The 72,089-nt window shown below is 40.3% G+C and overlaps 1 protein-coding gene and 1 long non-coding RNA gene across 14 annotated transcripts; one reads left to right on the top strand and one right to left on the bottom strand.

Moving 5' to 3' along the window:
* Positions 1-5,180: 5,180 nt before the first annotated feature.
* Positions 5,181-51,151, top strand: pikfyve (phosphoinositide kinase, FYVE finger containing). 13 transcript variants are annotated; one of them, XM_055014999.1, is made up of 44 exons: positions 5,181-5,339; positions 8,145-8,332; positions 10,500-10,661; positions 14,127-14,138; positions 14,433-14,539; positions 15,188-15,359; positions 17,244-17,451; positions 20,839-20,865; positions 21,007-21,096; positions 24,307-24,463; positions 24,535-24,692; positions 26,553-26,664; positions 26,843-26,990; positions 27,067-27,231; positions 28,591-28,653; positions 28,729-28,858; positions 30,597-30,777; positions 30,866-30,940; positions 31,040-31,147; positions 31,226-31,366; positions 32,577-32,703; positions 33,876-34,630; positions 36,153-36,524; positions 38,931-39,031; positions 39,122-39,193; positions 39,324-39,495; positions 40,498-40,676; positions 40,764-40,877; positions 41,389-41,497; positions 41,568-41,722; positions 42,889-42,988; positions 43,369-43,426; positions 44,269-44,397; positions 45,025-45,145; positions 45,808-45,903; positions 45,996-46,076; positions 47,172-47,263; positions 47,482-47,541; positions 48,451-48,627; positions 48,748-48,851; positions 48,958-49,086; positions 49,270-49,531; positions 49,615-49,689; positions 50,719-51,151. In XM_055014999.1, the coding sequence occupies exons 2-44, from the start codon at positions 8,161-8,163 to the stop codon at positions 50,832-50,834; spliced, it is 6,144 nt and encodes a 2,047-aa protein (XP_054870974.1). In that variant the 5' UTR covers positions 5,181-5,339; positions 8,145-8,160; the 3' UTR covers positions 50,835-51,151. The 13 variants fall into 13 exon arrangements, with proteins under 13 accessions (XP_054870974.1, XP_054870975.1, XP_054870964.1 ...); XM_055015000.1 differs by having other exon boundaries at positions 5,188-5,339; positions 8,148-8,332; XM_055014989.1 differs by lacking the exon at positions 5,181-5,339 and adding an exon at positions 5,796-5,940 and having other exon boundaries at positions 47,175-47,263.
* A 14,780-nt stretch (positions 51,152-65,931) lies between these two features.
* Positions 65,932-67,478, bottom strand: LOC118471833 (uncharacterized). Its single transcript, XR_004849176.2, has 3 exons — positions 67,298-67,478; positions 67,152-67,215; positions 65,932-66,440 (listed from the first exon to the last, which is right to left on the bottom strand). It is a non-coding gene; the product is annotated as an uncharacterized LOC118471833 (long non-coding RNA).
* Positions 67,479-72,089: the final 4,611 nt, after the last annotated feature.

Consider the following 72,089-nt stretch of genomic DNA (forward strand, 5'->3'; position numbering starts at 1 on the left):
TGGTGATGATGATGATGATGATCTTCAATATTTTTCAGTTCAACTGTGGAGCCTATTAGACGAAGACGCAAGTAGAGCCTGGCAAATGCAAAGTGCCACAGCGAATGCAATTGTAGAAAGAACGGCAGACCCACTGGCTTACTGGGCAACCCACAAAACTGTTTACCCAAACTTGTACAATGGAGCCAAACATTTCCTGTGTACCTCAGCCTCATCTGTGCCGTGTGAACAGGTTTTTTTTTTTCTAAGGCTGGGGAGATAGTGAGTAAAAGAAGGAATTGCTTGAGTCCCAGACAATGTTCCCTGTAATGTTTCCTGAGTGTGAGCAAACACACAAACTCCCTGAGCGTCCCTTGGACCACTGTGAGCAACATCAGACGTGTGCACTGTGGTCACACCAGCATCACATCCATTCAAGTTACATGGTTCATTAAAAGAATCAAATTACAGCATTTACATTTCTGTTAAAACACTTTGTCAACAGGAGCCAGTTGAAGGCTGCAGTGATTTTAGTGACACTACAATGTATAAGAGTGAAGTTATTGAATATTTGTCTCTCTTTACTGTTGCAGTGGTTTTGCAAATTGCAGATGGACCCTGTTCACTCCATAGACACCAACGTTATTCCTGTAGCTTGAAAGACAGCTACTTTTGATAAAACTGGGCTTGTAGCACATTGTCTGCCTTGCAACAATGGGAAAGAGGCACCGTTTATGTTTTGACAACCTATATCTAATGAGTTATTGATGCTGGAAGCCCGAATCTGTGAATATCTTTCCAACTTTACTGAACTTGGGGCCACTACCACCTAAGGAGTGATATATTTAATTTTGAAAAAAGCATTTAGCCATACTTAAAGCTTTAAGTGCTTTATTAACACGGAACTAAAAATTTTGTATTGTTTTATTATCACAGGTTCTGTCTGAAAAGAGGTGGCATCATTTTAAACAGTGAAATCAAACTAACAAAATGTAATGACCAACCAGTGAGCAATACTGGATTCTGCAAAAACATAAACAACTTTTTTAAAAATCTAAATCTTATCTTAACACAGTTAATGTATTAACTTATTTTTGTGTGTATGCATGTATTTATTGATTTATTTAGTACTGTTAACATATCAGAGTTCTGAGTGAATTTTTCTTAAGATAGGCAAAGGCCATTTATTGATCACATATAGGCTGTTAAATGTTTATTAAAAACTAAAAAGCATTTAAAAACAACAACTTAGGCATTTATTGAGTCACTAAAATACTGTAGAGTACAGACCACATCAGCATGATTATAAGCATCCTCTGGTAAATGAACAACCAGATGAAACACTGGGTGCACATATAGCTCAACGGGTTAAGCGGGTGACTCATGTACAGGGGCTGGTCCCTGACGCAGCGTCCCGGGTTCGAGTCCCGCTAGTGGTCCTTTGCTGCAAGTCTTCCCCCGACTCTTCTCTCCTGTTTCCTGTTTGTCTCTCACTACACCTATCCAATAAAAAAACAAAACATTTAATTAAAAAATTAAATGTTTACTTAGAAAATTATATCTTAAAGACAATAAAAGTTCAAATAGGAATTACACTGAAAATACAATGAAGGATTTAAAAAGAAAATTAAACATTAAAAGGTGGTAAAACATTTAAAAAGAAAAACCTTAAAGATTTAATCGAAACATTAACAGACTGTGTGAAGGTTCAAACTAACAGAGAACTACTCAGGAACTTAGAAGATTTCAGTCCTTGGACTGTCTGGAAGTTCAATCTAACAGAGAACTACTGTGGGACTTAGAAAATTTCAGCCCTCAGACTGTGTGAAAGCTCAGGTCCTGAGGACTCGGGAGGTCTGGAGGCTTTGAAAGTCTTGGAACTGAGGGTTCAACCCTCCAGCACAAAGGCTGAAGTCCAACCTCCTGAGAAAAACGATCGAGTCGAGACTCAAGTTAAAAAAAACTCGAAAATGGCAAAAAAATAGATGATAAATGCGCAAAAAAAAAAAAAAGTATCGCGCGCAGCTTAGAGGGAACAGTGGTCCCAAAACTGTTGATAAATTATTTCTCAATAAAACCTCATAACCAGTTACATAAGCACACCCTCTTTACTGACCTCTTTACCAATAAACCCCAAGACATACTTTGCCAGAATCCATAATAATCCATAAAATCTTTATTTGCACCAGCCCCATGTGAAAATGACATCAGTCTGTATTTGTAGAGCATCTCATGAATGTAGCAGCACCGTTTAAATGTTTCATAACACAGAATATAAGCAAAGAGTATATAGGGATACAGACAAACATGAGAAATATGAAACGTGCTCTTCAATAGTTATTGTCATTATTATTACTAGTAATATTATTTTTGTGTCCACTAGAACCCATACAATCATCTAGTGTAGTCAAACAGGAATGTGTGCATGGCGAATCAAATCCAAAACAATCCATGAACCAACGACCACGTCTTGATTGCACTTCATATTATTGACCACTAGATGTCCTACTCGAGCTGTGTGTGTCATTGAGGCCTCGAGTAATGAACCATGTTTTGAATGAAGTGTCGAAGCTTCAACAAAGCCTTGATCAGCCACCACGAGCCATGAGGGCGTGGCTAAACCTCGGGAGCCAATCAAAAACTTTTTTAATTTAGACTTCCTCCCTTGAGTTTGTCTCCTCAGGCACAAAATAAAAATAAAAATTTAAAAAATAAATAAATAAAGGTAATAAAAATAAGAAGATTTTTTGACAGTTTGATCGATATTTATTAAATACTTCTGTCACTGAAACAGGAAACGCTCTTTAAGATGCATTATTACATAGATTTTTTTTTCACAAAGTGACTTTTGTAATGTTGAATACCATCTTTTTTTAAATGTCAGTTTTGATCCCCCAGTTTTTTCCCTATGGTTGTTGTCTTTGATTATTATCATTAGACTTTTATTATATTATTATTATTATTACTATTATACTATTTCGTTTTTAAAAAATTATTATTATTCTGATTAATCCCCTCAGTTTGTCTTTTCAGGCACAAAGCAGCTGAATCTCTTTCTTATAAGAAATTATTATTTTGTTATTTTTTATTTGTATTTTCTAAATAGAAAATTATTCTTGTTTTTATTCCTTCCCTGAGTTTGTCCCGTCAGGCACAGAGCAGCTGGAAGTGTTCAGAGCTTAAAACAGAAAGTAAATAGTTTCAGAAGCTGCTTCCTCACGGTAACGAAGACACTAAGAACAGCCTCTAACTGTGGCTACGTGTGCTTTATGTGAGTGTTTTCATTTTATTTTCCTGTCCTTTCAGAGGAGATGCTGCATCGTTTGCTCCTCTGTAGGTGTTTCTGGTTCCACCAACACATCCAGTGTTTCTGTTCTCTGCTTTGTTGTTTGTCCCAGTTATCCTGTTGACTCTTTGAGGGTTTCAACTTTAATATTCAAATCCAGGGAATCTGTTAGAATAAATAATAATGTGGGTTCTTACCTGGACATTTAAGCTAGTTCTGTTAATATGCTGTAGATTCTTAACCCTGATATCTGACTAACTCTGGTTGGACCTTTTTAACCTTCAGTTTAAAATCAGTCAGATAATTTGTTAGAGAACATAACGCTGCAGTTTTATTTATATGTTATAAAGTATAACATTACAAGGTCTTTACCACATTATTTATCTTACTCACGAACATTTACAGAATAAATATCATTGTAGATGAATATTTAATTAGTTTTTTTGTGACTGTTGCTTTCAATGTGCAGACAAAACATCAGTGAGACGTGTTTTGTGTTATATTTCTGTCTCTCCTGTTTTAACTCAGTCTTTAATGTTGTTATCCTGGTTTTGCAAAGTTCCTATATTATTATTAATATCATAAAAGAGAGTGCTGTTGTTCACATAAGACGTATTTCTTCACATTCAAACAGAGCTTTAGGGGCCTTTATTAGAACATTCATTTGTCTTCAGGCTTCACACACGAAGCTGGAAAATACAATAATAACATAAAATAAATGAAGACCCCAGGAGGAATAGCTGTTGCCTTCTCAAAGCTAATAGAGGATCTTAATAAAACAAATTAACTCACAGCTGACAGCCTCAGAGAAGCTGCTTCCTCACTCACATATCAAGCTGAAAGGTAATAAACTAAACTAAAGCACAAACTAAAATCTCTTGTATACTTCTACTCCACTTCATAAAGAGAAATACTGCATTTTCTGTGTTTTAATTGTTGAGCGTGTTCGTTTTTTTGAGATAGAACATAAACAACTTCTCCCAATGAAGCTGTTTATTCTCTGATATCAGAGTCTCTAAAGGATCTTGATGAAGGACATTTTTCTGTTTGGAACAGCCTCCCAGAAAAGGAGAAAGTCTAATATGAACAGGACATTTTATACAATATGGTGAAATGTGTGAAAATTCCAATAATTCCTTACAAGTATCCCTTAAAAGTTTTATTTCAAAAAATCCACCAAATTTGGCAAGAAAATTCTTGTAAATATTTTCAAAAAATGAGTAAAAATCTTCCAAAAAAATCATAAAAATATCTAAAGTGATTGTATATATGTCAGTAAAACTTCTGCTATTGTCTTAAGAACATTCACAAAAAATCAACCAAAATCCAGTGAATTCCACTGGCTTTGGTTGATTTTTTTGTGAATGTTCTTAAGAAACTTTTTTTTAACAATTCTTTTTTTCTGCCAAAAAATGTTGAAAATGTGGACATCAGAAGTTTCACTGTGAATCCCCCCCCACCCCAAAAAAAAAAAAAAAATCAAAAATTCAGTCAAAAAATTCCTCAACTTTCTGAAAATTTGCAAAACCTTCAGGAAGAAAATTCCAATAATTCCTTTAAAATTTCCCTTAAAAGTTTTATTTCAAAAAATCCCTCAAATTTGGCAAGAAAATTCTTGTAAATATTTTTTTTTTAAATTCCTAAAAATGTTGAAAATGTGGACATGAAAACTTTCACTGTGAAAATATTTAAATATTTTTCCACATTTTTTTTCCCACATTTTCAAACTTTACAATCAATTTGACCCGCAGGACGATACGAGGCTTAATTACACAATAAATTATATTAATATCAATATTATACTGCTTATATGTGATATTAATTTCAGTGGTAAGCTTGCAGTGCCTTTAAATAATAAATCCTAACATATAAACTGTTATTTTCCAGCCAGAGGGCGCCGCTTCATAACAGCACAGAGGTCCGATCGATGTCTCTGGGTTCGACCTCTGCTCCTGTGTGCTCCCGGCGCTGCGGGGATCGATTGTTTCCCGGTAGTCGGCTCCCGTCCAGGTGTTCCACCGCTGCCTTCACATCGGAGCTTCATCCAGGGATGTCGGGCTCCTCCGGTGATCCGGTAAGTCGCTCTTTCTGCGTCTCGGAGGTTCTGCGGTGTTTTTGGCAGCGACTCTCCGCCGGCTAGCCGTTAGCCGCTAGCTGCTAGCCAAGGCTACAGGTAGCTAGCGCGGCTAAAAACAGTTGATCGATGAGCTAACGGCGGCAGATCAAGTATCAGCTTATTGGGTCATTATTGGGCCGTCAGATAGCTGCTGCTAATAATTAAACAGTAAAACTATCGAATGTTTGTTGTAAACACGCTAACATGGTGGTTAAATGAGACAGAAGCTCGTAGCTGTTAGCCGGAGCTAGGTGGCTTTAGCGGATAAAATGAGGATTCTTTGAGGTTTTTAATGAGCCTGCAGGCTGATAGCGGCTCTGGAAGGCAGAAAACATCCTGATCATGTGAACATTAGCTGGGATGAAGCAGGAAAGCGGTCAGCTGCGGCCTGTTGGGTCACATGATGAGCTGCAGGATGTGGAGCTACTTCTGCTTCCTCCTCTGTTAATACTGTGTGTAGCTGTACCAGGGTCCAGCCTTCATCAGAGGGGATTATCCGCGCTGGATCTGATAGCATGGCGTGTGTAGCTCACCCAGACTCCGTAGCCTTCTTCATAGGGTGAGTAGATCCACATTCACGGCCAGTTAGAGAGACAGGAGACAGGATGGAGCTCAGTGTTTGGGTCACGAGTTGTGGTTCATGTTGGGGACGTTCAGGGATCAGATGCTCGTTAAATGTTCTGTTTGTCAGGTTTAGAGGAAAACAGAAGCCAGACCAAGTAAAGTCCGTTCGCTTAGTAGCGGCAGGAAACAGAATCTCCTGTAAAACTGTGTTTTAGAAGATTTAACGGTCTGAAGTGGAACTTTAAAGTCAATTATCAGGCAATACCTAAATGTTGACTTCCTGGTTAGCTCTGATGTCTGGTGACAGGTCATAAGGAGACATAAAATGAGACACTGGATGACATAAAATTACTAAAAGAGGCATGATGACCAGTAAGAGACACAAAGCAATCAAAATGAAACTGAAAATGACCATTATGAGAGACAGAATGACTGTCAACAGACACATGACTAAAAAGTCATCAACATGACCACACCAGAGGCAAAAATATCCAAAAACAGGAACTAAATGACTAATGTGAGACATAACATTTTCAAAAAACAAACAAAATGAACACAAGAGAAGAAAAATAACCACAGAGAAAAAATATTGAATACGAGACACAAGACAACCACAATGACATAAAAAATGACTGTAAAACGAGTCAAAATGACCAAAATGAGACACAAAACAGCAGCAAGAAAAGCAAAATGACCACAAACAGATGCAAAGTGATCATAATAAGATGCAAAATGACTGATATGAGAGGCAGAATGACTGTAAACACACCATGGCCTTTGGAGAAGCAAAATAACCACAAACAGGTCAATGTGAGACACAAAACATCTAAAATGAGGCCAAATGCCTGAAAAGAGACATGGAACTCTTGTAAAGCTGAAGTCATTGAACAGGTTTCACTGAAACATGGTTCTAGTGAGACGTTTGAAGCCGCTGTGTGTTTATTATCCACCTGAGCTGTTATGTTTTTATGTCCACACTGTCACAGGCAGCAATAGTCCAACGTTCAGTTAGAGTTACTGTAAGTCTGGTTTATGTTTAACCACAAATACTGTAATAAGAACATGAACAGATCTGTTGAACGTCTCAGAAAGAGGCTTGGAATGACCAAAAACAGACACAGAATGACCACAAGGGAAGCAAAACAATCACAGAGATGCAAATGTGAAACACAAAACGAATAAAATAAGACATAAAAGATGCATAAGAGATGCAAAACGACCAAAGACACTCAAAATGACTGTAAAATGAGTCAAAATAACTGCAAAGAGACAAAAAATGACGAATATGACCCATCACATGACCCAAAGAAACACAGTATGACCTAAATAAGATGCAAAATGACCAACCGAAGAGACAAAATGACTGTAAACAGTCAGAATAACTGTTAAAAGACAAAGTGAACAACATAATTATTATTATGATTGACACAATGACCAAAAACATACACAAAATACCTGCAAGAGAAGCAAAATAATGACTAGGAGAAGCAAAGCGACTGCAAAGAGACGTAAAAACACACAAAACAACCAAAATATGATGCAAAATGACCAATTTTAGAGGCAAAATGATCAAAATAACTACATAAAGACACAAAATGACTGTAAAATAAATCAAAATAACTGCTCAGACAAAATAACCATAAAATAAGCTTTATATGAAATAATATGACCTAAATAAGATGCAAAATGACCAACAGAACAGACAAAATGACTGTAAAAAGAGTCAAAATAACCATTAAACATAAAATAACCAACATAATTATCATTATGATCGACACAGTGACCATAACAGACACAAAATACCTACAAGAGAAGCAAAATAATGACTAGGAGAAGCACAGTGACCACAAAGAGACGTAAGAACACACAAAACAACTAAAATATGATGCAAAACGACCAATTTTAGAGGCAAAATGATCAAAATAAATACAAGGAGATGTAAAATGACTGTGAAAGAATCAGTAAAAGAAGCAAAGTGAACTAACTGACATGCAAAATGACCAACAGAAGAGACAAAATGACTCCAAAGAGGTAGAAAATGAGACACAGTCTGACCACGAAGACACTTAAATCAATAACAAAGACACAGAACGATGGTCAGAGAAGCAGTTTGTTTATCAGAGGTTCTAAGGTTCCAGATGTTTCCTCAGAGCTGAGGCTGATGGTTCTGGTCTTTAACTGGATTTCCTCCCTGGACAGCAGGAGAAGCAGTGACATGGCTACTGATGAGAAGCCATCAGCTGATTGGAGCGTGGAGCCGCCCGTCATCTCGCCCAGCAGCCCCTCCCACCTGACCCACTTCAAACCGCTGACCCCAGAGCAGGATGAGCCGCCGCTACGCTCCGCCTACAGCTCCTTCGTCAACCTGTTCCGCTTCAACAACAAAGGTGAGGACCACACCTGAGAACTAGATGGAGGCATCACACGTCACCTGCAGGAGACGGACCAATCAGGTTCCTCCTCCTTCAGCAGGTGGTTTTAACGTTCTAATCGAGAGCTACGGGAAAAATAGAAAAAGCTGCTGCTGTAGATGATGCAGGTAAAACACGTGTTCATAGATTTTTTTTTTTTTTTTTTTACTGATCAGTACTGATTATTGATAACTGACAGCTGCTCTTTAGAGATGTTAAACTTTAAACCAAATCAAAGATAAATTAAAGTTATTGATTGAATATTCTCTGTAATAAATACAAATAGATAATCAGTGTTCTAATCAGAGATCTATCAGCTGCAGGACCAGCATGGAAACAGAACAAACATAAACACAGATTTATGAGGTTTAAATCTGAACTCTGAACAGAACCTGGACCAGGCTAGCTCCTCAGCATCAGTTACCATGGAGATCTAGCTCCTCAACATCAGTTACCATGGAGATCTAGCTCCTCAGCATCATTTACCATGGAGATCTAGCTCCTCAGCATCAGTTACCATGGAGATCTAGCTCCACAGCATCAGTTACCATGGAGATCTAGCTCCACATCAGTTACCATGGAGATCTAGCTCCACATCAGTTACCATGGAGATCTAGCTCCTCAGCATCAGTTACCATGGAGATCTAGCTCCACAGCATCCGTTACCATGGAGATCTAGCTCCACAGCATCAGTTACCATGGAGATCTAGCTCCTCAGCATCGGTTCCCATGGAGATCTAGCTCCGCATCAGTTACCATGGAGATCTAGCTCCACAGCATCAGTTACCATGGAGATCTAGCTCCACAGCATCAGTTACCATGGAGATCTAGCTCCTACACATCAGTTACCATGGAGATCTAGCTCCTCAGCATCAGTTACCATGGAGATCTAGCTCCACAGCATCCGTTACCATGGAGATCTAGCTCCTACACATCAGTTACCATGGAGATCTAGCTCCTCAGCATCAGTTACCATGGAGATCTAGCTCCACAGCATCCGTTACCATGGAGATCTAGCTCCACAGCATCCGTTACCATGGAGATCTAGCTCCTCAGCATCAGTTACCATGGAGATCTAGCTCCACATCAGTTACCATGGAGATCTAGCTCCTCAGCATCAGTTACTATGAAGATCTGGCAGGTTTGCTCTTATATTTCTTAAACTTCTTATATTTCGGTTGTGTATATTTTTAGGGTGTGTTAATATTGGCTTATATAGCTTATTTTTAATGCTGCTATTTGTACTAAACTGATTTTCATTGTTTTCCGTAACAGTGACAATAAAGATGTATTCTATTCTATTCTATTCTATTCTAGGTAGTAGTAGAGAGATCTTAGTGAAACTCAGCTGATCCCTGATCTGCTCCATGTTGCAGCTGCTGGTTTTATTAAATCCGTGTTTTCTGCATCCTGCTGCTTCTTTAAGTCTAGGCACCTTTAACCAGTGATTAGCTCCGGTCTCGTGCCGTCATGTGATGCAGTGAAAGCAGGAACCAGTGAACCACAGGAGTCACGTGTTTGTTTTCCTGCTCACAACTGGAAGTTATTAATGTCCCAGAGGCTCACTTCAGGTTTATTCAGAATAAAACCAGTGGAAACAGAAGATATGCATCAGAAACACTCTAGTTGGGAAAATAAGTTCACCACAAAACCAAAACTAATGAAGAGCAACTTTAATATAGAGCAACTTTAGCTAATATATAGCAACTTTAATTAATATAGAGCAACTTTAGCTAATATATAGCAACTTTAACTAATATATAGCAACTTTAATTGATATAGAGCAACTTTAACTAATATAGAGCAACTTTAATTAATATAAAGCAACTTTAACATAGAGCAAATTTAATTCATGTGCACTACCGTTCAAAAGTTACTTAGTTACTTTGAAATGTTCTTATTTTTAAGGAAAATCAAAAATCTCAATCTAGCAGCTTGAACTGTAACAGTAATCATGAGAACAGGTGTGTTTCACTGCTTTCTGACATTTTCTAGACCAAACTATGAGCCAATTAACTGAGGAAACAGGTGGGCTAATTACTAATGAGTGTAATTATTGGTGAAGGTATGATGGGCAGTAAATAAAGAGGTAGAATTCAATCATAAATCACTGACCTACACGTGTTTCTGTGTTTCTGTCCAGAGGAGGGTCGTTCTCCCTCCACAGCTGCAGGGAAACCAGATGTTTCATCTCCGTCTCCTCAGTCTGAGAGGAGGAGCTGGTCCTCCAGTCCATCACATTCAGCCTACAGGGCGCACCGCAAGCAGCATCCAGAACACCTGAGACGGACCTTCACAGCCTCAGGTAAGACGCTCAGCACACCCGCTGCTGCTTCCACCAGGATGGAGTCTGTAGAACGTTTCTGAAGGTTCTGGCTTTAAAGGTGGAGTCTGTGGTTCTGGAGACAGGTTGGTGATGTTTATCTGGTTAGTATGTTCAGATTCAGCCTGCTTTACCAAACGTGCACCAGCGTGAACGTGCACAGGAGGAACGATTGGTTCTTTGAGAGGCAGGACTGTAGAACACCAAGCTAGCCAGCTAATGGACTGAGAGATGTTCCTTCAGCTGGTTGGTTAGTCTGCAGTGTTCCTGTCATCAGGAGAACAGCTCTACAGTAGCAGCCTTTCAGGATTAATCCATTATTTTCACTCCTCTACCTCCACTGAACATTTCCTGAATCGATTCTAAACTAACTGATGTCAAAGACGTCTGTTTCTGCATTTAGTTCAGAAAGTAAGATTTCAACAGCAGCTCAACAACCAACATGGAGATCATCTGAAAACAGCAGCTGACTGCTGGTTTATTCCTCAATAGTCAGTCTGTTCTCATTATTTCAGTAGCAAAGTACAAAAAGACACAAAATCACCAGAGAAAGATAGAAAATTCTAACAAAAAGGTGGAGGATCCCTTCAAAAAGACGAGAAATCACCACAAACAGGCCTTTAACCACCACAAAAAGAAGCGAAATCAGCACAAAAAGATGTAAAATTAGTTCAAAAAGAAGCTAAATAACCATAAAAAATGTGAAATTAGTACAGGCACAAAGTCACCACAAAAACATGAGAAATTAGCTGAAAAATGGGTAAAATCACCATAGACAGGCTCAAAATCACCACAAAAAGAAGCTAAACCACCACAACTGTGAAAAAGATTAAAAAAAACACCAGAAAAATGATGCAAAACCATCATGAAAGCTACTAAAATGACCAGCTGATGTATTTTCAGGAGTCATATGAATGTGAGCAGCTGCTCTGGTGACTAAATGTGCAGATCTGAGCTCTTTCTGCTGCTTTCGAATGAATCCAGGCTGATAGTCTGATGCTGTGTCCACTGAGATCTCTTCTGGTTGGTTCTCTTCATTAGATGTGTGGTTTAGGATGTTTTATTGTTCACTCAGACAGATTCAGTTCTTCTTCTCTAAATAACTCCATGTATAACATGATCCGTCTCAGTGACGTCCTTCAGCCTCAGACGTTGAACAGCAGCTTCTCTAGTTAGAGCTGGAGTTCATGACGCAGCAGGACAGAAGGTGAGTACAGGAAGGTTTGATTTAAACTCATTAGATCTCAATCTGTGGCTCCACCTTTAATTAGTAGTTCAGACATGTAACAGCTGCTGTGTTTCCTACAGACAATCTGATTCAGAGTTTACTGGATTATCAGTTATTAATATTATTTGGTTTTCTGTAATAAATGAACTGATCAGAGGACAGTGGAGGCTCTGGTTCTTAAAGCTTCCATCTCAGTGTCTTTAGGTCCAGACGTAACGTCAGCTGTAAAACAGTCATTTCATTTTGTCCACGTTTGATCAAAGTTTTAATACTGGAGGTCTGTTTGTTGTTTTATAAGTCAGAGTCTCTAAAATCTATTTTCTGTTTAGATAAAGGTTCTATCTGTCAGGTTGTGAATGAAATGTGTTCAGACTGTAGACAGGAGGAGAACCAGAAGGTCTGTAGGTAGACTCATTATGGACCTGGATGATTAACGTAGCTCAGACAGGTGAGGTGTTGAAGCTCAGACAGGTGAGGTGTTGAAGCTCAGACAGGTGAGGTGTTGAAGTTCAGACAGGTGAGGTGTTGAAGTTCAGACAGGTGAAGCTCAGACAGGTGAGGTGTTGAAGTTCAGACAGGTGAGGTGTTGAAGCTCAGACAGGTGAGGTGTTGAAGCTCAGACAGGTGAGGTGTTGAAGCTCAGACAGGTGAGGTGTTGAAGCTCAGACAGGTGAGGTGTTGAAGCTCAGACAGGTGAGGTGTTGAAGCTCAGACAGGTGAGGTGTTGAAGCTCAGACAGGTGAGGTGTTGAAGTTCAGACAGGTGAAGCTCAGACAGGTGAGGTGTTGAAGTTCAGACAGGTGAGGTGTTGAAGTTCAGACAGGTGAGGTGTTGAAGTTCAGACAGGTGAAGCTCAGACAGGTGAGGTGTTGAAGTTCAGACAGGTGAAGTGTTGAAGCTCAGACAGGTGAGGTGTTGAAGTTCAGACAGGTGAGGTGTTGAAGCTCAGACAGGTGAGGTGTTGAAGTTCAGACAGGTGAGGTGTTGAAGCTCAGACAGGTGAGGTGTTGAAGTTCAGACAGGTGAGGTGTTCAAGTTCAGACAGGTGAAGCTCAGACAGGTGAGGTGTTGAAGTTCAGACAGGTGAGGTGTTGAAGTTCAGACAGGTGAGGTGTTGAAGCTCAGACAGGTGAGGTGTTGAAGTTCAGACAGGTGAAGTGTTGAAGCTCAGACAGGTGAGGTGTTGAAGTTCAGACAGGTGAGGTGTTGAAGCTCAGACAGGTGAGGTGTTGAAGTTCAGACAGGTGAGGTGTTGAAGCTCAGACAGGTGAGGTGTTGAAGTTCAGACAGGTGAGGTGTTCAAGTTCAGACAGGTGAAGCTCAGACAGGTGAGGTGTTGAAGTTCAGACAGGTGAGGTGTTGAAGTTCAGACAGGTGAGGTGTTGAAGCTCAGACAGGTGAGGTGTTGAAGTTCAGACAGGTGAAGTGTTGAAGCTCAGACAGGTGAGGTGTTACGCACCGTCTAGGGGGAAGGTGCGTAGCATAATGTTTGTTTAAAAAATAAATAAATAAATAAGGTGGAATATTTTCCCAGTCCCCAAAAAACAATGAACAGTTTGTAGAAAAATTACAAAAAGGTTTATTTACACTATTTACAAAAAAAGAGGCCACCACATGGGCTATTCATTCAAGCAAAAAAAAAGAAAAACAAACAAAACAATTGGATACAAACTAAAGAGGCATTATAGCACTCAAACAAAAGATCCAATCCAACAAAACTGCCACTTCTACAAAAATATACCTAAGTCTAACAAACAAAAAAAACACACTATATTAATCTAACCAGAAAAACACAGGTATCACGGCAAAGGTTTGGAGTCTGGGAAAAAACAACGGGTGCTGCTGTCAGAGAGGCTCCCATCATCACTGCCGGCCGCCAAGATTTAAAATAGGTTTCAGCCAATCAGCGCTGGGTCCGCCTTGCCACCAATCAGCTCCTGCACACAAAGATCTACAAAGACAGAACACCCACTACCAACCAACAGGACGCAACAGACCACAAGGACGAAACAAAGATCTACAAACAAACACAGAACACCCACTCCCAGACAAAAAAACATTTCAAAACTACAAACACAACATTACCAAAATACGGCCACAGCCGTAGCTCAGACAGGTGAAGCTCAGACAGGTGAGGTGTTGAAGCTCAGACAGGTGAAGCTCAGACAGGTGAGGTATTTGTGGACTCTAACGTGGTTCTCCTGTCTTTCCGGTTCCAGTGGACTGGCCAGGTGAGGTCTTCTGCACCGTGTTGTTCTACTAAGATGCTTTTAGCTGTAACCTCCAGCATGCTACTGTTTGCTTTCCAACCAAATGCTTCTGTTCTCTGGTTTGCTCTAATGTTCTCCCAGGTACTAATGCTGCTGGAATGGTGTGAAGCTAACCTTCATGTTGGGTTTTCTGCTCTCGTGTTGTTAACTAGATTCTATGGATCTGTTTTAAAAGCATGTTTGACAATGCAGCAGGACGGATTTTAAAGGTTTCCTGGTTTATTTAGTTAATTTAGTGTTTGTTCCTGGTTTCAGATGGCAGCAGGAAGTCGGATGCGTCTCTGAACCATGACCCCCGGACCGCTGTCCAGCTCCGTACAGCGCTGAAGAGGCTGAAGGAGATCATGGAGGGGAAGAGTCAGGTAACCTCAGCAGCACCTCCTGATCTCACTGGTCCTGAAGACTGTTAGTGCATATAAGAATGTTAAAGATACACAGACCAGTGCAGATGTTTTAGAAACTACAAGTAGAGTTAGGATGTTTAAAAATATTACCATGAAGAGTTCTAATTTATACATACAAAGAGAAACTGCAAACTGAGATCACAGCTCAAGTTTCAGACTGGTTTCTGACCTGGTTTAGGACTGACTAAAGACCTTTTTTAGACTGGTTTCTGGCCTGATTTTTGTCCAGGCTTCAGACCTGGTATCAGAGCTGGTCTTGGACATAGTTTCAGACTTGGTTTAGGACTGTTTTCAGACTGGTTTCTGGCCTGGTTTCAGACTCTGTGTAGACCTGTTTCTGGCCTGGTTTCTGTGTAGACCTGTTTCTGGCCTGGTTCCAGACTCAGTTTAGACCTGTTTCTGATCAGAACTCTGTAGGTTCAGATGTTCTCCTGGTTCTTTTTATGACTGGAGATGGTTCATGTTTGGGTTCAGTCTTCTGCTGAATGATACCAGGACGATCAGATGTCTTTCTGGTTGCGTTGGTCGATGGAGAACCTGAGGGTTGTGCTTTCTGATGACCATGTTGTGTTCCTCTGAGGGTTAAAGGTGATCTCCTCCCTGCAGGACAGCGACCTGAAGCAGTACTGGATGCCTGACAGTCAGTGTAAAGAGTGCTACGACTGCAATGAGAAGTTCACCACTTTCCGCCGCCGACACCACTGCAGACTGTGTGGGCAGATCTTCTGCAGCCGCTGCTGCAACCAGGAAATCCCCGGAAAGTTCATGGGCTACACGGGTGGGTGATGATCCGTGATATTAGAGGAATGCGTCACAACGTGGTGTGACTTTATTATCTGATGTCTCATCTAAAGGCTCGTTCTTACATCTGGCTTGTTTTGCAGTTTCCCTGAAATATTTAAAGAAGTAAACAAAGTCATGAAACTTCATTTCAGTCCAGTTTGGTCCGAGGTCCAAGTAACTCTAAGAAAGTTGGTGGAAGTTCTCTACCATATAAATACCATATTTATTATCTGTTTACTGGATTTGGTTGACAGATGAAAATGACTGGCTAAAGATGATCTTTTAGACTGTTGATGCTCAGAGTGTTTGAAATGAAACAAATAAAACTGTCTAGAACGTACACTACTGTTCAATGCTCTGGGGTCATCCAGACAATTCCATGTTCTCCATGAAACTCTGACTTTTATCCATGTGCTAACATAACTACACAAGGGTTTTCTAATCATCAATGAGCCTTTCAACACCATTAGCTAATACAATGTAGCATTAGAACACAGGAGTGATGGTTGCTGGAAATGTTCCTCTGTACCTCTATGGAGATATTCCATTAAAAATCAGCTGTTTCCAGCTACAATAGTCATTTACCACATTAACTATGTCTACACTGGATTTATCATTCATTTAATGCTATCTTCATTGGAAAAAGTGATTTTCTTTCTACAATAAGGACATTTCTAATGGACCCCAGATTATTGAACAGTAATGTGTGTTTACCACTTGGTCTCCTTTGTGTTTACAGATGGGGTGTTGTTTTCTAGTCAAACAACTTTAACAGACTTTGAACAACCAAACATTTTCAACATCATAACTTCTGCTGCACAGAAAGACGTTAAAATTAGCAGCTGCTGCTTCATAGACACAACTTTCTGAGGTTCACCTTTAAAGAACCACACAGTTCCTGTTGTTCAGCAGCACAGAGGGGGTGATGATGCTGCTCAACTTTATCTTTTCTGAATGGTCCTTTAAACTTTCCACGACACAGGATACTCGGATCTATAGTGGTGTTACATGTGTTTGTGATATCTTGTACAGTTTATGAACTAAAGGTATTTAACTTTGATGATCTTTTTCAGCCAAAACAGCTTCAAAAAACTTGAAATTTATGGTTTGTTTAATCATCTGTTCAACATTTCATATCTGCTACCACTTGGTGCAAACTTTACTGGTAGGATCCTCCACAACCTGTCTGCATCCATGTTACCAGACATTTCATAGTCTGTCTGTCTGTCTGTCTATCTATCTATCTGTCTATCTATCTGTCTATCTGTCTATCTATCTATCTATCTATCTATCTATCTATCTATCTATCTATCTATCTATCTATCTATCTATCTATCTATCTATCTATCTATCTATCCATCCATCCATCCATCCGCCCATCTATCCATCTATAATCCATCCATCCATCCATAATCATCCATCCATCCATCTATACACCGTTTTAATCCTCATTAGGGTCATGTGGGGGGGGAGTCTATCCCAGCTGACTGACGGTGAAGGTTCACCTGGACAGGTAACAGTCTATCACAGGGCTACACATAGAGACAAACAATCACACTCACATTCACACCTACAGACAATTTAGAATCACCAGTTAACGTCAGCATGTTTCTGGACTGTGGGAGGAAGCTGGAGAACCTTGAGAAAACCCAGCAGGGAGAACATGAAGACTCCATGCAGAAAGATCCCAGAACCAGAACCAGGCCGGGACACGAACCAGGGATCTTCTAGCTGCAAGGCGACGGTGCTATCCACCAAGCCACTGTGCAGTCCTACAGTTTTCCCATAATTGTATATCAGAGTTGAGTGTTTTTGTTTGACCTCTCTGGGTTCCTCGTCTCATCCATCTTCTCTCTCCTGTCTTTCTGTCTGTTTTTAGGAGATCTGCGAGCGTGCACGTACTGCCGTAAGATCGCTCTGAGCTACGCCCACTCGGCCGACTCGGGCTCCATCGGCGAGGACCTGAGCGCTCTGTCCGACTCGCCCTCTTCAGTTCTGGTTCTGGAGCCCAATGAGCCTCGGACTCCGGTGGGCGGCCGTAAAGCCAGCAGGAACATCTTCCTGGAGGAAGACCTGACCTGGCAGAGGTGAACACCAGACACACTGTGGGCCGAATCAAACTAGAACCGTTAATCCACAAAGAACCACGGTTATTCTGGATTTCATAGCTGATCTCAGCTCCTCACATGTTAAGATTCTTGGTTTGATTTTGCCCAAAAGCTGCAGAACAAAGTCTCCCTGCATGGTTCCTTCAGCTCCTCCTCACAGTGTGTGTTGGTCCACTAACCCTCTAACAAAACAGCGTTTAATGTCTTTAAACCTGCAGATAAACAGCCCTGAGCTCATCGTCCAGCAGCAGAACACTGTCCAGCTTTATCATTCATCATTATATCATTCATCTAAATATGCTAAGTAACTACTGTTAAGTTAATAAATACATGTAGTGGAGTAAAAAACACAAGTATTGAGTAGCAGAAAACTGAAATACTGTAAAATTACAAGTACTCCAAAACTGTAGGTAAAGTACCAGAGTTAAAAAAAAAAACAAAAAAACAGAATATCTGAAAATAACAGTCAGTAGCTGCAATAATCCATGAATTAGACAAAGAGCTGAGTTATTGTTATTAGAATTATTATTTTAACTGCTTTATTTTTGCCAAAACAAAGTCACAAAGTTAATTATAATGAAATTAATGTCAAATAATGAAAATAAATAAAACAAAACAAGATAAAATAGTCAGTATTTACATTATTTTTTAATGTATTTATTTTTAAAATGGCCCAGAGTTCTTCTGTCATTACAGAACAGCTTCCAAACACTGGAGTTTATTTATTTATGCTGTGATTTTATCAAAGTATTAAAGCTCTACAATAATTCCTCTAAAACACAACTTTACGTGACTTTAGAAGAATCAAGAACCTTCACAGGCATTATGTTTTCGCATAATGAAGTTTCTAATGGTAGATAAAAAACGGAAAAAGGCACACTATCTCCAGATAAAATACAATACTCTGCAGATATAAATCTGTAAACAGAATAAGTGTGAAATTAGACTCGGTTCTTTATTGCTCATAATGAGTGTGTTTGTGGACAGCTCTGGGGAAAAAATGTTTTTTACTTTTGTTTTAATACATATTACTGCTGGAAACCTACACTGTTATTAATTATCGAGAATAAGTAACGTAATACTCTGCCTGTCCAAAAAAAACCCACCTGGATTTAACTCAGAAAATAGTTCAGATCCTTCCACTGGATAATTACTGCAGTGATAACAACGTCTTTAACCCTATAGGTGAGTCTCATTTCTTCAACAACCTGCTGGAAGACATATCCTGTGGTCATGAAATGATGTTTATCTGTCTCAGAAGGGTCAAATTATTGGCCTGAATGAAACAAAACAACTAAGGAGATGAAACTGCTAAAATCAGGTTAAGAACCGTCCATCGCATCATTAAAACCTGAAGGATGGTGGAGAACCATCATCTTCAGGCACAAACTCTTAGATGATCGTAGGAAACCAACAGTAGAACTCACGGCCGTTTAATAGTGCAAGGAAGAACATTTCCACATGAAGGGAACTCAAAGGATTGGGACTAAACAGCTGCAGCTCTAAGAAAACCACTGATCAGAAAAAAGGCTCCAGTTTGCTGTGGAGCATAAAGATTGGACTCTGGATCCATGGAAGAGGGTCATGTGGTCTGATGGGTCCAGATTTACCCTGTTCCAGAGTGATGGGGGAATCAGTTTAGGTTTGGTTTTGGTCCTAACTTTGTGCTCGTTTTAGACTTTTTTAGGACTGGTTCCAGACTGTCTTGGGCAGGTCTTTTTTTAACCCCAAGAACACCAAACCTACCACCAAGCATGGTGGCGGCAGTATCATGCTCTGTGGAACTGGAGCTTTCCACAAAGTAAATGGAATAATGAAGAAGGACGATCACCTCCACATTCTTCAGGAGAACCTAAAACTATCAGCAGAAGGTTGATCTTCAACACAGTTTGATGTTTCAACAAGACAATGAGTCCAAACACACAGACGTGGTAAAGAAATGGTTCCATCAGGATAGAATGAAGGTTCTAGACTGGTCTCCCCAAAGTCCTGACTGAGACCCATCAAGAACCTGAAGAACTAATTCAGAAAGACCACAAATTTATTGTCTTTCTGTCTCAGATTTGAGTCAGTTAAATTGATAGTATAATAATACTGCCACCTCCGTGCCTGACAGTAGGTATAGTGTCCTGAGGAGTGAGTTAAAGATTAACCAGCAGATGGGGGCATCAGGGTATGAAGAGGCAGATGAAGTGATACCCTCATCATGGTCTGTGGGGGTTAGGGTTATGATCTGGGGTTGGTCTGGTTCAGCAACGTTATGTTCCCAAAGAATGAGGTCAGCTGACTACCTGAAGATACTGAATGATCAGGTCTTTCCATCAGTGGGGTTTTTCTTCATGTTCCAAGATGACGATGCCAGGATTCATGGGGCTCACATTGAGAATGAGTGGATCAGGGAGCAGGAGATGGACTGTCCTCCATAGAGTCCAGACCTCAGCCCCACTGAGAACCTTTGGGATTTTCTGGACAAGACTTTGGTCCGACTCTCCTATCATCAACACAAGATCTGGGTAGAAAATTAACCCAACTCTGCACAGAAATAAATGCTGTGACATTACAGAACTCAGACAGCTCAGCGAAAGGATGATACTGTTCACTCGTGGGTTTCTTTGCACTATTTTGTATCACTGTGCCGTTCAGATCAAATGCTTAATGGGAAAGGCAGGAACTGCGACCTAGCAGCAACTTCATCTAGCAACGATGAAAGGATATTCGATGAAAAAAACAGTTTAAGATAGCACTCCCTGCATCAAAATGAAGTAACTGACTGTTCGACTAACCCAACCCTAACGATGCCATGTGTGTCGTACTCAGAGCTGAAGGCGGTCCAATGAAATATTAGACTTTTTTTTTGGACAGGCAGCGTATTATCGCTAAATTAAATTGCTGTTTTCTGTATGAGGCTGATTAAACACCATAATGTCACCCTTTGTTTGCTGTTTTTTGCTCCTCCTGGCTCTACTCCTGCATCGATCTGCCATTTGAACATCCGTGAGCTTTTTGTCTGTTCTGTGTTCTGTTACAAACACGTTTCACGGCGTGTTGAATCTGTCATATCTGCTCCTGAAGCTTTCTGTCTGTGAAATGAGTCCTCTCAGACGTAAACGACTCTCCCTTGTCATGTGATCTGATGAATTAAGAACATGAGAGATGAAAGGATTGGACACGAGGACTTTTATTAAGCAAACGCCAAACAGACGAAGCTGACGGACGTGTCGGTCCAACAATGGCTGCTTGTTGTGTGCTCGTTGTTCTGCTGTTGTTTCAATCAGATCTGCTCGTTTTCTCTATTAACTTTCCTTCCAAGAAAAAAAAAGACAAAAAACTCTGTTTCCTCTCTCTCTCTCTCTCTCTCTCGGCTAGAAAAACTCCCATTGGGGTCAGAAAGACGTGAGTGTCGCTGTTTAATTCCTTCATCTTCTGTCTCTTTAGCTTTAGCCGCTGCTTCTAGCTCTGAGGAGAAAAAATAAATCATAAATGTGTGAAAGGAAAAACCGGGATGGATGTAAATCAGAGCTGGTGTCTTGTCAGTCTGATCCACCAGGAGCCCCAGAATGGCAGCCTCAGCTCCAGACTGACCACGCTGCAGGAAGACGTCGGAAAATCACCAGCCAGGAAGAGGTCAGTGGATGTTTTATCTGGATTTAGTCATTTAACAAGCGACCAAAGTCTGATTTCAGCTCCTAAAACAATCCTGTTCTCTGATGTGTCCTGATGAAGAGAGATTTCTCTCCATCAGAGAACAGGACAACGGTCTCAAGATCAGATAATACAGCATTTAAAAGTGCAGCATGTAAAAAGTAGAGAAGTTTTAGTGCAGTTTAGTTTTGGTATAAAGCTGCTTTTAGTTCCTTTTTTTTAAAATGAGCTGTCAAGATTTAGCTATTGAAAGAGACTTTAGATGCAGAAGGTTTTTGTTCAATAAGATTTTTATTTTATGTTATTACAGCATGAATCTTATCACATATTAACTGTACACTATTTGATAACTTCTCTTGTTATAAAGTGAAGCTCGTGTTTGAATAAAGTGCAGAGAACAGATGACCTGGCCTGGTTTCATACTGGTTTCTGATCTGGTTTAGGAAAGTTCTTGGACTGGTTTCAAACCTGGTTCAGGACCTTTTCTAACTTGGTTTAGTACTGACTAAAGACCTTTTTTAGGATGGTTTCTGACCTGATTTTTGTCCAGGCTTTAGACCTGGTATCAGATCTGGTCTTGGACCTGGTTTCAGACTTGATTTAGGGATGTTTTTAAACTGGTTTTCTGGCCTGGTTTAGGACTGATTAAAGCCATCTTTTAGACTGGTTTCTGGCCTGGTTTAGGACTGATTAAAGCCCTCTTTTAGACTGGTTTCTGGCCTGGTTTAGGACTGATTAAAGCCATCTTTTAGACTGGTTTCTGGCCTGGTTTAGGACTGATTAAAGCCCTCTTTTAGACTGGTTTCTGGTCTGGTATAGGACTGATTAAAGACCTTTTTTAGACTGGTTCCTGGCCTGGTTTAAGACTGATTAAAGACCTTTTTTAGACTGGTTCCTGGCCTGGTTTAAGACTGACTAAAGACCTTTTTTAGACTGGTTTCTGGCCTGGCTTTTGTCCTGGTTTTAGACCTGGTCTCATCCTGGCTTCAGGCTTTGCTTAGGGATGTTTTTAGACCGTTTCAACCTGGTTTAGATTTGATTGAACATCTTTGTTGGCTCGTTTCTAACCTGGTTTTTGACTTCGTATTTATTTTAAATGAAGAACTTGCTGAGGCTTCGTGGATTTCTGTCGATAGTTTGAAGCCTTCAACCAAAGATCTTCAGTTTCCTCTCCCAGAGGAAGAAATAAATCAGGAAATATTCACATTACAGAAACTGCATTCAGAGGAGTTAAACATTTTGATCATTAAATTATTGATGATTCAGTTGATAGTTAATTAAAAGCTGCAGCTCTGATAAAACACTGGAGGCGTCAGTATTCTGTCTGTAAATAAAAGCCCAGCTGGCTGCGTTATTATATTAATTTAGAATCTAATGAAGTCATTTTGATAAACTTCAGGGTTAATGAATGAATGAATCATTTTACTGTGAAAATGACAAGAAGATGAGCTCATTCAGTAGATTCACATGATCTGGATCAAATGGTTCATATGTTTGGTTGCTGTAGAGTTTCTGTGTTATTTATTAATAGTTTAAACCCAGTGGGAGGAAGGTGGAGGATCTGCTACATACAAATATGCTAACCAGCTAAATATCACAAACCTCTGCAACCTCAGAGACACCTGATGTCCTGCTTTCAGTCCAGCTTCTGTTTAATCTTCTGGCTTCAGTTTTGAAATAGTAAAGCTTAAATTGAGAACATTTTATTCGTTTTTCTGACCAGCTGATCTGCAGATGTTGTCGATAAAATTTTATTCTGTAGATAAAGTTTAGTTTTGTAGGTAAAGTTTTATCTTGTAGATAAAGTTTTATTTTGTAAGTAAAGTTTCATTTTGTAGGTAAAGTTTTATTTTGTAGGTAAAGTTTTGTTTTGTAGGTTTTATTTTGTAGGTAAAGTTTTATTTTGTAGGTTTTATTTTGTAGGTTAAATTTTATTCTGTAGGTAAAGTTTTATTTTGTAGGTAAACGCTTTATTTTGTAGGTAAAGTTTTACTTTATAGGTTTTATTTTGTAGGTAAAATTTTATTGTGTAGGTTTTATTTTGTAGGTAAAATTTTAGTTTGTAGGTTTTATTTTGTAGGTAAAATTTTATTCTGTAGGTAAAGTTTTATTTTGTAGATTTTGTTTTCCAGGTAAAGTTTTATTTTGTAGCGAAACGTTTTATTTTGTAGGTAAAGTTTTATTTTGTAGGTTTTATTTTGTAGATAAAGCTCTGTTTTGTAGGTTTTATTTTGCAGGTAAAGCTTTGTTTTGTAGGTTTTATTTTGTAGGTAAAGTTTCATTTTGTAAGTTTTTTGTAGGTAAAATGTTTTTTGTAGGTTTTATTTGTAGGTAAAGCTTTGTTTTGTAGCTTTTATTCTGTAGGTAAAATTTTATTTCGTAGGTTTTATTTTGTTGGTAAAATTTTATTTCGCAGGTTTTAATTTGTAGGTACCACTTCGTTTTGTAGGTTTTATTTTGGAGGTAAAGCTCAGTTTTGTAGGTTTTATTTTGTAGGTCAAGCTTTGTTTTGGAGGTTCTATGTTGTAGGTAAAGCTGTGTTTTGTAGGTTTTATTCTGTAGGTAAAGTTTTATTTTGTAGGTTTTGTTTTCCAGGTAAAGTTTTATTTTGAAGATTACAGTTTTATTTTGTAGGTTTAATTTTGTCGGTAAAGTTTTATTTTGTAGATAAACATTTCATTTTTTAGGTAACGTTTTACTTTGTAGGTTTTGTAGATAAAGTTTGATTTCGTAGGTTTTATTTTGTAGGTAAAGTTTTATTTTGCAGGTTTTATTCTGTAGGTAAAGTTTTATTTTGTAGGTAAAGTTTTATTTGGTAGGTTTTGGTTTTTTTTTATTATTATTATCCCTTATTAATCCCACGAGGAGATATTCTGATTTCCGCATATTCCCCCAATGGGGGGAGTCAGAGCGACGGGTCAGCCACGGTACAGTGCCCCTGGAGCAGGAAGGGTTAAGGGCCTTGCTCAGGGGCCCAACAGTGGCCACATCGGGGTTTGAACCTCTGACCTTCTGATCAATAGTCCAGAGAATTAACTGTTGCGCCACCACTGCCCCCACTGTAGGTAAAATTTTATTTCGTAGGTTTTATTTTATAGGTAAAGCTCTGTTTTGTAGGTTTTATTTTGTAGGTATAGTTTTATTTTGTAGGTTAAGTCTTTTTGAAGCTGCTGCTGTTTCCTCTCCTACCAGGTCTGCCAGTGTGACCAACCTGTCTCTGGACCGATCCGGATCCTCCATGGTTCCGTCCTACGACAGCTCCGTCAGCCCCCCCACCAGCCGGGCCATGACCGGAACCAAGAGCGGCACCAAGCTGGACCACAGCGAGGAGGAGAGGAAGATCCTGCTGGTACCGGACCCCTCCTCCACATTTACCTCTTCACATCGCTCCATGTTCCTCACTGTTTAAACTTCCTGCAGGACTCGTCTCAGCTGAAGGATCTCTGGAAGAAGATCTGCCACAACAGCACCGGGATGGAGTTCCAGGACCACCGGTACTGGCTACGGACCTACCCCAACTGCATTGTGGGTAAAGAGCTGGTCAACTGGCTGCTGAGGAACGGCACCATCTCTACCAGGTACCAACTTTATGAATACAGAACATTTAGAACAACCGCCAAAGTAGAAACCAACAGAAACAGAACTTTCTAAAGACATCCCAAAAGTTCCTTCTCCCCACTGGACAACATGTTTGATTGTTTGTCTCCTAAATAGGTTCCACCTGGTCAGTCAGGTACTGTCTGGTTGTTTGTCTGCTCAAACTGTCAGGTCCCAGTAGATAAATCTCTGCTTGACCAAAATGCATTAAACTCACCACCAGATGTTGGAAGTGTTACCATGACCCAGAGTAAGGGTGGAGAAGCTCCTCTTTCAGAGTCTGAGATTCATCTACAGGACATTGGTCTTTGAAATACAGGAAAAACTGGTCAGCAGGAAGCTCAAGTATCCACTGGGCACAGAAGTGGTGGCAAAGGTACAACAAAAGAGGATCCTTCAAAGACTTTCCTCGCTGAGGACGTCCATCTGACCTAAGAGCCGAGGATCTGATGAGAAAGGCTGAGGGTAAAGATATCAGTCACGCCAGCAACTCAGTCAGAGGCTGAAGAATCTTGGAGAAGATGTTTCTAAGAGCTCTGAGCATCGTTATTGAACAGAAACATTGGGGCTGAAAGCTTTAAGAGCCAACATGCCCCACGACTCACCAAACTGCAGAAGGAGAAGAGCCTGGCTTTACAAAGAATTCAGATTCAGAAAACTTTATTTGTCCCCAGGGGGCAATTAAAAAGGCGTAGAGCAGGCAGTGCAACAGTGATGTAATATAAGAAGTCCGTAACCCAGACACAAACAGACTGGAGAACTGGATCTTCTCTGATGAACGTCCTCTCTACTTACTTCTGACACCCAACAGCCAAAACCACCGTATCCATACAGATGACGGTGAAAAAGTAGCATCTTCTGAGCAAAAGAAATTCAGTGTCCATAGTCTGGTTTGGGGGACTATGTCTGCTTTAGGTCTCTCAGAGTTGCACATTGAGCCTCAAGATTCCACTGTTAATGCTCAATATTAGATCAACAACATTCTAGAAAAGGTTCTACTTCCTGTTTAGGCCAGGAGGAAAAGATCAGTGACTGAACGGAAAATGTTTAACCGAATTGGTATTTATGTAGATGGACCATATGACTCAGAAATGGTGTTCTGAGCTTCTACCTGGCTTTAAGGAGGAATGGAACCCAAACTGACCTCAACCCAACTGAGAACTGCTGGGGAATTCTGAACGTCTTTACCAGTCCACTACCGACAACCATGAAACAGCTCAACTCTAGTGGGTGAAGATAGAACCATTCACACTCAGGAACCTCCTACATTCCATGAAAGACTGAAAGCCTGATCAAAGTGAAAGGAGGAAATACTGGTTGTTGAATAAATATTCAGGCTTAGAGCTTTGTTTTTCTGGGGAGAACAAACTTTTGGGACAAGGTGTAGGTTCTTGAAGACACTTCACCTCTCCTCCAAGAAACTGGACTTCTCTGGTAGGTTCTGGAAGACATTTCACCTCTTCAAGAATGTGAAACATCTTCAAGAACCTACCAGGCGTCCAGTTGATTTCTACTGAAGCTCTTGTAGGTTCTTAAAGACATTTCACCTCTTGAAGAATGGCAAACGCCTTCAAGAATCTACTAGAGAAGTCCAGTTGATATCTAGTGAAGCTCTTGTAGGTTCTTAGAGATGTTTTCATCTATTCAAGAACTTGAAACATCTTCAAGAACCTACCAGAGAAGTCCAGCTGATTGCCGCAAGATTAACAGGAAGAGGTGCAGGTCTTTGTCTGACTGTGGTGGATTTAACTGTAGATGAACCGTCAGATCTTCTCTCCTTGTTACCAGTTAAATCTCCTCTAATCTCATGTATGTACGGTTTGTCTTCTCTCATGTTCCAGAGCTCAGGCCATCGCCATCGGTCAGGCGCTGGTGGACGGCCGCTGGCTGGACTGCGTCACCCACCATGATCAGCTGTTCAGGGACGAGTACGCCCTCTACCGCCCCCTGCAGGTGGGAGTTCTGCACCACCACCCTGGGAAAGAGGAAAATCACTGACATGACTCATTTGTGTTTTAATGTCCAGCCACATCATCACACGCTGCTGCTGATTGATTCAGCCCACTGATTGATTAGACAGAGGATGATTGATTGATCGGTGATTGTGCTGATGTCTCCTGTCTGTCTGCAGAACACAGAGTTCTCAGAAACGCCGTCTCCGGACAGCGACAGCGTCAACTCTCTGGAGGGACACTCGGAGCCGTCCTGGTTCAAGGACATCAAGTTTGACGACAGCGACACGGAGCAGCAGGCTGACGAGAATGAGGACACCATGCCCAGTAGGAACCTTTATCCACCTTCATCAGCCTCTGTTCAGACTTCTGCTCTGTGAATTAAAGAGTTCTTCTGTTCCAGACTCTGCCAGCCCCAGTAATAGGACGTCTGTCAGCAGCTTTCAGTCGGTGGTCGACAGCGACTCTGCTGCTTCCATCAACCTCAACATGGAGCAGAACAACGTCAACTTCCACATCAAGAAACAGTCCAAATATCCACACGTTCCCCCTACAGCCGAACAGAAAGGTTGATATTCCAGACAGAATGTTTCCAGAGCAGCTTTTAGTTCAGACTGAGCCTTTAGAAACTGTGGACACCATCAGAGATGCTGGTTTCGTTAAAGTACTTCTATTAATAATCAAGGATTACAACGAATTTCAACTCAAGTTATTCAAATAATAATCTTCAATTAAATAAAGATTCATTTTCTTTGGCAGTTCGACTGATGTCGTAGGCAGCAGAAATTAAGAATTTACTATATTAGACGTGTTTGAGATTTGGTTTTCTGAGGAGAACAAACTTTTGGGATATGGTGTAGGTTCTTGAAGATGTTTTACCTCTTCAAGAACATGAAACATCTTCAAGAACCTACCAGAGACGTCCAGTTGATTTCTACTGAAGATCTTGTAGGTTCTTGAGGATGTTTCACCTTTCTTCCATGAGACTGGACTTCTCTAGTTGGTTCTTGAAGATGTTTTCTTGAAGATGTTTTCACCTCTCGTCTTGGATGAGAGGTGAAAACATCTTCAAGAACCTACTAGAGAAGCTCTTGTTTTCACCTCTCATCTCATATATATAAACATAAAACAACAACTATAGGGGAATTTTTTTAAGAAGATTGTATTCAACGTTGCAAAAGTAACTTTGTGCAAAAACTTCAATGTAAAAATGCATCTTAAAGAGCATTTCCTGTTTCAGTGACAGAAGTATTTCACAAATATTGACCAAAACATCAGAAAGGAACATTGTTTAAGGAGGCTGTCCTTCACAATGTGATTCCGTTGGCAACCCTTGTCTGTATTATATTATGCTTTATATATGTAATTAGTTTTATCGATTATTATAGCAGTTATTCAGTCTTCAGTTATTCCTGATTCTAGACTCCCACTGCTCTGTTTCTGTATCACCTCCAGGTTTTTGAGGTTGACTGATTAGTTTATTTCAGGTTTGATTCTGATTATTATTAATCAGTAAATGATCTTAGAACAGATATTTGAGGGAAAAATGTCCAAAATCTAGAAAAACACAACAAACTCCTACAAAAACGTACCTTATTTCTGTTTTCCATGTTCAGTTTAAAGGGCTTTAAATTTATTCTTCAGGTTATTACTTGTAAAGACAGAGAGAGGAAGTAGTGATTTATTTAAATAATTTATTTTATTTGGAATCGGGTAAAAATACAGATAAACACCAGAATGGTGGATAAATGATCCAGTAATGATCGCGATGAGAATCATTATGTGAATTTGGACCGAAGGTTTTATCTGTGTTGAACTGAGTGAACATCAGAAGTCATTTTGTGCATTAACTAGAACATATGTTTAGTATTTAATAAAGGTTTGCTGCTGTAACAGATTAATAATTAAACCCTCTGTCCTCCTGCAGCAGAGTTCCTGGTGTCTGAGGACGGAGGTCAGAACATCATCATCAGCGACGCCTTCATCAAAGGTAGGAACGTCCTCCCTGATCTAATCACTCCTCATCTGAGCAGCTAAATAACCTCGTCCTGACTTCCTGCTGCAGAGTCCCTGTTCAACCGGCGTGTGGAGGAGAAGGCCAAGGAGATGCTGTTCACTCCTCTGGGATGGCATCACAGCTCTCTGGACCAGCTCCGGGAGGAGAACGGGGAGAAAAAGGCCATGGAGAGGCTGCTGTGAGTTCACCTTCACTCTACTGCTCAGTCTGAACGATAAATGAGATAAAGACAGATCAATTAAAATGATCTGGAACAGAAAACTTTTGGCCATTTTGCTTCATTTAAAGAAGTGATTATCAAAATTTGTGTGCAGATTCATAAAAAACTAATAGTTTAACTTGCAGAGACACATTAAGGACGCTATAAACACTGTTTTTATGTATTTTATAGAGTTTTACAGAGTTTTAGAAGGATTTAAAGCGTATATTGGTGGTGCATTTAGTGAGCAGCTCTTTAAATTTAGTTTTATTTTGTATAACGACAATAAAGTCATTCTATTCTATAAAAGTTAATAGAATGAAAGAAAAAGCAGAATATAAACAAACAAAAAGACAATATTCCTACTCATGAACGGCCCACAAGCCAAAGATAGCCGATTTCAAATGATCTGAAACACAAAACCTCCTCTCATTTGGTCATTTTTTAAACAGAGTTTTAGAAGGTTTTATAGTATAAATTGGTGGTGCATTTAGGAAACGGCTTCACATGACAAAGATAGCTGATTTCAAATGATCTGAAACACAAAACCTCCTCTCATTTGGTCATTTTTTAAACAGAGTTTTAGAAGGTTTTATAGTATAAATTGGTGGTGCATTTAGGAAACGGCTTCACATGACAAAGATAGCTGATTTCAAATGGTCTGAAACACAAAACTTCCTCTAATTTGGCCGTTTTCCTTTATTTGTACAGATGGTAATTTAAATTTCTGCAGACACACAGTAAGCAAACTGTGAAATACCTCAAACACTGTAAGCTCTATGTGAGTGTTGTTTATTTTTATTGGGAATAAAGGAAACTTTAACAGTTTTCCATCACACTGCTGTTTTAACATTTAAAGTCAGAGAAATGGAAGAAAAAACAGCACATAAACAAAATCACAATATTCCTACTCACGAGCCAAAGACAGTCAGTTTAAAATGGTCTGGAAAAGAAAAGCTTCTCCTCATTTGTTCATTTTGCTTCATTTAAACAAGTGATTATTAAAACTTCTAGACAGATTCATAAAAAAGTAATAGTTGAACCTGCAGGGACACAATAAGTAAACTGTGAACACCATAAACTTTATGTTTGGGTTGTCTCTGTGTAGTTTTAATTAAACATAATTCAGTCACGCTGCTGTTTGGAATTTAACACCAGTTTTTGTGTAGAATTTTACAGAGGTTTAGAAGGTTTTATAGCGTATATTGGTGGTGCACTTACGGAGCGAAATCAGCTGGACTTCTCTAGTATCAACTGGTCTTCAAGAACGTACCAGAGAAGCCCAGTCGATTTCTACTGAAGCTCTTGTAGGCCCCTGAAGGTGTTTCACGTTCTTGAAGAGGTGAAACGCCTTCAAGAACCTACAAAAGAAGTCCACTTGATTTCTACTGAAGTTCTGGCAGGTTCTTGAAGACGTTTCACCTCTCCTCCAAGAGACTGGGCTTCTCTGGTAGGTTCTTGAAGATGTTCTCACCTCTCGGGTGAGAGGTGAGAACATCTTCAAGAACCTACAAGAGGAGTTCAGCTGGTTTCTACTGAAGCTCTTGTAGGTTCTTGAAGGCATTTCACGTTCTTGAAGAGGTGAGAACATCTTCAAGAACCTACCAGAGAGGCCCAGTTGATCTCTACTGGAGCTCCTAGGATCACCATGACCTGGATGATGGAAAATCTACATGGACACCAACATGAAGGTTTATTTCTGTCCTCGTCCATTCAGCTCGGCCAACCACAGCCACATGATGGCGCTGTTGCAGCAGCTGCTCTACAGCGAGTCCCTGTCGCTGTCGTGGCGAGACATCATCGTCCCGGTGGTCCGGCAGGTCGTCCAGACGGTCCGACCTGACGTCCGCAACTGTGACGACGACATGGACATCCGGCAGCTGGTCCACATCAAGAAGGTCGAGATCTTTGAAACGAGTGTCTGTGTCTTTTATTCTTTTATCGTCATATCAATCAGTTTTAATTAAAGTCTCCGTTTGGGTTCAGATTCCTGGAGGCAGGAAGTTCGACTCGACAGTGGTGAACGGCTTCGTCTGCACCAAGAACATTGCTCACAAGAAGGTATGTCTCCTTATCTACTGCATCTGAATGTGTTTAAAGTCTATTTTATAAAATCTGTATGAACATTGATACTAAGCTGAGAATCTGTGACTGCACCAGATGAACCCATACATCAAGAACCCAAAGATCCTGCTGCTGAAGTGCTCCATCGAGTACCTGTACAGGGAGGAGACCAAGTTCACCTGCATCGACCCCATCGTGCTGCAGGTGAGCTCACCTGGACTACAGAGGAACCAGCTGGCTCTGCTGCAGCTCTCTGATGCTAATAGGGTTTATCATCTACAGGAGAGAGAGTTCCTGAAGAACTACGTCCAGAGAATCGTAGACGTTCGTCCAAACCTGGTGCTGGTGGAGAAGACAGTGTCTCGGATCGCTCAGGACATGCTGCTGGAACACGGCATCACGCTGGTCATCAACGTCAAACCGGTCAGTGGATCCACACGGATTCTCGTTCTGAAATAAGGTTCTGGAAATAAACGAGAGGCAGAGGGACGATATCCAGGAACGTAGTCGTAGACCAGAACTATCCCAGTTGATCCTCCTACGCTTGAACTCAGAGTTCTCCTTCTTTATTCTTCTTCTTTTTCATCATCTTCTCTTTCTTCTTCTTCTTCCCCTTTATCTTCTTCTCCTTCTTTCTTCTTCTTTCTTCGTCTCTTTCATCTTCTCTTTCTTCTTCTCCTTCTTCCCCTTTGTCTTCTTCTCCTCTGTCTCCTCCTTCTTCTTCTTGTCCTTCTTCTCCTTCTTCTCCTTCTCTTCTTCTGCCTCCTTCTTCTTCTTGTCCTTCTTCTCCTTCTTCTTCTCCTTCTCCTCTTCTGCCTCCTTCTTCTTCTTGTGCTTCTTCTTCTGCTTCTGCTTCTTCCTTCTTCTTCTCTTTCATCTTCTTCTCTTTCTTCTTCTCCTCGTTGTCCTTTTTCTTCTCCTTCTCTTTCTTCTTCTTCTCTTTCTTCCCCTTGTTCTTCTTCTTGTCCTTCTCCTTCTTCTTTGTCTTATTATTATTATTCTTTCTTATTATTTTTCCTATATTTCAGGGGCTAAAGAATCTTGACAATGCATGAAAATCTGCACACACATCCAAACATTCTAGATTTTCTGGGACGTGTGGATGTGTGTGTTAAAATGCCTCCATACCGCCCCCTATAGCATTATAAAAAAAAATAGTCCCCGCAGGACGTGTTTAATTTTATCTTGTTTGTATTGGTTTGTGTTTTGTTTCATGTTATTTATGTTGTTTTCAGTCTCATTTTAGTTTTTGTCTTTCTTTGTGTTGTTTTCTCATTTTGTGTCTCATATTTCTTGTTTTGTGCTTCATTTTGTTGATTTTTTTGTCTTGTCATTCACGTTTAATGTCAGTGAAATGTTTAATGATGCGTAGAGTAAAATAATTTTGAGGACAAATCACGGTTTTCAACTGAGATTTGTTTAAATTGGTTACATTTTTTGCTTAATTAGTTGAAGAACTGTTGTAAAAATTTCTGTTTTTACAGTTTCTTTTTGGATAAATGGTGCCATTTTGATTTAAAATAATGTTGTTGTTGTGTGATAGCAGAGCCTCAGATTCACACATACTGGAATGAGTTCTTGAGGAGAGTTGGATAAATTAAACGTTAACCCTGTTCTGTGTGTGTGACATCAGCAAGTCCTGGACAGAGTGAGCCGGATGACGCAGGGAGATCTGGTGATGTCCATGGACCAGCTGCTCACCAAACCTCGGCTGGGAACCTGCCACAAGTTCTACATGCAGCCGTTCACACTGGCCAACAGTAAGGATCACCTCCGATTAGTTTAAACAGGACAATAAGAATCACTTCAGAGTTATTTTAACACCTGGACAGTAAGGATCACCTCTGAGTTATTTAAACTGAACTGTTAAAACACCGGACAGGTTCAGGGATCAGACAGCAGGGTTTCTGCAGGGCATTAAAAAGCATTAATAGTCATTCAATTGATTTTGTCAAAATTAAGGCCTTAAATGGCATTAAAAATCATTAAATTTGATTGTCAGTGGAATTAAAAATTCTTTCTGCAGTTTTCAAGAAAAAAATATTCAACATTTTTGGGAAGTCTTTGAACATTTTTTGGTGGAAAAAAGAAACGTTAAAAATGTTTCTTCAGAACATTCAGAAAAAATCAAACAAAATCCAGCGAATTTCGCTGGATTTTGGTTGCTTTTTTGGTGAATGTTCTTAAAGAAAATATTAGAAGTTTTACTGATATGTATGGAATCACTTTAGATATTTTTAGGATTTTTTGGAAGATTTTTACTCTTTTTTGAAAATATTTTCTGGCCAAATTTGGGGGATTTTTTTTTTTTTAAATAAAACCTTTAAGCAAAACTTTTAAGGAATTTTTGAAATTTTCTTCCTGAAAATTTTGCAAATTGTCAGAAATTTTGGAATTTTTTTGCTGAATTTTTGGAATTTTTTTAGACAAAGAAACAATATTTTTATGGGTGCCCATAAGTGAAAACAACAGGAAGGTTAAATAAAGTCGTGAAAACAATGATGTAAACAAAAGGGTGTAATGTGGGTTCCCACAATAAGCAAAGATGATGTGTCTTGAGATAACTCTGGCAGATTCTTCCGGATAGAAACGAAAACACGACTGACTTGGTTGATCTTAATGTGATTGAATCTTGTTCTTTTTAAGATCTTGAACTTCATGCTATTCCGACACGACTCAAGTTCAACATGAAAATCTGAAATTATCACGAACACGATATACGTTTATACTCTGCAGTAAATCGAACAACCACTCAGATTAATTTTTTTTTGCGTGTAGAAGATCAGTTCCTGAAGTAAACACATTCAGGTCAGTACAAAGCCGGTAGAAACATCTACGTCTTGAGGTTTGTCCATAACATGTTGGTTTATGAGGAACATTTGGCAGAAGGAGGACCAGCTGGACTCAGAAGCTCTTTGTTGGTTTCTTCCAGATGAGCTGAAGACACTGATGTTCTTCGAGGGCTGCCCTCCTCACCTGGGCTGCTCCATAAAGCTCCGCGGGGCCTCGGAGTACGAGCTGGCCCGGGTCAAGGAGATCATGATGCTGATGGTGTGCGTGGCCTACCACTCCCAGCTGGAGATCTCCTTCCTCATGGACGAGTTCGCCATGCCGCCCAGCCTGGCCCAGAGCGCCTCCTTCCCCTGCCTGCTGGACGGGAACGCTGCAGAACCCGACGGAGACAAGCCTGCAGAAGACTCAGCCGCAGGTCAGCAGGAGGACGAGGAGGCTTCATCCAAGAACGGAGCTTCAGATGCTCCACACCCACAACCTTCCTCCATCCCAGAGGAGGAGACCAGCACCGACACCAGGACCTCCTCACCTTTCTCCAGCCCTCCTGCTGCCGTCAACGTCTCTCCTCCGTTCCTCCTGGAGGACGACCAGGAGATGGACACTGTGGTTGGAGCGGAGACAGAAGGAAGTCCGATGAAGGATCTGGGTCTGGAGGACAGAGAAGGTCCAGAGACGCCAAAGCTGTTCAGAGACCCCCTGCAGGATGATACCGGGATGTTTGTGGCCGAGCAGGTAGATTCCACCGACGACCGTCTGAAGTCCTTCTCAGCTGTTTTCAAGCAGGAGCTCAAAGACATCATCCTCTGCATCTCCCCCTTCATCACCTTCAAGGAGCCCTTCCTGCTGACGCCGGCCGGCATGCACTGCCCCAGCAGGGACTACTTCCCTGAGCAGGTACACCACCTCCTCCACACAGGACCTCCTTCAGGTTGACTGAGATGTTCAGAGTGGAGATACTGATGGAGCTGATCAGGTGGAACATCTGGGCTCAAAGATGGCATCAGTTTCAGAGTTAGATGTTGTTAACGAAGCTGTTGGTGTTTTCATCGTTTCCTTCCACCAATCTGTGGATCAAAGTTTAAAACCAGAACTTCAGTAATAATGTAGATGGAGTCCTAAAATGTCGATCTGAACATCTTCAATGTTAAACCCGTTTAGATAGAATCATACAGACCAGTCAGAGGATGGAGCAGATCTCTGATGGTCCTCCAACCAGGAAACCTTCATGTTCCATCCTGAGAGGCTGACTGGTTTCAGTTTTATGACCAATAGTAGATCATTCACTGAGCAGGTCTGTTGGTGGAACCATCCACTGGTGTCCAACTGGAAGAGTTCTATAATCCTGTTACTGGACTGCAAGGAAAGTCCAGTCTTTATGTGAAGTGGTTCCATAAACTGTTTCCTCCGTCTTCAGTAGAGGGAGGCGACGGATGGATGGATGGATGGATGGATGGATGGATGGATGGATGGATGGATGGATGGATGGATAGATAGATAGATAGAGCTTATATAGACATGTGGGGAATTTTCTAGAATTATAGCCCTCCCCTATCTTCAGTTACATTTTTTTCATTCATGAAAGACAGGGTGAACATTTCTGAATTAACCTCTGGAGGTTTCTGTCACAGTTCTGTCATTTTATGTCTTTTTTCTGTCGTGTTGTGTCTTGTTTTTGTCATTTGGTGTTTTGTTTATGGTGTTTTTGTCTTTTTTATATCACTTTGTCTTGTTTTTTGTCATTTTGTGTCTTTTTTGTTAGGTTTTTGTCATTTTGTGTGTCTTGGGTCATTTTATGACTATTTTTTGTTTTCTGTCTTGTTTTGTGCCTTATATCTGTTGTTCTATTTCTGTCGTTTTGTGACTTGTTTTTGTCATTTTGTCTTATTTTTGTCATTTTGTGTCTTGTTTTTGTTGTTTTGTGTCTTATTTTTGTCATTTTGTGTCTTGTTTTTTTCGTTTTGTGTCTTTGTCATTTTGTCGTTTGGTTTGTGGTGTTTTTGTCTTTTTTCTATGACTTTGTCTTGTTTTTTTTGGTAATTTTGTGTCTTTTTTGGTCAGATTTCTGTCATTTTATTTTATTTATTTTATTATCCCTTATTAATCCCACGAGGGGAAATTCTGATTTTCGCATCTCTCCCCAATTGGGGGGAGTCAGAGCAACGGGTCAGCCACAGTACAGCGCCCCCTGGAGCAGGAAGGGTTAAGGGCCTTGCTCAGGGGCCCAACAGTGGCCACATCGGGGCTTGAACCTCCAGAGACCTAACCGCTGCGCCACCACTGCCCCAGTTTTATGTGTCTTTTGGGTCATTTTATGTCTATTTTTAGTTGTTTTCTGTCTTGTCTTGTGTCTGGTTTGTCAATTTGTCAATTTCCCCATGTTTTCTAGTGGGTGTTGATGGGTGTTTCCATCCCTCAGGTCTACCTGTCACCTCTCCTGAACAAGGACTTCAAGGAGCTGGATGGTCGCAGGAAGCGGCAGCTCCTGAAGGACTCGGCGCCGTCGTCCCTGCAGACCAACGGCGGCGTCTATCCGAGGCCGGTGGACGTCCTGCCCTGCCACAGCCTGACCAGCACTCGCATCGTGGAGCAGCTGAGCGGCAGCCAAGACCTGGCCAGGATGCTGGCCGACTACCGAGCCAAAGGCGGTCGCATCCAACAGAGAGGAAGCAGCGACCCGTTCAGCGCCGGACAGAACCGAGCCGTGGACGGGCCGGTGAAAGGTCCGGTGAAGGCCGACAGCGAAGAGGAGAAACCCAGCAAGCAGAGCGACGTAAGCTGGGCTCCCAAGGTGAAATATTATGACAGTTAAACTCCTGATGAGCTTCTAATGGTGTCTCCTCATCCTGTAGATGTTTAATTATTTACATTTTTACCATTTCTGTAAGAGGCTTAACTCCACTCTGTGACTTTTTAAAGGAAAACCCACCGGCGGGTTGGAAAGGCAGGTTTTCCTTTAAAAAAGTCACCACAATGACTCCATTTATCAGTTTGAAACTGGAATAACAGAAGAAAAATGTGAAAAAAAATGTAGGGCTGGACCCGAATATTCGTTCATGACGGTGGTATCTGAATATTAATTTTGAGATCCGAATATTCGGATCCCCCCCTCCCCTTGTCGGACGCTGTCGCGCCATCAGATGTGTCCCCCCGTCGGAAGTTACTATACAAACCGATCCTAATATTCGCCTCGCCTCCACCCCCAACCCCACCCCCAGTCAGACGTTACGAAGCGGACCGAATATTCGTCATTAGTCGGGGCGGAATATCCGGAGTCCAGAAACTGCTATTCAGGCTAGCCCTAAAAAAATTCTTCAGTAGAGTACTGTTTGCTCAATACAACACTCAGAGTCGCCTCTCGGGTCAAAGCGAATGTTTTACTTGCAACAAGAAATCAACATGAACAGAACACAGTCTGAACAAGTGACTGATAATATGAGAAACAGTTTAGCTTTTATACAGGCACAGAAATAAGTTAATTACCATCAGTTACAGGACGTTGTTTCACAGCGGTATCATCAGTTTCTGAGCAGCCAGTTTCAACCAACTTGTTATATTTTCATGGTCAAAGTTAATCATGGAAATTTGTCTTGTTTTTGTTGTCATTTTATGTCTTTTTTGGTCTCATTTTTGTCATTTTATGTCTTTTTTGGTCTCATTTTTGTCATTTTATGTCTTTTTTGGTCTCATTTTTGTCATTTTGTGTCTTTTGTGGTCTCGTTTTTGTCATTTTGTGTCTTTTTTGTTCTTATTTTTGTAATTTTATGTCTTCTTTGGTCTCATTTTTGTCATTTTGTGTCTTTTTTTGGTCTCATTTTTGTCATTTTGTGTCTTTTTTTGGTCTCATTTTTGCCATTTTGTGTCTTTTTTGGTCTTATTTTTGTCATTTTATGTCTTTTTTGGGTCTCATTTTTGCCATTTTGTGTCTTTTTTCCTCTCATTGTTGTCGTTTTGTCTTTTTTTGGTCTAATTTTTTCCAATTTGTGTCTTTTTTGGTGTAATTTTTTTCATTTTGTGTTTTTTGATCAAATTTTTGTCATATTGTGTCTTTTTTGTCTCGTCTTTGTCATTTTGTGTCTTTTTTGTCTCATTTTTGGCATTTTGTGTCTTTTTTGGTCTTGTTTTTGTCATTTTGTGTCTTTTGTGGTCTCGTTTTTGTCATTTTGTGTCTTTTTTGTTATTTTTGTAATTTTATGCCTTTTTTGGTCTTATTTTTGTCATTTTGTGTCTTTTTTGTTCTTATTTTTGTAATTTTGCGTCTTTTGGTCTCATTTTTGTAATTTTGTGTCTTTTGGTCTCATTTTTGTAATTTTATGTCTTTTTTGGGTCTCATTTTTGCAATTTTGTGTCTTTTATTGGTCTCATTTTTGTTATTTTGTCTTTTTTTGGTGTAATTTTTGTCATTTTGTGTCTTTTTGATCTAATTTTTGTCATATTGTGTCTTTTTTGGTCTCATTTTTGCCATTTTGTGTCTTTTTTGGTCTTATTTTTATAATTTTATGTCTTTTTTGGGTCTCATTTTTGCCATTTTGTGTCTTTTTTCGTCTCATTTTTGTCATTTTTTCTTTTTTTGGTCTAATTTTTTCCAATTTGCGTCTTTTTTGGTGTATTTTTTTCATTTTGTGTCTTTTTTGATCTAATTTTTGTCATATTGTGTCTTTTTTGTCTCATTTTTGGCATTTTGTGTCTTTTTTGGTCTTGTTTTTGTCATTTTGTGTCTTTTTGGTCTTGTTTTTGACATTTTGTGTCTTTTGTGGTCTCGTTTTTGTCATTTTGTGTCTTTTTTTGTTCTTATTTTTGTAATTTTATGCCTTTTGGTCTCATTTTTTTAATTTTGTGTCTTTTGGTCTCATTTTTGTAATTTTATGTCTTTTTTGTGTCTCATTTTTGCCATTTTGTTTCTTTTTGAGCTCATTTTTGTCATATTGTCTCTTTTTTGATCTTGTTTTTGTCATTTTGTGTCTTTTTGTGTCGTTTTTGTCATTTTGTGTCTTTTTTTGTCTCATTTTGGGCAATTTGTGTCTTTTTTGGTCTCATTTTTTAGTCTTGCGTGTTTATCTGTTGGGATTTTAATAAGTGCACGAACACGGTCGAGAAAAAAAACTGCAGGACGAGCTGAAAGAACAACTCTATTCCTCTCATGATTTAATGTAAAATCTATATTATCTGTTAAACATTCTTTATTTGTCTCCTCCAGCTGGACTGTCTGAACCCCGTCAACCACCAGAGACTCTGTGTTCTGTTCAGCAGCTCCTCAGTTCAGTCCAACAACGCTCCCAACCCCTGTGTCAGCCCCTGGTGAGAAGATCTGCAGTAGAATCACCACGGAACATCTAAAGTAACCTAAAATAACAGAACAATTCATAAATCAGCATCTCTCATCTGCAGGATCGTCACCATGGAGTTCTACGGGAAGAACGATCTCTCTCTAGGCGTCTTTCTGGAGCGATATTGCTTCAGGTGATTTATTAGACATGTTCTCCATGTTCTCCAGACCTTCCCATCAGTGTAGTTTACTGTAGATGTTCTCCATGTTCTCCAGACCTTCCTGTCAGTGTAGTTTACTGTAGATGTTCTCCATGTTCTCCAGACCTTCCTACCAGTGTCCCAGCATGTTCTGTGAGACTCCCATGGTGCATCACATCCGGCGCTTTGTCCACGGCAGTGGCTGTGTGCAGATCGTGCTGAAGGAGCTGGACTCACCTGTACCTGGATACCAGCACACCATCCTCAACTACTCCTGGTGCCGCATCTGCAAGCAGGTCGGTCAGACAGAAACATCTGATGGAGCTCTTCTGCTAAAGACGCAAACAGATCTGATGTAGCTTCTGTTAGAGATGCTAACAGATATGATGTAGCTTCTGTTTGAGACGCTAGCAGATTTGATGTAGCTTCTGTTAGAGATGCTAGCAGATCTGATGTAGCTTCTGTTAGAGATGCTAGCAGATCTGATGTAGCTTCTGTTAGAGATGCTAGCAGATCTGATGTAGCTTCTGTTAGAGATGCTAACAGATCTGATGTAGCGTCTGTTAGAGATGTTAGCAGATCTGATGTAGCTTCTGTTAGAGATGCTAGCAGATCTGATGTAGCTTCTGTTAGAGATGCTAACAGATCTGATGTAGCGTCTGTTAGAGATGCTAGCAGATCTGATGTAGCTTCTGTTAGAGATGCTAACAGATATGATGTAGCTTCTGTATGAGATGCTTGCAGATCTGATGTAGCTTCTGTTAGAGATGCTAACAGATCTGATGTAGCGTCTGTTAGAGATGCTAACAGATCTGATGTAGCTTCTGTTAGAGATGCTAACAGATATGATGTAGCTTCTGTTAGAGATGCTAACAGATCTGATGTAGCTTCTGTTAGAGATGCTAACAGATCTGATGTAGCTTCTGTTAGAGATGCTAACAGATATGATGTAACTTCTGTATGAGATGCTTGCAGATCTGATGTAGCTTCTGTTAGAGATGCTAACAGATATGATGTAGCTTCTGTTAGAGATGCTAACAGATCTGATGTAGCTTCTGTTAGAGATGCTAACAGATATGATGTAGCTTCTGTATGAGATGCTTGCAGATCTGATGTAGGTTCTGTTAGTGACACTAACAGATCTGATGTAGGTTCTGTTTGACACGCTAACAGATCTGATGTAGCTTCAGTATTTTCTCCAGATGTTCCAGCAGTATCATTTGGTCTGTGGTGACTGAAACAGGAAATTAGACAACAGACCAACCTGTGAAAATAAATAAACCTGCTGGTGTCTTCAGGTGACCCCGGTGGTTCCTCTGTCCAACGATTCCTGGTCCATGTCTTTTGCCAAATACCTGGAGCTGCGGTTCTACGGCCACCAGTACACCAGACGGGCCAATGCCGAGCCCTGTGGCCACTCCATCCACAAGGACTACCACCAGTACTTCTCCTACAACCAGATGGTGGCATCCTTCAGGTTCTGACCGTTCTCCTGTCTCTGCATTGTTCATCTGACCTGCTGCATCTCTGACCTCTAAATAAACTGAGTTTCCTGTTTCTTCAGCTACACGTCCGTCAGGCTGCTGGAAATTTGTCTTCCTCGTCCAAAAATCTTCATCAGGAACCTGGGACCTTCAAAAGCCAACCTGCAGCAGGACCTCAAGGACTTCTCTCAGAAGTGAGTGACGCAGCAGATGTTAGGGAGCGTTGAATACCAGAGGGTTTATCCTCTGGAGCGTGGATTTAATGGAAATCTACCTGTTAGAAGAGTTCAAAGTGGCTGTTAAACCTCTTAGTGCAGAGCTGGAAAAGCTCTGTTTGTTGTTGGTATCTTGATATCGAAGGTCAAATGATAGTTTATGTGAACTATTGATTCTTTAATGGTTAGCATCAGTTACCATGGAGATCTAGCTCCACAGCATCAGTTACCATGGAGATCTAGGTCTGCAGCATCAGTTACCATGGAGATCTAACCCTGCAGCGTCAGATCTAACCAGGTGATGCTGAAAACTCAACAGGAACTTTGTCTCAATCATGAGGCTGTGATGAAACATTCTGCCAGGTTGTTGGTTCATCGACCGATTGTGGATCTAAATGTGAGATTTCTGGTTCTATGAGTAAAACTGATTCTAGGCCGATCGGATGACTATCACACTTCAGGCTCTTTAGCTTCTTTCCTTTCTCCTCAGGGTGACTCAGGTTTATCTGGCCATCGACGACCGGCTGACCTCCCTGAAGACCGACACCTTCAGTAAAACCCGGGAGGAGAAGATGGAGGACCTGTTCGCCCAGAAGGACGTAGGTGTCCTCGTTTCCTCCTGTTTGTTTGTTTGTGGTGTTTCCGGCTGGCTGAGTGTTTGTGTTTCAGATGGAGGAGGCAGAGCTGAGGAGCTGGATCGACAAGCTGCAGGTCCGACTGCAGTCCTGTGGTCTGGACTCTCCTCAGCAGCTGCAGGTGCTTCTGGAGTCGCTGGTGGTCAAGAAGCAGAGTCTGTGTGAGATGCTGCAGTCCTGGAACGCCAGGTACCCACCACAATTTATCAATAAAAACACATGAAATCAATCAATACGTTGATCTGATCAGCAGCTGGACGTCACCCTGGATCAATAAAAACACATGAACAGATAAATAGATCAGATGAGCCGTTATCAACCCCACAGTGGAACAATTACACACCAGGGGTAGATTCTGACAGAAACAGAAATATTGACATAGATTTCTATGTAAAGTAGAAAAATATCTCAGTAACACATGTTCTAGATAACACATGTTCTAGATAACACATGTTCTAGATAACACATTCTACATAACCTGTTATCTAGATAATGCATGTCCCCCCACCTCTCTATTCCTCCCCCTCTATCTCTATCTCTACCTCTCTCCCTCTTCTGTCCCTCTCAACCCACCCAGCCAGCAGCAGATGGTTCCCCCACATTAGAGCCGGGTTCTGCTCCAGGTTTTTTTCCCTGTTAAAAGGGTGTTTTCCTGCCACTGTCTCCTTAGGGCTGCTCTGGGGGTTCAGGCATATGGGTTCTGTAAAGCGTCTCGAGACAATTTGACTGGAATTGGTGCTATATAAATAAAATTGAATTGAATGCACATTATCTAGATAACACATATTCTACATAACGTGTTCTAGATAACACATGTTCTAGATAGCAAATGTTCTAGATAACACGTTCTAGATAACATGTATTCTACATAACACGTGTTCTAGATTACACGTGTTCTAGATAACACGTGTTGTAGATAACACACGTTCTAGATAGCACGTTATAGATAAATGTATTCTACATAACACGTGTTCTAGTTAACACGTGTTATCTAGAACACATATTGTAGAAAACACGTGTTCTTCATAACACGTGTTCTAGGTAACACACATCCTAGTTAACACATGTTCTAGATAACATATGTTCTAGATAACACGTGTTCAAGGTAACACGTGCTCTAGATAACACGCATTCTAGACGTGTTCTAGACAACATGTGTTCTAGATAACACACGTTCTAGATAACACCTAGAGTCTGTTAGAAGTTTGTCTTTTATTCATAAATGAAATAAATTTCATCTTTATAATCAGTTAAACGTCCATCCACCCGGTTCCTTCCAGAGTTCCATCTGTAGATCTGAAGATGTTCTTTCTGGTCCATCAGCAGCTTCTCTCTGATTCTACTTCCTGTTCCAGACTTCAGGATCTGTTCCAGCAGGAGAAAGGAAGGAAGCGTCTGTCTGTTCCCCCGAGTCCAGGAAGACATCGACCTCCAGCCGCTGACGACAGCAGCAAGGTAACACCTCAACTGGTCACCTGGTCAGTGACATCACACCTAGTCACATGACCAGTGACATCACACCTGGTCACCTGATCAGAAACTGATTTTCTTCAGCTTCAGATGATTTTTCCGTTTCTAAAACTTCCTCCTCTAAAGAACAAATGTGTTTCCATGTAAACATTTAGAATAATTTTGTCAGATAACAAACAGCTGATTATTGTTTTATCAGAACGCTGCTTTCTCCTCTGGTGACTGATTATTAATTATGAATATTGTGATCATTTAAGTCCACTCATGTTCAGCATCTTTGGAACCTTTATTATCTGTTCTGGAATTAAAACGTTCTTATTTTACTTTCAAGGCTCTGAACTGACGTTCTCTCTGTTCTCCATCAGAACAACCTGGATGCTTCTCCTCGGAACTCCTCTCCTGTGGTGCAGAACGGAGACAAAGGTGAGTTTAAACTAGATTTAGATCTGAGAACGTTTCATTTCTGCTTCTGATCTCAGAGCAAACAGAGAATTAGTTCTTTAAGCATCATCAGAGTTCTTCTGATCTGATTAGAACTTTACCATCAGAAACTTTGGGTATTTTATTTACTGAGGTAATGTGTTTAGTGTCTCTTTGTGGTTGTTTAGTGCCGATATATAATCAGATTATTGATCCACTGCCCAATATTAGATTCTAGATCAATGGCATGATGAGAAATAAGAGAGAAGATTTCATGTTTTTATCTTTAATAGTTCCTCAGATGTTGTTGCTCAAACAGAATAAAAACAGCTGATGACTCGTTTTTAAAGATTATTTTGGTAAATGTTTGATATCTGAAGCTGAAATTTCACAAATATCTTCATAAACATCCAGATTTTATTCTGTTAAAATTTCAATCAGAGACGTTTGAGCAGAACTTGTTGTAAATCTGAGATATTTAAGATGTTGATCGGAGTCCTCGTGTTCATGGTTTTAGTTCAGTGTTTTCTTCAACTTTGGGAAAAAAATTCATCCCTGGAGGGAAATCCAGTTCTTACAGCAGCTGGATGTTCATTAAAGGGATACACAATACGACAACACAGAATATTAGGGTCAGAAGTGAAGGTTAAATAAAATAAAAAGTGAAATAAATTGAAATAAGATAAAAATATCTAAAATCTAATATAGAAAAATCAACAGAAGTACAGAGTGACGGTATTTTATTTTGTAAGATTCTAGAGTGTCTGTCGTCTGGATTAGATTCTCAGGTTGTGGTTTGATATCAGACAGACTTCCTGTTTCTAACTTCCTGTTTCCTGTCTCAGAGGACCGCCTCCTCAGCACGCTGCCCTCCATCACCTCCTCTCTGCTGCCATCTCCTGGAGACGCTGCAGCAGAACCCACCACTCCAGGACCATCCTTCTCTGAGCAGGACTCAGTCAGCCTCCCTGAAGGTACTGATCTGATGGATCTGATTGGTCTGATGGATCTGATTGGTCTGATGGATCCGATTGGTCTGATGGGTCTGATGGATCTGATTGGTCTGATGGATCTGATGGGTCTGATGGATCTGATTGGTCTGACGGATCTGATTGGTCTGATGGATCTGATTGGTCTGACGGATCTGATTGGTCTGATGGATCCGATTGGTCTGATGGGTCTGATGGATCTGATTGGTCTGATGGATCTGATGGGTCTGATGGATCTGATTGGTCTGACGGATCTGATTGGTCTGACGGATCTGATTGGTCTGATGGATCCGATTGGTCTGATGGGTCTGATGGATCTGATTGGTCTGATGGATCTGATTGGTCTGATGGATCTGATTGGTCTGACGGATCTGATTGGTCTGATGGGTCTGATGGATCTGATTGGTCTGATGGATCTGATTGGTCTGATGGGTCTGATGGATCTGATTGGTCTGACGGATCCGATTGGTCTGACGGATCCGATTGGTCTGATGGATCCGATTGGTCTGATGGATCCGATTGGTCTGACGGATCCGATTGGTCTGATGGATCCGATTGGTCTGATGGATCTGATTGATCGGCTGTAGATTCTCACGTCTCTTTGTCCTCCAGATGTTTTTGACGGACACCTGCTGGGCTCCACCGACAGCCAGGTGAAGGAGAAGTCGACCATGAAGGCCATCCTGGCCAACTTCCTGCCTGGGAACAGCTACAACCCCATCCCCTTCCCCTTGTCAGTATCACTGATTATTGATCACTTATTGGCTGCTTTAAACTTGTTCAGGTTAATCAGCGTTTAGAGATTCTGTCTGCAGCTGGAGTTACTTTCTGAGGTTTCTGATCAACGTTACCTGGCGTCAGTCGACCAATCACAGCAGGAGCTGCTTGTTTCTGCTTCTTCATTTTTTAAGGTTTATTGCACTTTGAAGCACTTTTTTTAAAGTAGTTCAAATATAAGTCAGTAGATTTTATTAAGACCTGGGATATAAGGGTTAGATTGATGCAAAGCAAATAAAAATACAGTCTGTAGAAATGTGAGAATATGTCCTGGTGGCACAATGGTAGGTCTGAAAGATTAAAGAGAATCTCTAAAACTAATAAAGTGTAGAGTTGTAATGATTCCCAGAAATCAGATCAAACATAAAATGATCAGAAGAAACAGGTTTTAGTTGTAATCAATTCAAAGGATAAAAACTGTTTCCTCAGTAGAAGAGTTTAACTGTGGATGAAAATAAGAAATAATTTTATTACCTTCAACCACCTCAGTACCTCCTCCTGTAGACAGAATTTGGATTCTTTAGGTCAGAGAGCTTCATCTGAGGAGAGTTTTTAGTGTTTTCATGTTTTTAGTGTTTTCATGTATTTAGAGTTTTTAGATTTCTGTGTCGTTTCCAGCGATCCAGACAAACACTACCTGATGTACGAACATGAGAGAGTTCCCATCGCTGTCTGTGAGCGAGAGCCCAGCTCCATCATTGCCTTCGCCCTCAGGTGACCTCCTCCTCCTCCTCCTCTTCCTCCACCACCTTCTTCTCTGCTTCATGTTTACGTCCAGGTTTTAATCCTGCTGTTTTCTCCTGCAGCTGTAAAGAATATAAAACGGCTCTGGATGATCTGTCGAAGGCATTGACCGGAGGAGGAGACGAAGCTCCACCAGTGAACAGGTAGCAGGAAGTTTCTGTTCAAGGAGCTTTAAAATCAGTTTAGACCAACAGTTGTCTTCAGAGATGAGAATTTTCCGCGGATCCGCGGAATTCCGAGTTTTTTTCCGCCGAAAGTATAGTTTTTGTGAATCGTGTAAATCCGTTGAGAAAATTGTAGGGGGGTAGGCAAGCGGCCGGCCGGCCGACGCGTCGCGAGCCGAGGCTTGGGATGGCCGCCCGCCGTGATGGCCATCATTCTCATCCCTGTGTCTTTATTACCGACTCATCTGCAGATTAGTTTCATAATTAAAGAATAATTTGATCAATAAAAGGTCAGATAAAGGTTGAAGAACATCCTCAGAGCTCCTTCATGTCCTTAAACTCACACTTTGACTTTTTTAAAGGACAGAAAGAAACACCAGAACCAGCGTTAAAGCAAACGGCTCAAAGTGCTTCTGATTAGAATAAACTCGCATTTATTTTAACTCGTTAACTTTTATTGAACCTTTCCTGTGTTTCTAAATACATTTTTCATGTTTTTTGTCTGCAGAATTATATGAAATAAGGTTGTTCAGGTGTAGGTCCTTTAATCATAAATACACAACCAAAATAAAAATAAATCCCATAATATTACACAGTTAATCACAGTAAAGTTCTCACATGAGTGAATTTAATTATTAAATATTACACAGTCCATTTTCTATCAGTCTAATTATTGATAATTAATACTGATGGAAACTAAACCAGCTCAGAGTAAATCAGGAGATTCTCCTGGGAAAAGACTGAAAAGGTGAATATTATTTGGTTTCTGCTGGAGACCAAAGCTGAGCTAAAAGATGATTTAGTAGAAACCTTAAATAACTGAGGAGTAAATAATGACTTATTTAAACATATTAACTGAAAAACTGATGAGATGTTGATGCTGTTTTCAGATTCAGTCACCAAGAGACAAAAAAACTAATTGATAAAAGACAATAAAAGAGTTTTATTAGATGAGTTTTTTAATCTGTAGAACATTAAAATAACAGAAGGAACGAAGCAGACTGAAGTTGTTTAAACAGAATAAACTCTCAGGTTCAATCCAGTACATTTACAGTTTTCCCGTTTTCCTTCCAGCAGCGTTGACGGTCGGATGAAGAACAGTCCGGCTCGACCCAACGAGTCGACGTCGTCTCAGAACCGCAGCAGCAGCGACACTGAAGCCATCAGTGGGTTTAATAAGACCAGAGTTAGAGCTTCTATATGTTTACCTGAAGATAAACGTTTACTTGTTTACTTCAGTCAAGCTTCTAAACGTTTGCTTGTTTACTTCCTTAAAGCCTCTAAACACTTACCTTGTTTACTTTCTTAAAGCTTCTAAACTTTACCTTGTTTACGTCCTTAAAGCCTCTAAACGTTTACTTGTTTACTTCCTGTCTCTGTACAGAGGAATCAGACTCGGCTGATAAACAGAAGAAACAGACTCTGAATCCTCACATCGAGCTGCGTGAGTTGAACTGATTCTTCTTCACTTTCAAACCTCAATGAGACTCAGAAACAGAAAAGTGAGCTGAAGCAGATGAAGATCAGAAACCTGAAGGTGAAGATTTCTTAATGAATCTATGAACGAGCAGATGAAAGCAGAATATAACGACATGATAATCAGATGAATAACGAGGAGAATAGAAAGAAGAATAGGATGGAAAACAGGAATCTTAAGAAGAGCAGGAGGAAGAAGAAGATTAGAAAGAAGGAATAAAAAGAAGAATGTAGAGCAAAAAAATTTGAAGAACCAGATGATGTAGAAGAATGTGGAGGAAGCAGAGGAAGACTGAGAAGTTAGACAAGGAAGAAAAAGAAGATGAAGAAACACGAAGATGGAGATTATGGAGGAAGAAATGAAGGAAGAAGGATGAGAAGGAGAAGAAGGAGAAAAAGAAGAATGAGGAGGAGATAAATAGTTTGAGGAAAAACCAAAATAATTGTGTTAAAGGGTTGAAGGACAAGCTAAAGTCCTGTTTTAGTTTCATCAGTCGGTTTATTTTCATTTAAAATCATCTCTGATCAGACGATTCATCACTGGAAATGAGGAGAAGAGGAAATGTTTTAGTTAAAACTCAGTTCTTCTGTTCAGAAGAAACATAGGAAACCAACTGAACTTCTCTGGTAGATTCTAGATGATGTTTCTGGACCTCTCTGGTAGATTCTTGAAACTACCAGAGAAGTCCAGCTGGTTTCTACTGAAGCTTCTACGATTACCATGACCTGGATGATGGAGAATCTACACAGACATGTTAAGTAGAACCTGAACCAGAACCTCAGAGAACCTCAGAACCACTGAACCTTCATAAAAACTGTCTTGATGAAGCTTTGTGAGTTAAACTCTGACCTCCAGTCAACAACCTTCTCTCCTCAGAGTTCTCCGACGCCAATGCAAAGTTCTACTGCCGGATCTACTACGCCGAGGAGTTCCACAAGATGCGAGAGGAGATCATGGAGAGCAGCGAAGAGGACTTCGTCCGGTCGCTGTCGCACTGCGTCAACTGGCAGGCGAGAGGAGGAAAGTCTGGAGCTATGTTCTACGCTACAGAAGGTACAGAAACCAACGCCGAGGGTTAGGGTTCATTAGTCACAGTTAACATCCAAACACACTTTAAGTTCTAGATTAACATGTTCTGTAATGTTCTAAACGTTCTACATGTTCTCCCGTCAGACGACCGCTTCATCCTGAAGCAGATGCCTCGGCTGGAGGTCCAGTCCTTCCTGGACTTTGCTCCTCATTACTTCACGTACATCACCGGAGCCGTGCAGCAGAAGGTACCAGCAGTTCTTAATGTTCTGTAATGTTCTAAATTGAACCGAACCTTGAGCCTGGACAGAACCAACCCATCTCACTGAATATCCTACATGTTTGTCTCCTCAGCGACCCACAGCTCTGGCTAAGATTCTGGGAGTTTACCGGATCGGGTACAAGAACTCTCAGAACAACACGGAGAAGAAGCTGGACCTGCTGGTGATGGAGAACCTGTTCTATGGAAGGAAGATGGCTCAGGTGGGTTCTACTGGTTTTATTGGTTCTACTGGTTCAGAGTCCAGATCAGGACAAACCAGAATCAGTGGAAATGTTTCTTCACCTTTTGCTGTGAAGGCGTTTCCTCTCATGTTGTCTTTTTGGTAGTTTTGTGTCTTCAGAAACTTCACTGAGATGTTTCCTCTGATGACGTTTCCTCTGCAGGTGTTTGACCTCAAAGGTTCTCTGAGGAACCGGAACGTGAAGACGGACTCTGGGAAGGAGAGCTGCGAGGTGGTTCTGCTGGACGAGAACCTGCTGAAGCTGATCCATGACAACCCGCTGTACATCCGCTCACACTGCAAGGCCATCCTGAGGGCCGCCATCCACAGCGACGCCTACTTCCTGTCCAGCCACCTCATCATCGACTACTCGCTGCTGGTTGGACGAGACGACGCCACGGACCAGCTGGTGGTCGGGATCATCGGTGAGTCAAGGAGGTAGAGGTCTGGAGGAGCAGTGTGGGGTTTGGTCTGATGTTTTAACTTCTTCTTCTGCTGCTTCCTGCAGATTACATCAGGACGTTCACCTGGGACAAGAGGCTGGAGATGGTCGTCAAATCCACTGGAATCCTGGGAGGTCAAGGTGAAGAACACCAGATTTACTCTTTCTACTGCTGCAGTCAGTCACTGTTGATTCTTCTAGAAAAGGTTTAGTAGCAGGTTTAGAGGCTCTGAAGGAACGTCTGAGCTTCATCACATCTCCTGGAGCAACCAACTGGAAATAAAACCAAGTTCTGTTGAAATACTACTAACCCTGCTAGCCTGCTAGTGACTAGCTTTAAGAGTATAATAACTAGTCCTAGTCAGTTACATCCCTAAGCTAGTAACTAGTAGCTACAAGCTATTGCTAGTCTCTATGGAGTAGCCACTAGCATGTTTGGGCTAGTCATCTGCTATCCCCCCTCATCCCCCCTCATCCCTCCTCACCCCAACCAGTGGAGGCAGATATCCACCTTCCCTGAGCCTGGTTCTGGTTCTATCAGAGGTTGTTTTTCCTCCCTGTTAAAGGGTTTTTGTTTCCTTCCTGTCGCTGGCTGCTGCTCAGAGGGAATCCAAAGACAACTCTGGATTGTTTTGTTCTCCGGTCTTTGTTTAGGGTTCATAAAGCATGTACCTTAGTATGTTAAACGCTGTGAGATGACATGTTGTAAACTGGTGCTATAAAAATAAAATTGTTAGATGTTAGCCTGGGGATGCTAATGACTTCTCTACGATGTCTTGCCATTGTGATCTCTAAGCTAACTATATTCAGGCTATAAGGTGCACAATGCTGCTTTCAAATAATTAGTCCTCAGTAAATGGGTGAAAGTCAATAGCGATGCTAGGAGCTAACGTAAACATGCTAGCCCAGAGATGCTAGTTGCTTTTGTTGGGATGCCCGTATCAGTCTAGGAGGCATTTCAATTTTTAAGCTAGTTGTTAGCATCCCTAGATTATCCATTAGCATGCCAAGATATATTCTATTGAATCAAGACTTCAGTATAATGGGGTTGTTTCGTGCACGTGAAGTGCACGTTGTGGCTTTGACTAAATGAATCTGTGGTTAAAGTAGAGCTGCTGCTAACTGGTCACTTGAACCTGAACCTGTTGTCTCGTTACGTTTCATCTCCAGGGAAGATGCCCACTGTGGTTTCTCCAGAACTGTACCGGGCTCGGTTCTGTGAGGCCATGGACAAATACTTCCTGATGGTTCCGGACCACTGGGCCGGTCTGGGCACCAACTGCTGAGTCCAAACGCTGCCAAACCCAAACCAGCCGGACTCTAACTGCACAAACACCAGAACCTTCCTGAGGTCCAGAAGCACAGTGGACCCGGTTCAGACTGAACCCAGATCAGCGCAGAATCATTCCAGCGGAGCAGAGTAGCATTAAAACACTTTAGATCCGTTTTTATCCCATCAGTGTTTTCAGGTCCAACTCTGGTTCTTTTATAGTCGGTGCCATGAACCCGTCGGTCGCTGGTTTCAGTTTGAAACTGACTAATTATGTAATTAAAGTTTGTAAATGTACAGAGATGATGTAACTATTAAAGGTTATTAACAACATCAGCTGTTTCTGTGTTCATGACAGGAAATGGATTGAGACTTTTAAAATACCGTATTTATGTCCTATCTTTACAGTAAATGAATATAAACTGTCTTAAAGATTTAGCAACAACACAAATATTTCCTGCTTTTTTGTTTTATGTCTTGTGGTTAATGGCACAGAAGCTTTCATGGTCTTTTTACATTAATTCTTAACCTTTTATACACAAAACAACCTGTTAAATAAAAAGACAAAGAGGGAAAGGAATGCAAGTCGTTTGCCTAGAGATGCTAGTGACTAGCGTAGACTATGATAATAGTGTAGGGATGCTAATGATTAACACAATGGCTAATCTAGATATGCTAGTGATTAGCCGAGAGTAGGGTTGCCACCTTTCAAAAATGAAAATAAAGGACGCCCACCACGGCTCCTTGGGGCCACAGCTCAGTAAAATCTGAAAGATATTCACAACTTCAGAATTCCACCATTAATAACTCATTATAAATGATGCCTCTTTTCCATAGTTGTAAGGCAGACAATGTGCTACAAGCCTAGTTTTATCAAAAGTAGCTGTCTTTCAAGCTGCAGGAATAACATTGGTGTCAACAATTCAATTTTATTTATATAGCACCAATTACATACAAATTGTCTCGAGATGCTTTACAGAACCCATATGCCTGAACCCCCAGAGCAGCCCTAAGGAGACAGTGGCAGGAAAACACCCTTTTAACAGGGAAAAAAACCTCGAGCAGAACCTGGATCTAATGTGGGGGAACCATCTGCTGCTGGCCGGGTGGGTTGAGAGGGACAGAAGAGGTAGAGATAGAGGTGTAGAGATAGAGAGGTAGAGATGGAGGGATGGAGGTAAAGGTAGTGATGGTCCTCTGATACCCGAGGCTTCGACACATGCGCTGTAGCTCATGAAGCAAACGTATCGAGCCACTGTGCCGAGGCGTGGTTTGGTCACGTGACTCGTGACGTTTGAATCACTTCAGTGACGTTTGAAGCACTCAACTGCTTCAAATCACCTGATTGGTTCGGTTTGTTATGTGAATCACTCAGCGGGATCGAGTGTTCCGGGATAGGAGATCCCTATTTAGTGTTGTTCATTTGAATTGTTTTTCGCAGAATAGATTGTTTTTTTTGCTGTTGTTTTTGCTTTGAGAGTTAGTAGTATGTCAGATTTCGTATTTCGTAGAGAATAGATATATATATATATATATATATATATATATATATATATATATATATATATATATATATATATATATATATATATATATATATATATATATATATATATTCCCAACTCACCACCCCCATGCTACAACACCTGGCACAGAACCTTGTCAGGTGCTTAGCTGACAGACTACAAACCAAAGAAAAGAACAGTTCACTGACTGTTGCTACACTTGTGGCTCTGCAGTTCAAAACTTTTGGATTCACCAATCAGAGTGGCAGCCAGTGTGAAAGAACATTTAATAACAGAATGCACAACAATTAACATAAAGAATACCAAGCAGCAGTCATCTACCTCACAAGCACCACCACAGCCTCGTCCTTCACCACCAGCAGCACCTTCCACAGGTATTCTTTTTCTCTTCTGAATAGGGAATGACCGACATTTCTGGTGATGATGATGATCTTCAATATTTTTCAGTTCAACTGTGGAGCCTATTAGACGAAGACGCAAGTAGAGCCTGGCAAATGCAAAGCGCCACAGAGAATGCAATTGTAGAAAGAACGGCAGACCCACTGGCTTACTGGGCAACCCACAAAACTGTTTACCCAAACTTGTACAATGGAGCCAAACATTTCCTGTGTACCTCAGCCTCATCTGTGCCGTGTGAACAGGTTTTTTTTTTCTAAGGCTGGGGAGATAGTGAGTAAAAGAAGGAACTGCTTGAGTCCCAAACAATGTTCCCTGTAATTTTTCCTGAGTGTGAGCAAACACACAAACTCCCTGAGCGTCCCTTGGACCACTGTGAGCAACATCAGACGTGTGCACTGTGGTCACACCAGCATCACATCCATTCAAGTTACATGGTTCATTAAAAGAATCAAATTACAGCATTTACATTTCTGTTAAAACACTTTGTCAACAGGAGCCAGTTGAAGGCTGCAGTGATTTTAGTGACACTACAATGTATAAGAGTGAAGTTATTGAATATTTGTCTCTCTTTACTGTTGCAGCTGTTTTGCAAATTGCAGACGGACCCTGTTCACTCCATAGACACCAATGTTATTCCTGTAGCTTGAAAGACAGCTACTTTTGATAAAACTGGGCTTGTAGCACATTGTCTGCCTTGCAACAATGGGAAAGAGGCACCGTTTATGTTTTGACAACCTATATCTAATGAGTTATTGATGCTGGAAGTCTGAATCTGTGAATATCTTTCCAACTTTACTGAACTTGGGGCCACTACCACCTAAGGAGTGATATATTTAATTTTGAAAAAAGCATTTAGCCATACTTAAAGCTTTAAGTGCTTTATTAACACGGAACTAAAAATTTTGTATTGTTTTATTATCACAGGTTCTGTCTGAAAAGAGGTGGCATCATTTTAAACAGTGAAATCAAACTAACAAAATGTAATGACCAACCAGTGAGCAATACTGGATTCTGCAAAAACATAAACAACTTTTTAAAAAATCTAAATCTTATCTTAACACAGTTAATGTATTAACTTATTTTTGTGTGTATGCATGTATTTATTGATTTATTTAATACTGTTAACATATCAGAGTTCTGAGTGAGTTTTTCTTAAGATAGGCAAAGGCCATTTATTGATTACATATAGGCTGTTAGATGTTTATTAAAAACTAAAAAGCATTTAAAAACAACAACTTAGGCATTTATTGAGTCACTAAAATACTGTAGAGTACAGACCACATCAGCATGATTATAAGCATCCTCTGGTAAATGAACAACCAGATACTGATGTCTCTCACCATATGGACTTCAGGAGATGATGAGATGATGATAAACTGTGACCTACTGGTTGGGTTCTCTCTGTTCTCATGTTTCTTACATGTTTGTCCCCTGACAGCCGGGTCCTAATGTTTTTTGAGCAACACACCATACTATGACATTTTTACAATGATGGTTCTACTATGGAACCAGTTTGACATGTTCAGGTGTTCTTTGTGTGAAAACTCAGAGATTTCAGGGATCAGAAGGTGGTTTTCAACTTTCTTTGTTAACTTTCTGCTTCAACGTTAAACTAAATTTACTTCACTAAGCCAGCCCTCTGGACTTCCAGGAAGCTGTGTTCCTATTGGCTGTCCAGGTGGCTGTGTTCCTATTGGCTGTCCAGGTGGCTGCTTGGTGTTATCAGGAACACCTGAGCAGCTTGGTGGTATCAGGAACACCTGAGCAGCTCAGTGTCTTCCTGCTTTATTTAGCTGCAGACAAACATTTCCTCTGCTTCTCCTCACCACAGAACCTGGTTTGGCTCCATTGCTTTAGTTGGTTCTTTAGGCGTTGGCTTGCAGCTTCCAGCAGTAAAATCATCTTTAATGTGTTTCTTGGTGTGTTTTAGGACTTTGTACTGGATAGTTGTCTTGGTAAATGTGGTTCTTTAGCCACAGTTAGCACATGGTGCTAATGTGTGCAGTGATTAATGGATTTGGTGCAGCTGAGTTGTGTCTTTATCTTGGCTGTAGTGAGTCTTTAGAGGTTTCTGGTCAGACACATTCTGTATTCTTGTTTGAGAACCAGCGTTGGTTGTCCAGAAGGTAAGAGTTCCTGTCCTGATTCTCTGTTCTCAGAGGTTCTCTGGTAGGCTGCAGGAGACTTTAGTGTTTGGGTTGTGCTAGTTTGGTTTTTGTATGGTTTCATTTGGACGACTATCTTGAGGCCCCTCCATGTGGTTTAGTGAGGTTTTCTGGAACAGTTCTACAAAGCAACCTGCAGCAGAAGAGACTTTGAGAGTTTTTAGGAAGTTCTGGAGACCAGTCTTTAGAGCAGCAGAAACATTTGTCAGCAGTTTGAGCAGGATAAGGTGAGCTTCAGAGTAGAAATGAGACAGAAACCTTCTTGACCCGTGTGGTGAGGTCCTGTACCAAGAGTTTGAGCAGGTTGTGAAGAGTCTGTAGTTCTTTGGTCTGAAAGCACAAGAAGAGTCGACTCATTAAAGGAGAAAACAGGAGATATTGTTGGTTCTTCTGTCACTCTGCAGTTTCCTTAGACTGAATATCAAGTTCATATTTTAAATGATTTCCCATGTGAGCCCAAGAAGACTTCAATAAACTCCCTCCATCACCTGGACACAACATATTTTATTACCATGTTAAATCTTTTTTTTTTTTTAATGTTTTTGAGTTTTAATCATAGTTTTAGCATAGTTTGTTCTCTTTGCTTGTTTAGTTTTGTCATCTGTGAGGAAGGTGCTAAACAAATAAAGTTGAATTGATAAACTGAATAATTGACTAATTCATGATTGTGACAACAGAAGTATTTTCGTTGTGATTTAAGGGTTTGTTTCATTTTTAAGGTTGGGGTTAATATCTTGACAGAAAATAAAGATTAAAGAAATAAACTACATTAAATACAATTAAATTATATTAAACACAAAATATTTAATTAGATAATTAAACAGAAGATACAAAGCATGTAATTATGAGATTAAACACAATTTTTTAAACAAAAATATGAAACATTAAAGATGAAATATTTTCATCTTTAATGTTTATATTTAAGACAATTAAACATTCAAAAAATAGAATTAAACAAGTTGAATATTAAACATTTAAAAAAATATAAAACATTTAATTAGATTATTAAACCTTTAAAAACCCAAAACATTTAATTAAAAAAAATAAATGTTTAATTAGAAAATTAAATCTTAAAGACAAAACTTTAAATAGGTATTAAACAGAAAATACAATGAATCATTTAAAAAGAACATTAAACATTGAAAGATGGTAAAAGAAAAACCTTAAAGATTTAATTGAAAAATTAAACATTGGGAATGAAAATGAAATTTTTCAAACAAGCCCATAAAACATTTGAAAAAACAACAATTAAACATTAAAAAGACAAAACATTTGGCAATCAAAACACGTTAGAAAAGAATAAAATGTGAGAAAAGAGCAAAACTAAACATTTAAGAAGAATCAAACTAAAGACAAAACATTTGAAAAGACAACAGACTTTAGAAGATCAAATTAAACAGAAGAGACAATAAAACAATCAAAAAGAGCAAAAACAGATAAAATTCTTAAAGCATTTTCTAGTCTGAAATGAAAACATCGAGTTGTTTCTTCAAACATTTCCTCTTTCTATGTTCTTGGTTTGATTGTGGACAGATTTACTAAGAATTCATTTCAGAAAACTGCTTTCCAGATAAAGTCTACTAGTAGTTGAAGGCATTTATCAAACTAATGTTACCTTCTGATCTCCACAAACTTTACTGTTCAGTGAAGAGAATCAAAGTTTGTTGAGGATTTCTAAAAAACCCACAGGTGAAGGTCTGAGAAGAACTCAGATGGATGGTCTAAATGTGAAATCAAGACTCATGGTCACAAGTTTTAAGGCTTCTGTTAACCAGAAAGTTCAAACTAACAGAGAAGTACTGAGAAACTTTTAAAACTTCAGTCCTCAAACTGTCTGAAGGTTCAAACTAACAGAGAAGTACTGAGAAACTTTTAAAATTTCAGTCCTCAGACTGTCTGAAGGTTCAAACTAACAGAGAAGTACTGAGAAACTTTTAAAACTTCAGTCCTCAGACTGTCTGAAGGTTCAAACTAACAGAGAACTACTCAAGAATTTTTAGGATTTCAGCCCTCAGACTGTCTAAAGGTTCAAACTAACAGAGAAGTACTCAGGAACTTAGAAGATTTCAGTCCTTGGACTGTCTGAAGGTTCAATCTAACAGAGAACTACTGTGGGACTTAGAAAATTTCAGCCCTCAGACTGTGTGAAAGCTCAGGTCCTGAGGACTCGGGAGGTGTGGAGGCTTTGGAAAGTCTTGGAACTGAGGGTTCCACCCTCCAGCACCAAGGCTGAAGTCCAACCTCCTGAGAAAAACGGTCGAGTTGAGACTCGAGTTAAAAAAAAAAAACTCGAAAACGACAAAAAATAGATGATAAATGCGCAAAAAAAAGAAGAATTGGTATCTGAGCGAGTAGCTCAGGGGGATAAGAAGAGAGACTACAGAGCGGAAGGTCGCAGGTTCAAGACCTGCCACTGGCAGTTTTCTTTGTTTGTCTTTGTCAGAATTTTGAGAAAATTTAAGAAAGGTCTGGTCTTGAACCAGCGACCTGCAGCTCCATAGGCAAATCCTTAACTCACTGAGCTACAGATCAGATGAAAAGAAATAATTTCGTCGTCCCTTTGACATCGTAGTTTCCAAGCGTTCACATGGGCAGAGCCAAGGCGGAGTCTGGGTGGAGTCAGGGCGGAGAGTAGGCGGGGAGGTGGGTGGTGGCCTCCCCCCTCTTCTCCCCCACCTCCCCCCACCACCCACCACACCTTCCCCCACCACCCACCACACCTTCCCCCGCCCGACGAGTTCTTCGAGTCTCCACGAGTTCTTCGAGTCTCCACAGGTTGTCCCGAGTTTCTGGAGTTTCCACCAGGTCAGAGGCAGAACAAGTTGTCATGAAGAGGTGTTGAAGTCGGCCAGGATGGAGTGACTTTTTACAGCCACTGGAAGGAAGATGACTAGAAGAGTCGGTCTTTAACCACCATCCATAAAATCCATGGAGTCGCTCCAGAGAAATGAAGGGACGTCAACTTTTATCAACCTCCATCCAGATGTTCAACTTCATATCTTTGCTTGGAGATTTTTAGCACCACAAACCTTTAGTATCACACTTTATTATCATTTATGAGGACTTTCATGGAATCCACCAGCAGATTTAGTTTTTGTTGACAAACTTTATTCTTGTCGTCGTGGGACTGCAGTATTTAAAACTCTTCCTTCTATTTGACCTCATGTTTATTAGTTTTAGTGGAGAAAGTTATTTTAATTGTCCATTAGTCTCTTAAAAACCAAACAATAAATTGGATTAGTCAAGAGCTTTAAATTTCTTATTTTGTTATATTTTAAATATGACAAAAAATATATAAAAATAAAGCGTCTTGAGACAATTTGACCTGTAATTGGCGTTATATAAATAAAATTGACTTCAAATTGGATGTATCTTGGAAAACACATTTTCTTTGTCCATTAATCTGTTGATTGTTTTCTCCACTAATTTATTTCTTGTTTTGGTTTATAAAATGTCAAACCCAAATATATTCAGTTTACTGTCATAAAAACCAAAAAGATTTACATTCATGATGCAGGAATCAGGCAGTTTTTCACTTTTTACCTTAGTTTAGTCAGAAAGATAGTTGATAATGTGGGAATTGTTGCAGCTTTTGGGCCGTAGAAGGTTTTAATCTTTGGGGCCGAGTGTCAGAAAACATTTAGAAACCAACATCAACAAAACACTCAACAAAGATTTGAACATCATTAAAGGGAAATCCAACTTTTGCATGACAATGTCTAATTAAAGGACATTTATTTCCAACGTAAATGTGTGATATTCATCCTCTGGAGCTTTCTCTTCACATCGTCTTCCACCTGGACTGGTTTGGTCGGGAGCATGTGCAACAAACATTTGAAAAACTGCACTTTAACATCAATGAATGACACTGAAGTTTAATCTCTACATAAATGAGACCGAGTCTGGATGTGCTGCTCTGTCATTAACTCCTAAGTTTAGGGAAAGTTCAAACAAAAGAGGACAGTTCAGATAAGACTTGAGAATGAGCTTATTTTGAACAAACATCTCAGACTTGCTGAGCTTCAGCACCTCTAGCAAGATATTTTAACAACAAGCAACTCAAGAGATCCAGAAGTTGGAGAGAGTTAGCTTTAGCTGAGCCAAAGAACATGTGGGATGCTAACCTAGCAAACATTTCAGACTTTTCTCTGTGAATTCTGAGAAATAATTTCCTATTTAATGACAGAGCTACACATCTTAACTCAGTCTCATTAAAACAGACTCTAATTCAGTGTCATCCATCCATATTAAAGTGCAGTTACCCAAAATGTTTGCTGCATGAGCTCCAACAAAACCTGTCCAGGTAGAAGGCCACTTTGACAAACAGGAAGTGGAAGATTCCAAGCAGATTTATAGAAGGGGGAACCGGACTGTACTAAGTGTGGTCCAGTATAGAGGGGTGTTTTGTAGGTTTTTAAGGCTGATAATGATTATTAGTGAGACATTTGGAGTAGATATTCATTTGCAGTAAATGAAAGTATTTAAAATCTTGGAGTTAAACTTAGAAGAACACAAACTAACAGAAAACTGTTGATACGTTTTTGTTTTGTTTACAGATGTTAAGTTAAAGGAGTTTTATTCGTGACGTATAACCAATCAAATCACTCCAGAAGACAAAGCAACCACAGGTAGATAAAGGTTCAGAGCCAAAGTAGCGCCATTTTTAAATGTATTTATTACCGTAAATCAGTAAAAAATAAAATACTGATAATCAGTAAATCAATCAGCCCACAATTACTACAATTCTACAATGTATGTCTCTTTCCTTTGACTTGTTATTTGTACAATCTACGATGTATATGATGGTGTTTTTTCATACCAAAGGCTATACTATGATGTTTTCTAAGAGACATACGATGCTACTCTGGTTGTTCTGGCTCTGGGCTGCTACACTCCTCCTCTGTTGTTTTCTGGATTGTACTCAGCTGCATGCCTTCGTCCACCAGGCCTCCGTTGACTTGTCCCGCCTGCCGTCTCTGGAGCTGAAGCTGGATTGGAACAGACCAAAGTACAGTCCAATCACGATGCCAGCTGCCTCTCAAAAGGCTCCTTCATCTGGCAGGTGGCAGCACTTCTTCTGAGGGGAAGCTGAGCTGGTCCAGCAGAACTTTGGAGATGTGTTCCAGTGGTTGGTGGATGTGTGGGGAGATAGAGAGGGACCTTTGAATTGTTCACAAAGGAAAACAGGGAACCCATTGGTAGTTTTAGTTTAGGGTGTTACTGTGGTGTGTTTTTGGGTTTTAAGAGGTGAACAGAAAGAGTTTTTTTCCTATTGATTATCTTTTACTTTGTTCCTGGTTGGAATGTCCATCAATGTCAACATGAAGTTCACTTTTAGTTCTGTTTATTTATTTTTATTTTACTAACATCCATTTGCTTTTAACCCCCTCACATGTTGTGTTGTTGTAAACTTACTCTTTCAAATAAATACTCGTCTAACCCTCTGGAAACCAGTGTTTGGACTGTTTTTGTGTTGCTCCTCACCTACTTCAGACAGCCAGGACAAAACAACGTTTTGTGGACTAAAGGCTAAACTATGACGTTTTTAGAGCGACATGCTAAACCAGGGGTGGGCAATTAATTTTCATACGGGGCCACATGAGAAACTTTGACGGTTGTTAAGGGCCAGACCAGTACATTTAAAAGCTCTGCTCAATATATATCTCAATAAAAACAGTAAATGAAACAATACAATGATATCATGAAAATGTGGAACACAGAACACAACTATTTAATGAAAGATTTAGTTTTTTCATTCAAACTATGACTGCTGCCTATTGAGTTGTAGATATTTACTATCATAAAGACATACTTAAAATGTGAAACTGATTTTCCAAGTGCTTTAATTACTTTTCAGCAGTCACTGTTTTTTACAAACGAAGTAAGTAAGCATCACTCAGAATTTATTCTACAACAATATGACCATCAGCTAGCAGAGATTTGAAACTTGCCTTATCATGTCTGTTTTTGTTCAACATGAACGCTATGAGGTGTTGCCAGTTTTTCTAAATCTACATTAAGATGACTGTGAAGCATAAAGAAAGACAACAGCTCCCCACTACACAGAGCAATGTTCAATATATCTCAATAAAAACAGTAAATTACACAATACAATGATGTACAATGTCCAACTCTTGAATCTCTGCTCTCAGATCCCAAACTCGTTTAAGCACCTTGTCCAGGCTGATCCATCTGACAGCTGTCTGGTAACCAAGGTCACCATGTTCATTATCATCTCCTCCAAAAAGACAACAAACTGTCTGTAATTCAATGCTCTTGCCCTGATGAAGTTAACTACTTTAGCTACAACATCAGTCACGTGGTTGATTTTTAGCATTAACTTACACAGCACCTCCTGATGTATAATACAATGATAATATATCAGTTTCTGTTCTGGGTTTACTTCAGTCATTTTATCTTGCATCCGTTTCAAAAGTCCAACATTTTTCCCTGTCAAATTTGGACAGCCATCAGTTGTAACACCAACCAAACTCTCCCATTTTAGTCCCAGCTTGTTCATGCATGTATTTACCTCAGTGAACCGTCGTGGTTCCCTTCATTGGCTGCACAGCTGCCAGCTCCTCCGTCATCTCAAAGGTTTTTGTTCGTCCACGTACAAAGATGAGTAACTGGGCTGTGTCACGGACATCACAGCTCTCGTCCAGAGCCAAGGAGAAAACGTCAAAATCGTCCGCTTTGTTGTGCAGCTGAAGCTCCAGATTTTCGGCGCTGCTCTCCACCCGCCACGTTACGGTTCGCCTCCAAAGGGGCACATTAACGAACGCTCCTTTCTTCTCCGGGCATATAAACGCTGCAGAGTCCACCAGACATTCTTTTATAAACTCTCCATCAGGGAATGGCTTACTGCTTTTGGCGATTTTGTAGGATATTAGAAAACTCGTCTTGACTGCTGCATCCCTTGATGTGAGCTTTGGTAAAACAAAGTCATTGCTGCTTTAGCAGTTTAGCTAGCAAACCTTCAGACATCCTCCCCGCTCTGCATCAGTCAAATGTTTGTACTTCTCCGCCATGTTTGGTCTCGTAGTGTCGATTCAGATTATAATCCTTGAGCACCGCGACCTGTTCTCCACAAACTAGACACACAGCTTTACCTCTGACTTCAGTGAAGAAATACTTGGAAGTCCATGCCTTGTTAAAAACTCTGTATCGGGAATCAATATTTCTTTCTTTGCCGTTAACTGACATCTTCCTGGGCTGAAGCTAACAAACAAACCAATCAGCGCATAAACCTTATGCTAAATACGGAAAGCACGCACGAAAAAACGTTAACTTAGCAGACCTTTCAAAATAAAAGCAGTGCAGGCGTATTGCTTGCATGTATTGCGATATATATTTGCATTGACTTTTAATATTTTCCAGTGACCTCATACGGGCCAGTCAGGGTCATTCGGCAGGCTGGATGTGGCCCGCGGGCCGTAGGATGCCTAGGTCTGTTCTAAACTATGACGTTTTTAGAGTGACATGCTATACTATAAGCTTTTTTAATTGACATATTACTATGACGTGTTTTTTATTGTTTTTTTGTTTTGTTTTTTAGCAACATATTATAATAATTTGAACAGTTTTAAAAATTACTATACTTCTACTTGTGCAATGAAATATTATTCTTTTTAGGCAAAGGCCATTTATTGATTACATATAGGCTATTAAATAAATGTTTATTAAAAACTAAAAAGCATTAAAAAATAACCAACTTAGGCATTTACTGAGTCACTAAAATAGTGTAGAGTCTACGGCCACATCAGCATTATTATAAGCATCCTCTGGTAAATTCACAGCCATATACTGTAGGAAATCTAGCTGATCTCATCATGATGTCCACTTACCATATGGACTTCAGGAGATATTAGATGATGATAAACTGTGACCTGCTGGTTGGGTTCTCTCTGTTCTCATATTTCCTCCATGTTTGTCTCCTGATGCTGCCTTACTTCAGCCAGTCCATGAGCAACAGAAAACACAGTTTGCCTTGTATCCATTGCCAGGGGTTCCACTCTTCCCACTCCAGTCTGTACATTTGCAAACGTTTTTGCTTCTTTAGACGTGGTGGAGTTTCAGGTGTAGACATTTTTAAACGTGCGGGTGCAGCAGCGTCTGTAACCAGGCAACCAGAGATAGGACCGGACAGGACCGGACACACAGAGACATCTGAAGTCTGTCCACTGGACCTGGCATCGGGTCCTCGCTACATGGGTCCTACGAAGATGAAATTGGCTGCCCTTAATATTTCCCATGTTTTATTTTGTTCATTAAACAGTTTTGATGAGTGTGTGACAGACGTGTACGGGGCATTTATGAAAATATGGAACAACTAGCGTCCCGTATTGACTCAATACGGGACGCAACAATTAATTGTCAAATAAAGGACGATTCCGTATTTTAAGGGACGGGTGGCAACCCTAGCCAAGAGTAGTATGGCTAGCGAAGGGACACAATAACGAATCTATAGTATGACTAACCGAGGGGTGCTAATGACTAGCATTTTGTCATCTTTAATGCACGAAACAACTGGTTACAGACAAACAAGGGAAGAAGTGCAAGTCGTTAGCCTCGAGATGTCAGTTACTAGCATAGAGTATAATGGCTAGTGTAGGGATGCTAATGATTAGCATAGAGTGTAATGAAAAAAGCAATTGTTGAGGGTTGTAAATACTATCAATATAAATTGTTTAAAATTTACCTTGTAGTTTTAGTTGGCAAGTAAAATATAATGTAGAAATTCTACCAACGCTGTCCATTAATTCTACCAACGTTGTCCATTAATTCTACCAACGCTGTCCATTAATTCTACCAACGCTGTCCATTAATTCTACCAACGCTGTCCATTAATTCTACCAATGCTGTCCATTAATTCTACCAACGCTGTCCATTAATTCTACCAGTGCTGTCCATTAATTCTACCAGTGCTGTCCATTAATTCTACCAACGCTGTCCATTAATTCTACCAGTGCTGTCCATTAATTCTACCAACGCTGTCCATTTCTTATAAGTCCGAAGTGAAACCTTAAAATATCACAATATCTACCCAAAATGCCTCGGCATCACACTGTGATCTGTGCATGCAGCAGGATCAGGACTTTCAGCAGGACTTCGGCATACGAAAACTTCATAGAATAGAATAGAATATCCTTTATTAGTCCCACAATGTTGCAGCAGCAAAGTGACAGTAAGAAAAATAAATAAGTAAAAGTAAATAAGAAAAAATACACGCCAGGATACTAAAAACACAACATTTAACAATATATACACAAATGAATTGCACTTTGCTGTATTGCACATGACAGTTTTCTAGCAGTCATTAAGTGAGTGTGTTTAGTTTGTTTGGAGCCGATTATAGAGTCTGATACCAGCAGGTAACACTCCTTCACACACCTGGGTGATCAGTCTGTTACTAAAGGAGCTGTCCGGAGCCCTCAGAGCAGGTATGTGCAGGGAGTGGCTGAAGCACCTGCCCCTTTGCCCCTTGATGCCCAAAGTGCCCTTTTGTCAAAGTTGTTTTTTTAAATTCTATTTAATTTTGTTTTTATTTGTAAGTGTGTGTGTGTGTGTGTGTGTGTGTGTGTGTGTGTGTGTGTGTGTGTGTGTGTGTGTGTGTGTGTGTGTGTGTATAAAAGTCTCTGAGGACCAAAATAATAAATAAAACAAAACTAAAAATAATTCAGATCTACCGTCGGTCGGTCACGTGATCTACGTAGACGTCCCTCACTGCTCTGAGGGGTCCAGATGTTCCCTGTAGCTCTGCGCTAGCGCCGCTAGTCTAGAAACCGGAGACCCGAGGGAGGACATGAACAACTGATGGTCCTGATGGAGAGGAGGTTCTGCAGCGGGATTCGTTTATGTACGGTGTATTTTTGCAAGATGACTGATGAAGTGAGCATCCTGTGTGTGTGTGTCTGACTCTGCACACACACCTGTCATCAGTTCTAGCCGCTAGTTAACCACACAGCTGCTGAGAGGATAAAGTCTGCCAGGCTTCTTTTTGTTTCTGTATGTTTCTGTTGTCATGGGCAAAGTGCATCAGAGAGATGTATTATTTTACTGTCAGTGAGTTGCAGTGTGTTTCCTGTTTCTAGAGGCAATGAGACAGAGGTTATGTTATTTCACTGAAACTACGTACATGCATTTTCACATAATTTTGGACTATTGCAGTATAAATACAATAACAATAATAATTAGATGAATTTGAATTGTTTTTCTCTCAACCTCTCATTAAAAGATATCAGTACTATATAGTACTACTATAATATGCATAAATATATAACATTTAGAACCTTGCTGTCTTGCACAAAGTGGATAGTCAAACTGAATAAAAGTACAAATACATTTAAATACATGATTTCTATATCATTTAATTTTTTTTTTAAACTTACTATTAGCACTACGAATAATAAAGGGCAGATTATGAATCAGCACCATGGAGCAAATCCGTGACTACAGTACATGTCTGGAAAAGGTATGAAATTTAAAAACAATGGGGGCCACATCAGGGCTTGAACCACTGACCTCCTGATCAATAGTCCACAGACTTAACCATTGCACCACTCTTTCCATGTTGTATTCTATATGAATATGGGTTGCTACAATTCAGCCAGTTTTATTGTCAGGTATGTTTCTGGATGGCGTTTCAAATTCGTGCTCCATGTGCCCCCTTTTAACTTTGACAAACTCCATATATATATATATATATATATATATATATATATATATATATATATATATATATATATATATATATATATATATATATATATATATTGTTACGCTGACGACCCTCAATTGTATTTATCTATGAAGCCAGATGAAACTAATCAGCTAGCCAGACTGCAAGATTGTCTTAAGGACATAAAGACCTGGATGACCTATAATTTCCTACTACTAAATTCAGACCAGTGTAACGCCCTAGGGGCTAGGGAACTGACTGCAAGTAGATGTTATAATAAGTGATCAGACCAGGTTCGTCTGCTGGAGCCAAAGGGTATGAAAAATGGACAGACACGGTTGATTTAAGTATCGTAGATGTATTTTTTCAGAATTTGTAATTGGATTTGCATATAAATAAAAGGTATTATATAATAACCAGAGTAATAATAACAATAGTAAGGGTGAAATAGTATGAGGTATGTATAATATAAATATATAGATAATAAACAGGTATAATCAATTAATATAGTATAATATAATATTAGTTATGGTATTAATATTATATTATGTATATTAATTAATAAACAAAAACCAATACAGTTCGAAAGTTCAACACCAAACAAAAGATCACCAGGTCGGGAATTGCAGTTCAAAGTTCAGTTCAAAGCCTCCTTTTGAGAGGTTCGGAATTCAAAGTCTTTTTTTCAGTTCAGTGTCCATGAACAAAACAATCCTTGATCCAGGTTCGATGAAACAACAAAAGGTGTCCTACCGCAGCAGGAGGTAGGGGACGGGATAGCTCGCCATCGAAGAGAATTAATCAGAAGGAAGGGGGGAAAAAAAAAAAAAAAAACCTAAAAAAAAACTGACCTAAAACAGGAGTCAGGAGAAAAAATCCCAATTAGTAAAGCAATAAAATAAACTAAGACAATAAATCAGTAAAAGTAAATTACAAAATAAATAACCAAAATAAATACAGTTTTAAATAACCAGAACCATTGAAATGCTATGATGCACAGCATTTAGATACTCTATTCAATGTGAATAGACATTACATCCATTGATCTAATATGAAGCTTCATTACAAGTTTAATATCTAAATGTGAATTAATTTCAAAGGTGTAAAGTCAAATGTATGAAGTCAAATGTATAAAAGTGCACTTTAAGTTCAAATAGGCCTCGAGCCTTGTGTTAAATTGTATTAAATATACAATTACTTCATTTCAAGTATTGGGAGTATTGTTGCGCAACAGGTCTAAATCTCATTCGTGTGAATGCATCCACATCCATTCAAAACAAAGATGGCTGCGGGGGCACCCGGTTTCAAAAGTAACAAAAAGTGACCTAAAAGTCTAAACTAACAGAAAGTGAGGCACTGCTTTAAGTATCTACAATGTTGCCTACGATTCGGCTGGAGTAGATTAACAAATAAGGCTAGAACTGAAAGAATATGCACATAAATAGCCGCGCTAGCCGGCTGAAGCTACATGCTACGTTAGCATTAACCTAGCTGCAGAGCAGCATTAAGATTTGCGGTATAAACAACCATGAATCACACAACCGCAAGAATCGAGGACTCACCGGTGAGTAGTGCGAACACGAGGGGGTTTAATACGAGGATCCGCCGGGATACGGGGAGATGTATCTGCAATTGTTAGGTTTAAAGTCAGCGCAACGCATTGTATTGATAAATCATTTAAAGTAAACTATGCGACGCACGCACTCACCGATCGCCAGAGAGGTAGATAAGAGGATGAGGAGTGCCGTGGAGCTGTTTTAGCCCAATTGCTACTTTTAATCGGAGTTCGGAGCAGTTTTGGAAAGTCAAACAAACGCCAGATACAGCGTGGTGCTGTGACAGGGCTGAGTGCAGAGCAGTGACAGACAGGAAGTGGCGTATGGGACCGGGCAATGTAAAAGGAACTTGGCCGGGAAATTAAGAGCGGCACCGGAAGTGGAGCCCGACATGGCCTGGGTTACACCAGACTGAAGTCATTTTATTTGGCCCCAAACATCTTAGAAAATTGCTTTCAAAGCATATAGTTACTCTGGATGGCATTACATTGGCCTCCAGTACTACTGTGAGGAACCTTGGCGTTATCTTTGACCAGGACATGTCCTTTAACTCGCACATAAAACAAATCTGTAGGACTTCCTTTTTCCACCTGAGAAATATTGTGAAAATCAGGAACATCCTGTCTCAGAGTGATGCAGAAAAACTAGTCCATGCATGCTCAGGAACTTCTAAACCTGCACCATTGAGAGTGTTTTGGCTGGAAGTATCTCCCCCTGGATGGGCAGCAGCACCCAGCAGGACTTCTTGGACCAGAGGAGGATGGTCCGCTGGGCTGAGAACCATCAGAACCACCCTCCCCAACCTGCAGGACATCTACAACAAATGCTGCAGGTTAAAGGCTACCCACCCCAGCCACAGACTGTTCTCTCTGCTGCCACCAGGGCGGCGTTAGCGCTGCCTGAAGGCAAACACAGAGAGGATGAGGAGGAGCTTCTTCCCACAGGCTGTCCTCCTGCTGAACCTGAAACAGTAGACTCAGTAGACAATCAACCTGCAACCTCTGTTCAATATCCATTCACTTTCATTCACTTTCACCTTGTATATATATTATTTACACTATTTCACTTTGATTTATATATTTATTTTGCTAATTTCTATCTGTGTATATATATATATATATATATATATATATATATATATATATATATATATATATATACAGATAGAAATTAGCAAAATAAATATATAAATCATTGAACACAGGCACTCTGGTGGTGGATTTAAGGCATGTGGGGACTACAGCCTGCTGTAAGGAGCGGTTGAAAATGTCCGTAAACACGCCTGCTAGCTGGTCTGCACATGCCTTCAGGACCCGACCCAGCACCCCGTCTAGTCCTGCTGCCTTGGTGATGTTGATTTTCTTCAGTGTTGACCTAACCTGATGTTGTTGCAGGACTCGGGTGGGCAACTGGTTGGTTGGTGCTATGGGTGGGGCTGGTACACCGGTGGATGGGGGTATCGAAGCGTGCGAAAAATGCATTCAGGGCATCTGGGAGCGTGGCGTCGTTGCTGGTTGGTGGTGCGCTGCCTTTGTAGTCAGTTATAGACTTGATGCCTCTCCACATGCTGCGTGAGTCGCTGGTCTTAAAGTGGTTCTCAATGTGCTGCTGGTATTTGCGTTTGGCCTCTCTGATGCCCCTCTTCAGCTCTCTGCAGGAATGGCTGTAGGCCAACCTATCACCTGATTTAAAGGCAGCGTCCCGTGCACTGAGCAGAGATCGCACATCGCTGTCCAGCCATGGCTTCTGGTTGGGGAATACTCTAATGGTCTTGGTGGTTAACACTTTTTCAGTGCAAAAGGCTATGTAGGCTAGAACAGAGGTGGTGTATTCCTCCAAGTCTGTGTCCTGAGTAAACAACTCCCACTCTGTACTTTCAAAACAGTCCTGTAGCTTTGAAGTTGATTCATCATTCCAGACTCGGATAGTTTTAACAGCTGGTTTCATTCTACAGATCAGGGGTCTGTAGGATGGAATCATATACAGAGAGAGATGATCAGATAGTCCCAGGTGTGGAGATGGAGCAGCCCTTATGCTCCAGGGATGTTGGTATAAACCTGATCAAGAATGTTGTCCTCTCTGGTTGGGAAATGCACATTAGCATGTAATTTAGGCAGCACAGTCTTCAATTCAACTTAATTAACGTCTCCTGCCACGATCACAGCTCCCTTTGGATGTGCATTCAGCTGGCTACTGATGGCATCATACACACAAGGACAAAATTGTTGGTACCCCTCGGTTAATGAAAGAAAAACCCACAATGGTCACAGAAATAATTTGAATATGACAAAAGTAATAATAAATAAAAATTCTATGAAAATCAACCAATGAAAATCAGACATTGCTTTTGAACCGTAGTTTAACAGAATTATTTTCAAAAATAAATTCATGAAACAGGCCTGGACAAAAATGATGGTACCCTTAACTTAATATTTTGTTGCACAACCTTTTGAGGCAATCACTGCAATCAAACCATTTGTGTAACTGTCAGTGAGACTTCTGCACCTCTCAGCAGGTATTCTGGTCCACTCCTCATCAGCAGACTGCTCCAGTTGTCTCAGGTTTGAAGGTTCCTTCTCCAGACGCCATGTTTCAGCTCCTTCCACAGATGTTCAATAGGATTTAGATCAGGGCTCATAGAGGCCACTTCAGAATAGTCCAATGTTTTCCTCTTAGCCATTCTTGGCTGTTTTTAGCTGTGTGTGTTTTGGCTCATTATCCTGTTGCAAGACCCATGACCTGCGACTGAGACCAAGCTTTCTGACACTGGGCAGCACATTTCTCTCTAGAATACCTTGATAGTCATGAGATTTCATTGTACCTGCACAGATTCCAGACACCCTGTACCAGATGCAGCAAAGCAGCCCCAGAACATAACAGAACCTCCTCCATGTTCCACAGTAGGGACAGTGTTCTTTTCTTCATATGCTTCATTTCTGCATCTGTGAACATAGAGCTGATGTGCCAAAAAGTTCCAGTTTTGTCTCGTCTGTCCATAGGACATTCTCCCAGAAGCTTTGTGGTTTGTCAACATGCAGTTTGGCAAATTCCAGTCTGGCTTTTTTATCATTTGTTTTCAACAATGGTGTCCTCCTTGGTCGTCTCCCATGAAGTCCACTTTGGTTCAAACAACGACGGATGGTGTGATCTGACACTGATGTACCTTGACCTTGGAATTCACCTTTAATGTCTTTAGAGGTTGTTCTGGGCTCTTTTGTTATCATTCCTATTATCCATCTCTTCCATTTGTCATCAATGTTCCTCCTGAGGCCACGTCCAGGGAGGTTGGCTACAGTCTCATGGATCTTAAATTTCTGAATAATATGTGCAACTGTAGTCACAGGAACATCAAGCTGCTTGGAGATGATCTTATAGCCTTTACCTTTAACATGCTGGTCTATAATTTTCTTTCTAATCTCCTGAGACAAGTCTCTCCTTGGCTTCCTCTGGTCCATGTTTAGTGTGGTACACACCATGTCACCAAACAGCACAGTGACTACTGTAACCCTATAAATAGGCTGACTGACTGATTACAAGTTTGTAGACACCTGTGATGCTAATTAGAGGACACACCTTGATTGAACATGTCCCTATGGTCACATTGTTTTCAGTCTTTTCTAGGGGTACCATCATTGTTGTCCAGTCCTGTTTCATGAGTTCATTTTTTAGAATAATTCTGTTGACCCACATTTCGACAACCTGCCGGCTGACACGTCACGCTGTGAGACGCTTCTGAGGAAGGCGAGAGTTTTCGCCAAAACTATCAAGCAAGGTAATCAAAATCTAAGCATTCTATGTCTGAACAAAAGAACTCAAAACTAATGTACTAACAAGAAGACGTAATGAACGTTTTTGAGATGACCAATCACTTCTCTCCAGCTCCGCCCTCTGAGAATCCTGGTTTCATTTTCTCAGTGCAGAAACCAACAGGTGATGTCACGCTAGCTACGTCCATCTTTATTCTACAGTCTATGGTTCTAACAGACTCAGATTTAATGAGAATAAACCTGATGGAAGGGGATCAAGGACATTTTTTAATAATTATCCTGGGTGATAATCCTATCATTAATATCTAAGATCTATATGTGGAGTTTTACACCTGACAGCAGCTTCAGGTGTTTCAGTCCACACATCAGCTGTTGTTTCCAGGTTAAACATCTACAAAACACCAGAAACCAAGATAAATAAAGAGCAGAGACGGATTTTAATAATCGGACAGTTTATAGAAAACAGAGGGAAGCTGACAGGCAGGAATCAGCCGTCGTACTGCATCAGGAACTGGTATGAAAATCATCAGATTGTCCAACTGTGAAGCTCATTTCTGGTAGAACATTAATAATAATAATAATAATAATAATAATAATAATAATAATAATAATACTGGCAGACAGACGGAGGCTCTGAGGGCAGAAAAACATCAACCAGTCTGATGGAGGTTCAAACAAGCTTCCACTGGTTCTGTACAAAAGCAGGTGGATTCATATCAGTACCTAAAGCTAACACGCTAATGCTACATACACACACACACACACACACACACACACACACACACACACACACACACACACACACACACACACACACACACACACAGGCAGCTTTACAGAGGTTGGAGATATTCTTTAATTTATTGTCAACTAGAAGCTGCTCCAGTTAACTGAACCTGTGTATTCATCCGCAGCTGAAAGTAGTTCCAGAGTCTGGACATTAACCAGAAAGATCAGCTTCTGCTCTGAGACCATTTAGAAAAGTAAAACCTCTGTTTTCTGAAAGCAGTGAAACTAATTCATCAGATCTTTTCACTGCAGAGGAAACAGAAAGCTGAATTATTTCAGGTCTTCATTCACAATAAAACCCTGGAGATGTGAGAACGTTCAGACCCTAAACCTGCTGCTGCTGCTGTCATCTGCTGACAATAAAATGTTCTCAACATCTCCAACCAAC

The sequence above is a fragment of the Amphiprion ocellaris genome, chromosome 11 (genome assembly GCF_022539595.1).
Source record: "Amphiprion ocellaris isolate individual 3 ecotype Okinawa chromosome 11, ASM2253959v1, whole genome shotgun sequence".
In the NCBI taxonomy this organism is placed as follows: Eukaryota; Metazoa; Chordata; class Actinopteri; family Pomacentridae; genus Amphiprion; species Amphiprion ocellaris.

Bases quoted from the DNA above. Each gene is read 5' to 3' on its own strand.
- pikfyve (XM_055014988.1), top strand. From the start codon at position 5,897: ATGGCGTGTGTAGCTCACCCAGACTCCGTAGCCTTCTTCATAGG. The intron at 28,654-28,728 runs GTAGGAACGTCC...TTCCTGCTGCAG, and splicing joins CAGCGACGCCTTCATCAAAG to AGTCCCTGTTCAACCGGCGT. The intron at 48,852-48,957 runs GTACCAGCAGTT...TTGTCTCCTCAG, and splicing joins CCGGAGCCGTGCAGCAGAAG to CGACCCACAGCTCTGGCTAA.